This window comes from Peromyscus maniculatus, chromosome 13, assembly GCF_049852395.1.
Source record: "Peromyscus maniculatus bairdii isolate BWxNUB_F1_BW_parent chromosome 13, HU_Pman_BW_mat_3.1, whole genome shotgun sequence".
In the NCBI taxonomy this organism is placed as follows: Eukaryota; Metazoa; Chordata; class Mammalia; order Rodentia; family Cricetidae; genus Peromyscus; species Peromyscus maniculatus.
In genome coordinates, this window is record NC_134864.1 from 21,860,119 (window position 1) to 21,932,207 (window position 72,089).

A 72,089-nucleotide genomic window follows, 5' to 3' on the forward strand; every position below is an offset into this window, starting at 1 on the left:
TGCAAGAATCCATTCCAACCTCTGCAGGCAGTCAGCATGGGGTGGGATTTCGAAAAATCTATCGGAATCTGCAGTTCCCTAATCTGAGCCACCTGAACTGAAGTCATGCTTGCCTGTTTATGGTATCCTCTGGCCATATCACAAGACTGGTCCTCAGATACATGTTGAATAAAGGAATAAATAATTGAAAGATAATACCAACCCCCATCTAGGGATGGTATTAGCCTAATTGCCTTATGGCTAATCACTCAGGCAGATCATTCTCCAAAACTCTTTTTTTTTTTTTTTGGTAGAAAAAGTAGGGCCCCATCAGTTCTGAGTCTCTAATATTGCTAATCCCTGCTACTAAATTGGCCCAAATGAAAGCTACATTCTACATGCTTATAATAGTGCTTTCTTTTTAGTTTTAGTTTGGCAGGATTTTTACGTCATGGATTAGTGCTGGGTGCCAGCATGAGCCGTTAGTTTATATCTCTTCATGGATTTTTCAAGAAGAAAGTGTAACTCAGATCGCCTGCATTGGATTCAGCCACATAGCATGAAATCTTTTGGGGGCATCTTGTGAATGCTTTAAAAATAGTTCTCATGCAGGGTGTAACTGGAATCATGCAGCGGCATGGAGGGGAACCTCTTGCCTCTGTATGCGCCAGCTCTCTCAGGGGAAATGGAGTAAAATTGCTTCGTTAGTGAATTGAGAATAACCTTTGGCATTGATGATCGTGTGATAGCCGGGGAGAGGCTTCCTCACTCACTGAAGAATGAATTCTCATTAGATTTGGAAAGTCCTGCACACATTTACAACATTTAGAGTCTTTAGAATGTGCTAGAAGAAAGACCTGAAAACATTTTGTAATTAAAACGTTAGCAAAACCAAAAAGATTTCAGTTATTCACTGAGGAAATAGTTGCAAGGAACCTTCCTGAGAAAAATCCTCTATCCTGTTATATTGCTGAATTCTTTCTCTGGTATATGAACTTGAAGAAAATACGCATTTATTTTGGGGGTAACTGAGAGCTGTCTAGTTGGAGTTAAGGCTAACTCAAGAGGAGGGAATTCATGTCTGGTAATGTAAACCCCGTCTACTGGCTGCCGCTGCATGTCATAAACCAAAAGGAAAACTTAACTACAGTCATTTTTCTAAATCACTGTAATTTCTGTCTGTATTCAAGAGACTTATCCTTGCCCCCACAGATGGGTGTAGCTCTCCCCGCTTCATCCAAAAAGTCTCCCTTTGGAACAGATGGAAGCGATTACAGAAATCCCAATTGGTCCAGTTTCATAGAATGAGTGATTATGGGGTACCTAAGCCCGGCCAAAAGATCTGCAATGCCACCCCTAAGTCACTGGAAGGAGAGGGGGCAGAAAGCTTGTAAGGTCCTGCAGACCAGGACATCTGCTGTGGAATATGACAGAGACATTGCATCCATGAACTTCACCCCAGGACCAGCATAGTGTCAACCCCAGCTAGCATGCTAACACGGACAGGGAAACTCCACATGGCTTCACCCATGCGCTCCAGGAAGACCCACAAGCAATTAAGGATTGCTGAGGGAGGGGGACTCGGTCTAGTCCAGGGGTGAGCTCCCACAAACGTCCAGTCCCAAGTGTTCAGGCCTGGACGTGTGTACATGCGAGCAAAACTAAATGGACTAAGTGGGTTATCTATACACATAATAATAATAATAATAATAATAATAATAATAATAATAATAATAGTAATAATAGTAATAAAAAGAAGAGAGCATGAATTTGGAAGAGGATATGGGAAGAGTTAGAGGAAGAGAAGAAGAGGCAAACGTGATAATAGATGCAGTGTTTATGTATGAGGGTCTCAAAAAAATAAAAGTACTACATTAAAAAAAATTAGACATTTGAATATTGGAATTGGGAAGGTGACAGGAAACAGGACAGTCAGATGAGCACCAAGTTTCTCAGTGGTGAGTTTGAAGAGCGGGCCTTTGTTAGCCTTGCTGATTGCTAGACCTTATTTAAAACTGAGGGGGAAAAATCCTGTTTCGTTCAGGTGGAAAGTGACATGCTGGATGATGGATTTTCTTAGTTAAGGAAGGTGCAAGAGGTACCAGGCTTGTGTTAGCTGTTGCTCCCTGATGGATTTTTGTCTTCACAGAAGCTTGTAGTGTGAGCAAAGCCATCTTGTAAGTAGTAGCTTGTCATAAATTAGATTTGCCCTGGGGTGACGCTCACGTACATACACACATAAATTTTTTTCTTTAAAAGTACGAGCCGCTGGTTTACAGAATACATAAAAAGAAATGCTCGTGTAAACCTTGAGATGTCTCAAGTTCATTGTGGCTTCCTGACCTCCAGAGAAGGGCTGTGCTGACTGTGGAGGTGTGCCTATGTACAGTGCCACAAACAGGAGACAGAACTGTTCTCGGTGGCTGGAAGCACCAGCAGTGCATCCAAGTTGAGCATCCCATTCATCAGAACAAACATCAAATGCAAATGCTAAGTTTCGTGTCTTTGGTAAAGATGGAGTGGAAGGCACGGATGAGGCTAAGATTACAGGGCTCCAATCTGATGTTTCCGTTGGTTGCTTAAATAAAATTCTAGCATATACATGGTATATTGGAATATTGATTCAACCCTCCCACAGATCTTAACTTTTACCATAAGTAGAGGTCTGTAGTAAGGGCACAGAGCAGAATTAATTCTTACCCCAACCCTCAAGTTAAAAAGCAATTACTCCAAGTATACAAATAGCACAAAGCAAACAAACAATGTCAGCCCAGAAACTTGAAGCGAAAGATGACAAAGCCCTCTCTTCTGTTTACACAGGATCCATGTGGTCATCGCCTCTGTGGATCTGGGCATTGCTCCCACCTGTGATTTCACCCATCCCTTCAGGTCCAGTTCTGTTTACGGAGCTTCTCTCCCTCCGTCGGGGCTTACCCAAGAACAACTCAACTGCCTTTTTTGGGAAACAGTCACCAGCTCCACGGATCCCAGAGTGTCCAGTTGTCATCTCTGGCAGGAATCCTAACTGTAAATGTTAGCTTTGGCGGTGTGCCAGTTCAAGACTTCAAAATTGCTCTGCCCCCGGCCCCAGTTCAGGAGCCACACTGTGCCGAGGGTCAGCTTCCTAAGCTTGCTTCCTTTTCTGATCCTGCCTGTCGCGGGCCAAAGGCACGTGGCAGATTCGGCATTATTGCTCTGCAGTGCGGTCCTTAGCACGCCCTCCTTCCAACACAGCATCCGGGGAGAGGAAGGTGGAAGGATAAAGTGGGACTCCGAGAAAGCAGTGAGCCCTTCTGGCCTCTGAGTATTCCACTGTGAAGGCGATAATAGGTTTTAACTTCACCCGATTGTCAGGAGGATTAAATGGGTAAGTGTATGGCACAGAATCATGCAGTACACATTATTGGGGTCTCCTAGCCTTCCCAGTTGCCCACTCCAATTACTAAGTTTTCACACTTGTGTACCTGAACAGTTTACAAACTTAGCTCCTAAAATCTCCTCTGCGGTATTCGTCGCTGAGCTCCCCCAGATGGTCCACGGACAGTGGACAATTTCTATTATTAGCGCAGTGTCCATGAAAGCGGTTCTCACAGGTGAGCTCGGGCATCTCTGACAGTCTATGTCCAAGAGCTGATGACTCCAGGAAAGTCTGAAATCAGAGTAAGCTTTGGCTGAGCGCGGGTTACGCACCCGACATTAGGCCAGGTCATGTAAGACAAACGTGTCCCAATGTCCTGCGGCAGGTAGTGTTGAGAATCAGAACTATGTTTCTGTACTTCCTTTAAATACCTAGTAAAAATGGTTTCCATCAAAATGGACGCCCTAGTTTCTTTGTGTGTGATGATAAGGTCAGCCCATGCTGTCTTGAACGATCCGAGCTTCCTCTCAAAGCCAGGGCACAGTGGTTGAAAAACGTGAATATAGTTCCAGATAGGAGCAGCTTACTGTCAGCACTCAAGAGAGAGAAATTACCTGAAAAAAGAAGACACACCACCGTAGCTTTGCTGGAAGCTGCATGGCGGTTTCCAACATCAGCTTTGTACCTCATCTTTGAATTGTTGCAATGTGTTTAGATTTTTGTTTGAAGCCAGGTTATAATAATGAACGGATGAATTAAGACAACACCAGGAACAAGATGGAGTTAACACTGGGTCTTTCAAAGCTGCTGATGGAACATTTAGTTTCTCTGTAAATATTTGGTGACGAAGTCTCTTTTCTTCCTGAGAGAGGTAAATATGCCACTCATTCCAAAGTGACTGCACAGGGGGTGAAATTATCCACAAAATTTAGCTCAGTGTGAGTCTGAAGTAATCACTTCCATATACAATTAGGCTTACTGATCCAGGTTGTTTGCAATTTTTTTTTGGTATATAAATGACTAATGAGAGAGAGTGTGTATATTGCACAATCCATGTTTCCATGCTAAAGAACAAAACAGTCTCAGTCCCACCACAGTCAATGTTATCGAAAGCAGAAACATCAAGGAAGTATATTATAGGTCTCCAATACTTCTTTGCATAAATATTTAAAGTTGGATGACACTTACAACTTAAAACAAACAAACAAACAAACAAACAAAAAACTGTAAAGGACGACTCATGAAAAAAAAAAACTGCCTTTGGCAGCAGCCTAGACGGAAATGAATGCCCTTCTCAAGGTCACTCCAGGAATTAACAGCAAATGGGAATTCCGGTCACAATGACTTGGGTCACTCAGTCTCACTGGTTTTGGGGTCTATGTGTGGAGCAATGCACACTCAACAGGGATAGTTCCCATCTGGTAAAGATGTCCTGCTTTGACAGCTCACAATGCCAATGCTTCAAGTCCTTGTTTCAGCCATCTCTCTCTGCCAAGCTGTTCTTACCCAAGCTAAATCTTCCAGTGCCTCTCACAGCCTGCCCAGCCCTTTACCTTTAACAGCTCCTGCTTCCTACCATCTTTTTTCCTTCCCATTTATGAATCTGTATAAAACTGTCCATCACTCACTTTACTTTTATTCTCACTGGACTTGGTCCCACTGGCCACAAAGCCCCGACAAGCCCGCCAGCAACTCCATTCTGCATTCTGAGAGGGATTTCATGTTCAGTTTTGAAAGCAGATGCATGAGCATTCATATCTGCTATTTCTTATTTCAATTATTTCTGAGCTGCTATCAAAGATTTAATGTTGACTGTGGGAACTTTATCTCTCTGGTCTGACACTTTGAAGACAAATTCCTTCATCCTGGATCATCCTGGGGAAGCATGCTATTAAGTCCCGGGTGGAAGGCTGGATATTACCTGACAGGCTCTTTGCTTGGGGTAACCTTTCCGAGGGCACACGGAGTGGAGGAATAAACACATAAAGTAACTGAAGGAGAAAGTGATTTGATTTCCATTCTGCTTAAGCAAAGAGAGCTGCTACAGTAAGCGTGTGCGGGCAGCTAAAAGATCAGACTCCCCCTCTCTCAACTGGCAAAAACACATTCGGTGGAAATACAAAAGAGAGAGAAACTCATTTTGATTCGGCTTCCTCAAGGAAATGAGGTCATCTCGCACATGGTTGTGCTCCTCCAGGTTCTCAACATCTCAGGTCCCCAGACACACTAACTGCTCCAAAGGAAAATGAGTTGAGGGGGCACCGAGTTAGGGACACGCCTCTTGAGCAGTCATTATGAAAAATAGACGGGGAGGGGGTTCTGATTTGAGATGGACCCGAGTAGCCCGAATGGGAACAGCCCCTCCATCCCATAAAATTACAAAGCCTGATTTAGAAAAACAAATCAAGCCCCCTGAAGACATCCAGGGGGCTGCGCTGTGTTTGAGGGTCTGAATTCTGAGCAGAAGGAAGCACAGCCAGAACCTGACATTTGGCTCCCCAGCTCTCCTGAGACACTGGCTGATTGATAAGCAGAGGCTGAAGTGGAGAGAAGCTAAGAGCAGCGCTGGCCGCCTCGCAGATGGATGAGACAAAAATTAGAGGATAAGTTCCACCAAAGAGGAAAGAAAGCTGGTTAAAAACCGCAGGCTCGCGCCGCATGGCTTCCCCTTACCATAACGGCTGGAACTTTGGGGCAGACAAGAAATAAGCCAGCCCTCTGGTAAACTGGAACGGGAGTGGAGTCATCTCAATCCCCAATTAGATTAAAGTGGCCTGCTTCTAACCTAATTGCATTATAGGAGCCGAAGCCTGCTGTCTGGGAGGAAGGCGACATCTCCCAGAGCCTTGAGTTGTCTCTATACTTTTCCAAAAACAGCATCTGCGGTTAATAAAGAGCTAGTAGGGAAAAGAACAACAGAAAAATATTTTTTGAATTTCAAAGGTTTTCAAAAATATCCCATAAGTTGGGCTGAAGGACAGCTCAGCTGGTAAAGTGTTTCTCTCATAAACATGAAGATATGAGCTTAATCTCCGGAACGCAAATAAAGTGCCAGACGTGGCGGCACACGTGGCACCCGGTGACCAGAAGCTGAGACAGGTGGATCCCTGGGGCTTAAAAGCCAGCCAGTTGAACCTAATTGGTGAACTTGAGGCTAATGAGAGACATTCTCTCCAAAAAAGAAACATTGTTTCTAAGACTGACACTCAAGATTGTCCTGTACCTACGTGTGTGCGTACGCACGTGCACGCGTGCGCGCGCGCGCGCGCGCGCGCGCACACACACCCACACCCACACCACATAACTGCACACATGCACACAGAGACACACAGACACACACATAGGAGCATAAAAAATTATAACCAAAGCATAACACACTAAAGAAAAAAATCCATGTACTGGACTTTTTAAAAAAAAATAAGATCTTTAGTTCTTGGAAGTTACTGTTAAGAGAATAAAAAGATAATAAAAATATTTGCAAGTATTGTCCCATTTCTGATAAAGGGCATGTGACCAGCATATACATTGCCATCATCTGAATGTGAGGTGTCCCCCACAAGCTCATGTGTTTGAACACTTGGTCCTCAGCTGGTGGCACTGTTTGGGAACGTTGCAGAGTTAGAGTTTTGATGTTTTTTTGTTTGTTAGTTTTTCGAGACAGGGTTTCTCTGTGTAATAGCTCTGGCTGTCCTGGAACTTGCTCTGTAGACCAAGGTGGACTTGAACTCACAGAGGTCCGTCTGCCTCTGCCTCCCAAGTGCTGGGATTAAAGGCGTGCGCCACTGCCACTGGTCTTGGTTGTAGGGTTTTTAGGAGATTTAGTCATGGAGCAGAAAGTGGGACACTGGAGTAGACCTTCAGGCTTCGTAGCCTGGTTCCACTTTCTGCTTTTGAGTATGAGGTCCACGTGACCAGCCAACCTCTTGCTCCTGTGTCTTCCCTGCCTGTGTGGTGGTGTCCCCATTGGGAAGGACCATGTCCCTCTGGAACCGTAAGCCAAAATGAGCTCTCTCCCCTTTGAGCTCTTTATATCATAGTATCTTATGAAAACAATGAGGAAGCAAGACACATATATGATATACACATTTACAGATATTCTTACACACACAGACTCACACACTCAACAGCAAGAAAAATCAATAATCTGTCTCCAAGAATAGGCAAGAGATTTGAAACGGCACCTCACAGCAAACAATATGTTGATAACTCTAATATGAAAATGTCCAATATTGTTAAGGAAATAGAAATTAAATTGATGATTGAAATAGAAATTAAAACCATAAGATTCACATCAGTTATAATGACTCTCCCAAGAATCCAAACAGAAAGATTGCAACAATGCAATTTGCAAAGCATTGCAAAGACTTGAACCTGCTGGGGTGGTGGTGCCTTGCTTCATGGTGTGGGGCTTGAACTCAGGGCCCTACATGCTAGGCAAGAATGCTGCCCAGCCCAGGTATTCCCATATTTTGCTGCTGAGAATGAAAAATATCAGAGATAGTTTGAAAGGAAAAAAATGTCTGCATTTTGTAATAAGCTTGCACTGGCACTTTAAATACAAGCTAATGATTTGATTCCTTTGCAGCTAATATGTTCATGTTAAATATCTCTATATGAATATTTATAAACATCCTAAACTAAAAGCAATCCAGATACAGACTTCGTCTAGGGGATGGATGAACAAACTGTAGGGAATCCTTTCAATGGGGTACTTACTGTTGAGCAACAAAAGGACGATCTGCTAACAGAGGCATCGGAGCAGGATGACTCCCAGGAGCAGCATGTGTACAGAAGTCAGCAACCAGAGGCTGTGTACTGTGTGATTCTATCTAAATGAAAGCTTAAGAGGGACAAGACCATGGGGTGGGGAGGGTGGGGCGGGCAGATGAGTAGAAGTGAAGAGAGAAATCACCCTACAAAGGAGACAGGTACATTTGAAGGGACGGTAAATTGTGCTAAATTTCGATGTGGAGATTATTACATGTTTGTATTATTTTTCTTCAGACTCTCTGAGCTAAATGTGTGTTTTAAGAAGAATTTTCAAGGAAACCCAATTAAAAACCCTGGACTTCACACATAAAACATATACAAGAGAAGTCTGAACAGTGAAAAAAACCAAACAAATCAACAAGGTACCTTGGATTATAAGAAAGACCACTGATTAACCACTATCAATTATGTGTAAATGATGTAATACTTCATAGTGTAATATAACGTGATGAGATAATTATAAGATCCATACAAAGAGGTCCACTTATTAGTTACAAATGAAATTCTAGTGAGTTCAAGTAACTCATATGGAGAAAGGGAATAAAACAGAGAAACAAGAACAAAATGGAAAAAAGGAGAACAAAATGTCAGACTGAAGTATCGTTGGGAGCACATTGTCGAGAGCAGGTAAGCTTCAAGAAGCAGGGCTGAGCAGAGAAACAGGCAATTCCTGTGGGGCTCTGGTTTGTTCCCTTCAGAGGATCATTACGAAAGAGGAAGTCTGCCTCCTCGCACTGTCCTTTCCTGGCTCACTCTGTAATGTCTCCTTCTCACACACATCCCCACCTTCAGACCAGAAGCTGGACAAAGACTGCCTGGTCTTAGACTTCAGCTTCCAGGGCTATGGGAGAAGCAACTCCCTCATCTTCATAGGTACCCTGCCTTAGGGACTTTGTTTTAACAACGTAAAGTAGACTAATATAGAAATGATGAACAATAACTGGAATCTTCAGCTCTTCTTTCCACGGTTGATAGAACAACTAGCTAGAAAAATCAAAAATGCAAAAAACTCAAGAACATCAACAACATATAATTGATATTCCTAGAATATTCATCAACCTAAAACACACACTCTCTTCACGTACCTATAGAATATGACAAGTTTCATCAAATCCCGACCCATAAAACATACCCACAAAAACCACCATGTCTGGTACAAACATGAAGGATCACAATGAATTCAGATGTAAAGTTGAAAACTAAGAAAATCGCTAAGCACTTGGAAATTATACAACACATATCTAAAAACTAAACAAAACAGGATAAGCAATAGTGTTCAGGGAAATACAATAATGTATTGAACTAATTACAAAGTGAGAAAACAACATATCAAAATTTGTGGACATAGCTAGAATAGTGTTGAGAGGAAAATTTATATCATTAAATGTATACATTAGAAGGAGAAAAACATCTCAAATTAATAGTCTAAACTGTTACCTTAAGAACACAGAAGAGGACTCAGTGGTTAAAAACATTGATTGCTCTTCCAGAGGACCCAGCCTTGAGACCCAGCACCCATATGGCAGCTCATAACTGCCTGTAATTCTAGTCTCAGGGGCTTCAATACCCTCTTCAGGCCTCTGTGCACATCAGGCACATATGTGGAACAGACATACATAGAGGTAAAACACCGTGTACATAAGAATTAGGAGATAAACACTCTCTTTGGACAGTTTTGGTGAAATAGGTCAGTTCCTGAAATCTACACAATATGAAACAGATCATTAGTACAACCACCTCATTATTAAGACAATTACGTTCATAATTATCAATTCCCTCAAAAGCAGTCTCCAGATGATTTCAAAGGAAAATTTTTATAAACATTTAAAGAAGAATTAAGACTGGTTCTACACTTTTTTTTGCTGAAAACAAAAGAAACACAAATACTTCTCAATTCATTTCCTGTAACTAGTATTGTCTCATGCCAAAACCAGGTAAAGAGAATATACAAACAGCAACTTCAGGAAAACTATTCTGAAGACTGCAGAAGAATACAATAAAAACCTCTGTGTAAATTTACTAAGAAAAATAATTTTAAAAACATTTCAGAAGAACTATACAACACAACCAAATATAGTTTGTATCAGGAATATAATGATGATTCAATATCTGAAAATCAATCAATTTGATTTATCATATTAAGAGTTACGTGATTATACCAATCAATGCAGAAAAGATATTTGAGAAACAGTTAACTCATGATAAAAAAAAAAAAAAAACCAAAACAAAACTCTCAGACGGATAGGAATCAAGGGGATATTCTTTTTTTAATATATGGTAATAATATCTACAAAGCAAGCAAAAAACATTTATTTTGAAAGGGGAAAGGCTGAAAAAATTTTTTCTAAGATTGGGAATAAGGCAAAGATATTTGCTATCACTACATTTATATAACTTAGTATTTGATGTTGTAGATAGCTGTGGTGGTTTGAATTATAATCCGCCCCCTCCATAGGCTTATATGTTTGAATATGTGGTTCCCAGTCAGTGGAAATGCTTGGGAAGGATTAGGAAGTGTGGCCTTGCTAGAGAAGGGGTTGCATTGCTGGGGTTGGGCTTGAGGTTTAGACTCATGCCATTCCCAGTGCTCTTTCTCTGCCTCCTGCTTATGGATCAGTACATGAGCTCTCAGCTGTTCCTGCCACCATGCCTTTGCTCCAGCATCATGCACTCTAACCTTCTAAAAGTGTAAATCCAATTAAACACTCTCCTTTATAAGTTCCCTTGGTTGTAGTGTTTAGTCACAGCAATAGAAAAGTAACTAATTCAATTGTGTAATAAGACAAGAAAAAGAAATAAAAGGCTTAGATTAGAAAGAAGGAAAACTGTCCATATTTACACACAACAGTATTGTCTCTATAAAAAAGATCCTATGGACGTTAAAAAACTCTACAAATAAGCTGGGCAGTGGCGGCACACGTCTTTAATCCCAGCACTAGGGAGGCAGAGCCAGGCGGATCTCTATGAGTTCGAGGCCAGCCTGGACTACCAAGTGAGTTCCAGGAAAAGGCACAAAGCTACACAGAGAGACCCTGTCTCAAAAAACCAAAAAAAAAAAAAAAAAAAAAAAAAACCCTCTACAAATAACACATAGGCTCAAAAAGATTGCAGAATGTAAGGCAAATATTTTAAAATCAATTATAAATATATAATAACAATGTCCATGTATATACTAAAATTAAAATTAAATTAAAATATAAATTCAATACCATTTATAATTGCACAAAGAAACTATGTAGCAATAAATATAATAAAATGCATGCAGTTTTTATATTTTGATAAGTAGCACATGTGAATGAAAGATGTCAAAGACCTAAAAAAAAAGGAAAGACATACTGACCTTATTGGTCACTGGAATGAGAATACACAATAAAACACTGTAGTACATAGTAAATATGCCAACTATATCTATATACAATATATTGAAAATGTTAGTTCTTCAGGATTAATCTATATATTTAGTGTAATTTCTATTAAAAAAAACTCAGTGAGACTTTTGTTGGATATAGACAAAAATCACTTAAAAGTTATATGGAAAGGCAAAGAAATTTGAATAGTTAAAATAATTTAAAAAATAAAGAAACTGGGAGGAATTAATATAGCATATTTTAAGACATATAGCAATAAATATGTCAGCATGCAAATAAATGAAATAAAATATGTAATCATGAAAGAGACTCACCCATGCAATACAACTTATTTTTTACAGAGATGCCAAAGCAATACTATAGATGAAGGGTAGCCAATGACAACATGGTGCTGATGCTGACAGCCTTGACCTCATTGTTATTTTATATCAAAACCCCTCAAGATGGATAATAGAGTAAATATAAAGAGTAGATATGCAAAATATTAAGAAAAAAAGCATAAAAGAAAGTCTTCTTTGGATTTAAAGGATTTATCGGCTAGTCGAAGAGTTCTTTTATTTTATTAATGGAAAACTGAAAAAGAGATTTTTCAACATTAAAAATACTTATGTGTGAAAAGCATTGCTGAGTGACATAAAAATAGGTTAAACGTTCAGAGAAAAATATTTACAAATCCTATTGAACAAAGTATTAGCGTCCACTATAGCTGTATACACACATATATCCCAAGATAAAAGGAAGCAGCCCGCTTGGAATGTGGTAAATGCTATGAAAAGATCCTTTAGTGAAAGGGAGGCACAGGTCAAATAAGCTTTCAAGCAGGTATGGCACACGTAGGCATTAGAGAAATACAAACTTAAAACTTGGTAAGATATTGTTAATATCTGCCAAAACCCAGTGATGACAATTTTGCCTTTACTGAGAAGGAAACGTAGTGTAGTTACTTTGGGGAAAGTTATGAATAGAGAGAAGCAAACAAAAAGCATAATTGAAAGGAAAATGACTGTGAGTTTTCTAAAATTGATGCACGGAGGAAGTAGGTGCTACCAATGCTGTAAACACAAAGAATAATGTGTTAGGCTTCTATCAGAAACTTTTGAAAAACCCAGGACAAGAAGAAGCATCAAAATTGCTAGTTAGATTAAAAAAAAATTCTCAAAGGACCATCAAACTCTACCTGACTTTCCAACAGAAGTAATGGGAACAGATGAGATGAGGTCATCAACCAGAATGAAACGACATCATCAACCCGTCCAAAAGAGAATCCACTGAAAATTGTGAGAAAGCTGTGGTAACATCAGCAAAACACCTAGCACACCGAATTCACCAAGAGGCGAAGGAGTCTTGCAATGTGCCAAAGAACAGAAGAGTGGTTTAATTATACAAGAGCCAATCACTATAACTCACCATGTCAGCAGCAAAAAGAGAAAAATCACCCATTTCAATAAATGAAATAAAAGCATTTAAAAAAAGCATAATAGCCATTCATGATGAAGAAACCCTTAGCCAAATAGAAATAGAAGGGAACTTCTTTGCTCTGGCTACATCATCAGCAACAGAGCCTACAACGGGTGGGGACAAAACTGTGTGAAGTGCAGAGAGCATGATGAGGCTGGGAACAGCACATTTTGCCGCCAAAGCCTGTATTCATGGAGATTCTAGTTCAAGCCAACAAAAACCAGTAAAGGTTAGCAGAAGTTGTCATTATTTGTAGACTGATGGCACTGGAAAATCCAAAAGGCTCTCCAGACCCACTGTTAGAATCAGTGAACACAGCTTTCTTGACTCTAGAACAGTATAAAAGGCCACTGTGATGTTATATGTAACTTATGCTTGGAAATAAAGGCTTTTCAATAGAGTCACAAAAGTCAAACTCCTAAAAATAAATCTCGTGAAGGATGTTTACGATCTCTACATGTGTATGAGTGTGGGCGTGTGCACACGTGAACACACAAACACACATCATTTATAGAAAACAAGAAAAGGGGTCTGTCATCTTTACATATTGGAACACATAATATTATAACGACACAAATATCCCTATCAATACAACCCCTTCAAAAATCTGTGTTTGTGATTTTTAAGTGAAAATTCAGAAGTTAACTCTAAATATAGGCAAACTATAAAGAGCCCAAGAAGCAGCTAAAACTATCATATTTTTTCTGATATAATGACTTTGGAAAACTGTTCACTGTATTATTTTAGGTTCTTGAGAGACACAGGACAAGCAGTGAGCTTGTGTGTGTGTGTGTGTGTGTGTGTGTGTGTGTGTGTGTTTATCTGAACACACACATATAAATAAAGCTGAACAGTTGCATATCCTAAAGCAGAGAAATCAATTCCAAGGTGTGTGCTTAACAGATGTGGACACCTGTGATCCTAGTCACTCAGTAGCCCACCTGGGAAATATATTTTGCAACCTCTCATCGAGCTCCAAGAGAAAGTAATGGTGATGCTAACATACAGCCTCTTTCGTGACCTGCTATTCTTTGTACTTAACTTAGTTTTTATCATGAAAGGATGTTGATTTTATCAAAGGCACACTCTCTATCCAGATGGCCATTTTTTTATCCTTCATTATATTGACGTTCTTATTACTTTTACTGATTTGCATATGATGAACAGTCCTTGTATCTCTAGGATAAATCCAACTTGATTGCAGTTTATGATCACTTTTGATGTGCTGTTGGACTCAACAAAACTAAAAGAAAAATAGACAAAGGGTATCATGGCAGACTAAACTCTGCCGCTATCCAAAGGAAACAGTCCAAAGAGTGAAAAGACAACCTGTAGAGGAAAAGAGACAGCCTGCCAAGTAGATTCCAAAGCCGAACAAAAAGGTAAGTTAACACAATGTGCAAAAGACCCCGAACATATACTTGTATCTTGTGGAGCAGGCTTGGAGTTTATTGAGAAGAAATCTTAACGTCGATTTGCACACGGAGAATAACAGAGTCACTTAGGAAGAGAGGCAAGCACACACTAGAGAGCACGAGCCTGGGCTTCTCATCGAAGAGTTGATTCAATACTTTGAATAGACACTTCCCCAAAGAAGAAACACCAAATATTGTAACTCAACTTTAAAAATTACATTTATCTATTTTCTGTGTGCATGTGCATATATGTGCTCATGCCATGGACCATGTACAGATGTTAAAAGACCTGAAGGAATTAGATTTTTTCTTCCGCCACGTGAGTCCCAGATCAAACTCAGGTTTTCAAGTGTGGAAGCAACTCCTTTACCAACTAAACCATCTTGCCATCCCACAAATCCTCAGTATTATCAACCATAAGAAAAAACACAAATCAAAACCACAATGAGATATCATCTTGTATCGGGGACTATGGGGGTCCAACCCCTTGATAGTCCCCTCCCAGGGTCCGGGAAGAATCTACAACCAGCTGATAATCTTTGATGAAATGAAATGAATATATGTACACGAAACTCCTTAGTCCATATACTTTATTATTCTGTGACAGCTATAAGCTTATATTCTGCTCTCATATTTAGGTCATCTTTAGCCTGATTTCTCTCTACACTTGTCTGCGATCCCCTCTAGGTTCTGTCTTAATTCCTTCATCTAGTTCTGCCCCTTCTAGGTTCTCATCCACTTTGTTCCTTCCCATATCATCTCCTCTCCCGTCTCCTCTCTCCTCTTCTTGTTCTACTTCATCTTGTTCTTCCCCATCTGGCTCTTTCTCATCTTCCATCTCGTTCCTCTAGTACTCTCCTGTAGCCCTTCAATCTACTTCTTTCCCATCTCAGTTTGTTCCTCTCAAGTTCTTACCCATCTAGTTCTTCCATTCTCTCCCCCCCCCCCCCCCCCCCCCGTGCCCTGGAAGTCTCGGTATATAAAGGGAGGGTCCGAGCTAAATTGTGTAAAGCTATTACTTAACGTCCACCTCTCCTAGGTGGTGTCTCCTTGTGGAATTTACCGTAAGTCAGGAGACTTGCATGTGGGCTGTTATCATTGTTAGTCCACCTGGGACTAACAATGGGCGCCCACCTGGGTGGTGTTTCCTGTAGTCCTTGAAAGTGGCCAAGGGAGATAATCTGATTCCAGAGAAAGCCTTTCCTGAGGCTGTTCTCCAAATACCTGGAATGTGTATGTCCAGAGAGTGATCAGTCTACACTGTTAGCCCTTCTTAGGGAAAAGTCAATTGGGAAAACTATGAAGGCACACATGATTTTCATAACAGAAGACAGCTGATATATAACAAGCCAAGTAACACCAAAAACTCCTTGGGATTTGGCTTCCTCTGGAGGAATTCCCTGATCCCTCCAGGTAGTGACTTTGCCACAACCAGCTGAGTTCTTATGATATATTCCTGCGGCCTGCAGCAATCTTGCCCCAATTAGATTGGTCAGGGGAAAAGAACTTTTCTCATGCACTGTGGGTGAGATATAAATCACACAGTGAGTAGAGTGAAGAGCATGGAGGCTCCTCCATAAGCTATAATTAAGTAGCATAGCATCCTTCTATCCCATTTCAGGGGAAATAGTCTTAAAATGAAATCAGAGTCTCAGAGACATAACTGCACACCTGTGCCTATGTACACTAGCCACAACAGTAAGATATGGGAGCAGTGTAGCTAGAGTTTTCCTGCCTTGCCCACAGTCAGGACAAATCTCTGTCATCCGCCAGTCCCACAGCCACTCAGACCCAACCAAGTAAACACAGAGACTTATATTGCTTACAAACTGTATGGCCGTGGCAGGCCTCCTGTTAACTGTTCCTATATCTTAAAGTAACGCATTTCTACAAATCTATACCTTGCCACGCGGCTCGTGGCTTACCAGCATCTTCACATGCTGCTTGTCCTGGCAGTGGCTGGCAGCGTCTCCTTCTGCCTTCCTGTTCTTTTATTTCTCCTCTGTTAGTCCCGCCTATACTTCCTGCCTAGCCACGACCAATCAGGTTTTATTTATTGACCAATCAGAGCAACTTGACATACAGACCATCCCCCAGTACAGCCAAGTGCAGACCATCTCAGACACCTGCACTCAGGCCCATGGTCCTAATCATCCTCTATGCAAACCTGCTGGGTAACGCCACAAGGAACCCAAGAAGGGCTCCCACAGGACATACATTAACATCCCACAGCAGAGCAGACTAGGTGTTGGTCATAAGGTAAGAAAAATGTGCGAGTGAATTGCAGAGATTTTTCAGCCACAAAGATGGGTGAATTCTGTCATTTGCTACAGATGGATGGAACCAGAGGACATGTGTTAAGTCAAACTGGCCATACACAGAAAGGAAGGCAATCCGTGTTCTTTCTCATAGGCAGAAGCTAAAGAAAGATGGTCTGAACGTAGAATAGGGATTATTAGGCTTTAGAAAACATGTCTGTGGGGTTGGAGGAGAGTAGAAAGAAGAAATACACATGTATGCTGGCCATGTGTATTGAGATATCACACATAAACCCATTAATAGATATAATTATTACATGTTCCTCAAAGGCAAAATAAAGTAATTCAAGAAGTATTAATGACAGACATCGGAGCACTTTTCAATTAAAGTAGGGAAATAGTCTATTTACCTTTGAAGGTGTAAAATATTTTGTTATCCAAAGATAAGAAGCATCAGACAGAATTAATCCATGCAGGTAGTCATATAGTGGCTTCTAGTTCCTCTCAGAAAAGGCAGGTTATACATTATCAGTGCATTCTAGGGAAGTGCATTTGAGTCAGTAGTAGCTGTACTTCTTTTGTTCTGTCTTATGTCTCTTACATGCCTTTTTAAAAGGAGAGTCTGCTTCTTGGTAACACGATGTTTTGAAAGAAAGGGAGAAAGCTGAGATGCTGTTCCTCTCATTAGTGAAGAAGGCTGGAGCAGAAACGGAGGAGTTTGTTTTTCAGAACAAAAAGACACATTGTCGGGTTTCAGACTCAGGCTTTAAATACTCCCCGAATTAGTAGGGGTGCTCTCTAGTCAAAAATAGGAAGCTAGACTCAAGTTTGTGGGTGGTGGTTTTGAGGAAGTGGAAAGAGGAAATGAAGGAAAAAAGATGCCTTCCTTCTGTTTTTGGTTAAGATTTTAAATAACACGTTACACAAGGACTGGGGGAGATAGCTCAGTGGATTAACTTGCTCTGTGTCTCAGTCCGAGTTTCTTCTGCTATGAACACCATGACCAAAAGTAACTTGGGTAGGAAAGGGTTTATTTCATCTTATGTTTCCAGGTAACAGTCCATCAATGAAGGAAGTCCAGGCAAGAACTCAGGCAGGACAGGAACCTGGAGGCAGGAGCTGATGCAGAGGTCATGGAGGGGAGCTGCTTACTGGCTTGCTCCTTATGGCTTGCTCAGCCTGCTTTCTTATAGCACCCAGGACCACCAGCCCATGAGCAGCGGCACCCACAGTGATCTGGGCCCTTCCATATCAATTATCCATCAAGAAAATGCACCATAGGCCAATTTGTGGGGGCATTTTCTCAGTCGAGGTTGCCTTTTCCAAAATGGCCCTGGCTTAACCCCAGAAGGCACAAAACCAGCCAGCACACAGTGCAACTATGAGGACCTAAGGCCAACCCCTGGAGTGTCATCAAAGGGCTGGGGGTTGGGATGTGTTTCTCTTCCCAGTGCTGGACAGGCAGAGACAGGCAGGACCCTGGCCACCCAGCCCAGCCTACTTGGTGAGTCACAGACCAGTGAGAGAGGCTACCCCAAAATAAACAAGGAAAAGGTGGCTGTCACCCAAGAAACGACATGCCAGGCTGGCCTCTGGCACACACGTACATGCACACGCACACGCACACACATATTTTGTTAGAAAGTAAGAAGCACAGGGAGGAATTAAAGCTATGACAATTGTCCCTGACGATCTAGTAAAATCTCTGGATGGCCTCTTATGAGACTTAATTTTCTGGGTTTAGATTTAAGACTTTGGTGTATTATATCAAGCTTCCAACTTTCCCATTGTTCTGGAGCATTTGTCTGGGTTATTTTCTTATGGTTAGTGGTTTTCAGTTCCCCATGGAACTACCTGTGTGGACTTTTAGAAGCACAGAAACCTGGTTCCTCTTCCAGGCCTCAGGAGCCCCAGGCAATGGGATCCCTTATGGGTTTTTACAGCTGATCTGGGGACTGGTTTGAATAACAGCAATTTTGACTGCAACATGCATGTACCATTTGCAGAGATCTGGTCCCACTGTGACTGGACATTTCTATCGCTCTCGTCTTTTGAAGCGATGATGCTTCTGTCCTCCTGAGTGATGTCCCTTACAGAGGCATCTCTGATTACATCCTGAGAATCTATCCTTGAAGGAAAAAAATGTTCGTTCAGTTTGGCTGGAGGCTTTTGTTTGCCTGTGTATCTTTTAGAATTTCTTTCCAAGTATTCGAGTACGCGCTGAGCACAAGACACCATGCTTTCCTTCACCATCAGGAAATAACAGTAAATAGCATAGCTGTGAAGCATTATGACCAGTTCTATTATGTTGACATTTTCGTTTCTTTGATTCCCACTTAGGCTGAACCATTTTTCATCAGTGAATCGCTTCTTCATATCAGATAATTTGCTTTTATATAGAATAAGGATTAAGAAAACATCCAAAATTTCATGGGGGAAATGAAAACGACTTGGTATTCAGTGTTCTAAATCAAGAACAAATACAGTCTAAGGAGTTTTCACTGAGAAATCTCTAGAGTTATCATGAAATAAAGCAAGTAGAAAAAATTAAGTGCCCAAGGAAAAACAAGATGATGTTTATGTCTTTCTAGCATGTTTAACTTTGGCTCTTCACCTTAAATATACTTCGTGTTGTCTATGAATCCAGTAAATGCATATGTGGACCATTGTTTCCACAACTGTCGAAGGCTTGTCAAGAGCTGCATCAGGTGAAGTTGCAACAGGAAGCATGAAAAATGTGAGGGGGCCTTTTTGTTTGTTTGTTTTGTTTGGGTTTTTTGTTTGTTTGTTTGTTTGTTTGCAAAGAATGAACGTAAAAGTTGTGGGTAGCCAGAAGGGAAGCTCAAGGCTGGAACAAGCAAGTCTTAGGTCTCTAGTGCTGAGACCATGGGCCGTGCAGGCTGCACCATGATAGACCAGCCACCTCTGGTGGAAGGATTTGGCCAGCCTAGAGAAATGTCATTGTGGAGAGCACTGGGACATAGATTCCCTGATAACAGGGTCCTCCAGGGTTTGGTCCCACTTCATATTTTGACCCCAGTTCCAATCATTCTATTTCCACATCTTTGTATTTTGCATTCCTCATGTCAGTGGAGCGTTCGTTGTTCAGATGTGACAGCCTCAGAAGCCCCTCCTAACAGAAACAAAAGGCCTGTCCAGTCACTCCCAACCCCTTATCACTCCCCACTCACTGCCATCTGGTAACAAGCCTGGGTTAGCAACTTTGTAGTACCATCTGATTAAACTCTAGTGAGGGCCTAAAGGCATCATAATTGTAGTTGAAGTTTTCCTGTGTCCACCCAGCTCCTGCACCCTTGTGTTTCTGTAGCTGCTAATATTATTAAACACACACACAGGCTAATATTATTTAAAACTGCTTGGCCATTAGCTCAGGCCTACCACTAACTAGCTGTTACACTTACACTCAGCCCATTTTTGTTAATCTAGATGTTACCACGTATTCCGTGGCTTTACCTGTGTGCCTGTTACATGCTGCTCCCTGGATAGCGGGCTGGCCTCTCCTGACTCAGCCTTCCTCTTCCCACAATTCGCTTCCCGCCTATACTTCCTGCTTGACTACTGGCCAATCAGCATTTTATTTATATAGAGTGATATCCACAGCACATAATAACATAGCATCACAGTATGTGGTGGTCACATGGGGAACCCTGGTTTTCTGTAACCAACCACTCCTTTAGCATACACTGCCCTCTGAGCATAGCATTAGACTCTTCAGCAGTACAGTCACGACCCAGTGTAGGCCCTGTTTTGAAATGTCCCAACACCTCAATATCATCACCCTAGAGACCAAGAATCCAATGCATGAAGCTATAGAGGACAGGCTACGTGCAAATGACACACCCCTTGCTCCCCTGAAAGATCTTAAATCTCCGACCAACCTAAACCACCGCAGAATCTCATTCACTTGCACCTGCAGTTGATTTTCTTTGGCTCTAATGCTTTGGATGTGTGGGTTTCTACTGTCTCTTGACTATTTTAAGTCTCCACTAGCCCCCGGCTGTCTCCAGCACCTGTAACACTCAACCCCGATCCCTCACCTGTCTGCACTCCTTTTATTTTATTTTATTTTTCAATCTCAGCTTAAAGATTGTCTCCAGGAACAGCTTCGCTAGGCCTCTAGTCTAATTGGAACCTTCTAGAAAAAAATTATGAGGTCACTACAATTTCAGTTCTTACGATTTTTATAACTGGGGATGGGGCTGTAACTCAGTCAGCAGAGTGTTGGCCCAGCATGCCCCCAGCCCTGGGTTTGGTCTCCAGCATCATACCCACTGGGCAGGGTGGTGCATACCCGCCACCCAGTACATGACAGGCAGATGCAGGAGGTTCGGAAGTTCAAGGCTGTTCTCAGTCACCTGTAGAGTTTGAGGCCAATCTGGGCTACAATAAACCTTGTCTCAAAAAGAAAAAAGAAAAAAAAACAACAACGACATTTTTTAGTGCAGTTCTATCATTATTCACGAGACATCCATTCTTCCCCTTTAGTGTGTCAGTTCCATGGAAGTGAGACTGTGTCTTTTTTGCTGTGTCTCCAATAGGTAATACTAGGTTTGGCATGCACTGGCTTAATTTTAGTGCTTTGTTTACTGTTAATTACCATTATTTCTGTGTTGAAGTCCTTACCTTGAACCTTGCAGTATATGAAAGCGGCATTTAGAACTCAAGCTAGTAGGTGAACCGTTTGTTTCCTAACATTGCCTCTGATTGCTAAACCTAGTAAAAACACTTTCATATTCATGTATCACTCCTGACGGGAAATTCGCTCTTCCTGTCTGTTGACTCTTAGCTCTAGGAGGAGGAGGGCCTGAGCACAGTCAGGCTCCCACACAAAATGAAGGCCTCTCAGATGGAGCAATATTATTTTTTCTTATGGCATCTTTTGTCATGAAAGTGTCAAGAGGGTAGCATCAGGCAATTTTCCTAGCTGAAGTGGGGTCCTGAACTTTATAGACAGTGAGAATGGGTCCTAAGACTTCTGGGAACCAAAAGCTTAGAAGGAGGCAGATACTTCTCTTTGGAAATTGCTGTGGCGTTTTAAAGCCTGAACCATCCTCACATATGAATGCACAACATGCCCAGCACATCAGCCCTCTCTGGGTGGTGCCATAGATTTTTTTTCCAAAAGTCTACACAGGTGCAGCCAGGAGGTAGGGGCCATGAGATGAGGTGTGAACACTGTGCGGCATCTGTTGCGTGTGTTCACGGTGATGTTTCCTTAACGCTGAAACAAAGTACAGAAAAATGTCAAAAACCTTTCTTTATGCTCTGTGGGCTGTTTTGGGAAGAAAGCCTGTCCCTGCAGAGATAGGCCTTAAATATTTCATCTCCCTGTTCTCCCTTCGTCTTCTCCAACATCACTTTTGCTCCATTCCATTTTGCTCTTGTCACTCTGACTGATCGCCTAGCTCACTTTTATGATAGACCTTTAGATACACTATTTAAATTCATCCCGAAGGGCGTCAGCTGTCCTGCCTTCAGGAAACAACAAATAACCCAGGCAGTTCCTGGATAACTTAAGAGTAAAGCGCAATTAAATTTTAAAGTAGCTCTCTTGTGGGCCTGAATATTCTCCGCACCTGAGAGTTTTGCCCTCTCTACCAGCATTTCCTGAAATGGTATTTTGAAGGATGCTAACAGGAGTGTGGTTCCCTGCACAAGCTCAAGTCGGCCTGAAGTCCAGCGTGGATGGAGGAGGAGCAGGAGGAGCACTCCAGGCCCCACCCCTTGCTGAGAAGCTATTGGCAGTTGATGGCTGCTAAGAAGGGGAGACTCATGCTTTCAAAGCATGGCCACTGGTAGGTTTCCCGTGCTGTCCTAGAAGGCCCCACCTCCATGCACACATGGAAAGCACTAATTGGACTTAATGAGTTAACACACACACACACACACACACACACACACACACGCACGCACGCGCACGCGCACGCACGAAGACACAAAGTTGAGAGGGGAAGTGTTACGCGCTATGGGGGGAGTATGTACAATCTTATTTCATTGTGTATATGTTTGAAATTCTCAGAGAAGAAGCAGTTATTTTTCAGAAGAGTCTCTATTATGGAGACTAGGAACCTGCCGGCTCAGTACGTGATTTTGTAAGTTTTCCCAATGCTTTGGGGTTTTTTTTTTTTGTTTTTTTTTTTTTCAGTAGGTTTCACCTATGTCTTTAATTAGGCTGATGGCTACTATGAACTTAGTATGCTTCAAAGCATCATTATCCATGAACCCTTTTCAGTGCCTACTAAGAAAAAGAGGTTCTGTGGGATGCAATCTTCGAGTTGTTCTCTTGCCCAGTCAAATTGTGCCTGTTTTTAGAAATGGTAAGATGTTGACTGACAAGGAGACCTAGCTCCAGGGCTTCTTTGTACTAAGTAGTTTTATAAAGTGGAGGATTATTAAGCCTTTTATCCCATGTTGAATGTTGATTCAAACGCAGGTAATCAATGTCCCTGCTGTTCTGTGTATTAATTTCCCGGGGCCGCTTTTACAGGCTGGATGACTACAGGCAATAGGAATTGCTTGTTTCAGATCATTCTAGAGGCTGGGCATCCACAGGCAACCCCATCAGCGATGTCTTTCTAGAGAACCTCTCTTCTTCCAGTCACAGGTGACTGTGTGTGGGCCTCAGTGTTCACTGACTGCAGTGAACGTTACAGCAGGGTTATGGCTCCATATTTTCCCCACGTGTCTCCATGTCGTCTCTCTCTGTGTATGACTGACCCTGCACCTGAATCTCCAGAGTTAATTAGTACACAGTCCAGATCAGATGACGACCCACTCTTACCACCCCGCTGTGATCTGGCTCTACCTTTGTAAAGACCCTATTTCCAAAGATCATGTTCTGAGGTTTTGAGTGCTAAAACTTCAAAGTATCTTTTGAGTAGGAGGAACACAAGCAGGTATAAACAACTTGGCTTTTTAAATCTTTTATCTAAACTTGACTGAACTGTCAAATCCTGCCTTTATCAGCATCGATCCATTCTCCCCCACCTGTCTGGGTGTTGCCTCTGGACTGGACTCTGGCTTTTCTGGGCAATATAATGTTCCTGAACATTACCTGCAGGCTGCCGAAGCTTCTCCCAAGACCTCTTGGATAAGAATTTGCATTAAAAAGACCTCTACAAGGTTCTTGAACACACTGAGCATCAGCAGTACTGGACTGATGAAGTCACACCTGTGAAATAAACTGGTTTCTAAAATTCAAGCAGGGAATGACCTCATCTCTTGAACCTTACTTGACCCTGAGGGTCAAGCCACAATTCTCTGTGTGTTGTTGCCATACTGTCCTGTCCCATGTGGCCCCTGTTCTGATGTTCTACATCTTTCCTCATCAGCCTCTCTCGTCAGTTCTTCCTAAGTCTCCTTTCTTGGCTATGCCTCTAAGCCCCAGGATGCTATAAATAATTCGATGTGTCACCACATCTGAAGTATGAGAGTTATACTAACAAAGCAAATCAAAGACTATCAAATAGATGCATTATCATATTCTCAGATGACACCAGAATGTTGGTCTCATTAGTTTCACAACGTGTATGATATCTCTTTCCCCTGTTTCTAATATAATCCACAAAGCTAAAACAAAAGCTGCCCACCAGCTGGGAACAAGTACGATGTAAAGCAAAATCAAAATATTATGATATTGAAGTTGTAAAAGTACGTATGTAATTATGCTGGCTCTGTTTTGCATTGGATGCTCTCCGAGGTAGAAAATGAAACTGCCTTCCTTTGATAAGAAAGTAAAATCCCATTTTTACAGGGCACCATTTGTAATAGAAGTGTCAGTGCTGGGGAAATGAGAGGACCAGCACAAAAGTAATCAACAGGCAAGGGAGACGCTGCCACCGTTCTGTTTGTAACTTCCAGTTCACTAATAAAAGGAAAATGAGAAATGCTAACCACATCGTTTCCCCATTATTGAAGTAAAATATAATTTAAAATGAAGTTTGGGGATACAGTTCCAACTTCCATTGTTATAATTTTAAATTGCACACAGTGTTCCAACATGATGTTTTGAAACACTTCTCCATTGTAGACTGGCTAACCTGGACTCTGTACATCAAGAATTGCTTCGCACAGCTGTAAGTTTTTTTTGAGCGAATACCCCAAAGCCTACTCACCTGGCAGTGGTCAAGTAGACAACACAGTGTTAATAAATATGCCCATCATATCGCACAGATCTCTTGAACTTGATCTCTCTTTCCAAATGAATCTACATTTGATAGACGTCCTTCTACATTGTCCCCAATTCCAGGCTTGGTGGCCGCCATTCTACTACTTCTCTGGGTTAGACTTTCTAAAGGTCTCACACATAGACATTTGGTGTCTGTCTTTCTATGCCTGGTTTATCTCATTTAACATGATCTCCAGTTCCGTCCAGCGTGTTGAAAATGACATGATTGTTTTCTTTGGGGGCTGGATCCTGTTATTCAGTATATGGGGCACATTTTCTTTATTTGTTCATCTGCTTATGGACACAGGTTGATTCCATGTCTTTACCATTGTGATCACTGATACAGAAAAATGCTTGGGTACACACCCAAAGCAATTATCTTGTTTAAGGAAATTGACTTGGATCCTTTTTAATTGCTAATTACTCCATTAAGATATCATTTTTCCACCTATATTTGAAAATGATGCATTCCTAATATATGAATATTTATGTCTCTAGAGGTGAATACTTTTAAAATCAGTATTATTTATTACCCATATTTACTATTCTTTACACAAAACCAAATAATGTGCATATTGTCATACTTATATGGCTATTTCTATATGCCTGAAAGAAATTGTTTGGCTTTATCTAAAAAAACAAACAAACAAAAACCTATATATTGTTCTTTTTTATTGTTTTTTTTTAACTGTAATGATTTCAATGGGACTGTTTCCTTGAAATGTGGTCACTATCCGGCCTTGTCATTCTATATCAAACCTATGACATCCAGTTAGAGTGAGACCTAAGTTGGGACCTACATGGGAAGCAGTCATACAACATGTAGCGTGGCCTTGCACTGAGCAAACATTCCCCAGTTGCCTGTGACTAGCAGAGTGCTTGAACTGCAAAGGGAGAGCGCAAAGGGAGCGGGCAGGAAAGATGCTGATATTTCACACCTAGAAAGGCAGAGATTGGCTCAGGTGAGAGAACGCTGGAACCAGTGTTTCTCATTCTGCTTCTAAATCTCTTCTGGGCTACTGGCACTTAATTAACCTCTGTGGAGCTCATTTTCTTCTTACACAGGTAGACCTCTACTCATGACAGGAAAGTGCTTATGATGTGAAATATGGAAATGAGCTAACCGGAAACAATCTAAGTAAAAATACTTTCCTCTTCATTTGCTTAGTCATTAAAGCGTCTCTCTGTTTCCAGGCAACATCAAGCGCCAATCCAAGATCGAAAGACTCTGTCATAGACTATAGCGCAGCAGGGGCAGAAGAAAGATTTCCTAAAACACAGTTGGCTGAACCAGGCTGGAGTCTTAGCCGGGAGAACCTGGGTATGTCTATTGACTCCCCCATTTCAGCTTTATTATCTGAAAAATGAAACAGTTTTATCTGCCTGGGGAAGAGAAATTACATCAAAACTTGCTATACAAACAAAAGTCCTTCTTTTTATTTATTTATAGAAACTTAGAGCATGCAAAGCCACATCACCAAACTATAAACTAAAATAATGGAATGGCCTAAATGCAATTTGAACAGTTAGAAAAGTATATGTTGAAAATTAGGAATTTTTGTAACTATATTGCACATAAAATATGAAATCCATAAGTAATTTATTTTTTCAACTTTAACATAGTACTTCTAAAAATCTTGGCAATCACTGATTTCTTAACTACAAAGCCATTTCAGATGAAAGGTACTCTGTGAATTCAAATAATATTGACAAGGTTTTATCACCAACTCTCAATCTATAGGCTGTGATCAGCCCCTGGATAGTATTGGCTGTCTTCAGGAGATGAGATTATTTTGCATGAATATTGCTTCAGCAGGAGTCAAGATTTATCTCTTACTGTACCAGCAGAGGCAAAGTGCAGGTAGAGAGGGCTGCTGGGCTCCGTGAATGCCCTCTTAGTGCCTCCAGCCAGTCCTGGAAGGGTCAGCACAAGGTACAGATATGTGAGAGGCAGAAGCTGGGTCGGGGGTGGGGTTAGGGGTGGGGCAGAGCCCGAGGTTCCTGAGAGAAGGCTGGCATCCAACAGTGATCTTGCATTAGCTGCTCATTGGTGCTCTCCATGATAAAGCATTTTAACAGTGCTCTCCGAGGGGCGGTCAGAGGAGATGTCGGTTGGCATGGCGTCTGTGGTATGCCCTTTGAGCTCGCTGCTCATCGCTGACATGGCCTCAAGTTCTGACTTCCTTCCTTTAGAACCAAATGCCCTGGGTTGTCCTCTTCATAGAACCCTGGGGTTAAAGCTGTGACTGAGCTGGCTAGATGTTCTTTCCTTTGGGGATGGTGAGGTTTCATTCCACTTTATCTTCCTCAGTATTTTATGGGGAGTGGAATTTCCCCTGCTTACAGAACTCTGGAACCAGTCTGAGAGTGAATCTCCAAGAATTCTTTTGAAATCATTCTTGATGAGAATGATGTGTGTGTGTGTGTGTGTGTGTGTGTGTGTGTGTGTGTGTGTGTGTGTGTGTGTGTGTGTGTGTGTGAAGGGGAGAGAGAGATGTGTGACATGGGGAAGGGAAACTTCTCTGGCTCCTGGTATGCACGGGAAGTCAACAGACAGCTCTCAGTGTCGCACGCGCTCCTTTACTGGAGATAGGCTGGCTTGTGTGTGCCGATCCAAGTGCCTGCCACTTTAGGATGAGTCTCTTGTCTCCGCTTCCCACGGAAGGAAGTGCTGGGATTACAGATGCGCAGACTACAGATTCCGGAAGTCCAGCTTCGTGGGGACTGGGATCTGAACTCAGGCCCTCACACTTGTGGAACAAGCTCCTTACACACTGCACTGAGCCACCTCCTTATACCCTTGAAATCATTCTTAAGATTGCCTCTGCTTTTTCTTCCTTTTTTCTTCTTGAATATAACAACGCAGTTTTTTTCTTTTATTAATAAAATTTAGGAAAAAGATCTTTCTTGAGAAGCTAATAACTTAAACAAATATTTATATTGTATTTAAGTGGCATTATTTATTCCGGCCTTTGACACACTAAAAATTATATTACCAATGCTAATGTTCTTACTAACATAGTGCTATGGTCTCTTGATTTTTATGGTCCTTGTGCTTAAAATAATACTCAGATAGGCTGAACTGGAAAACACTGGATGACTAAAAAACTTCTATGGAAGCAAAATATTCAGTCATTGAGGATAATTTGCAATTAAGAATTTATTGGAAAAAAGTAAATGTGTATCAAAGGAAAAATACCTAGGCAAGAAAATTAGAGATTAATCTTTGCAGTGTAATCAGGGCGTAAATGGCAAAGCATCCGATGGCCTTCCCTAGAAGAGGAAGTTCTGCCTCCTGTAGATAAGGCATGGGGAACAAACACAAGCTTGTTTTGCTGTAGGACTCTGTGGTTCAAATCTTAGGAAAGAAAACCCAGGTACTATCATTTTTCTCCCAGATTTATTTTTCCTTTATAGGATGTCTAGAGACAATTCTCTCATGAGGAAAATTAAATTATATGCAAAGAAAAAAATGTTCAGCTCTGCAGGGGAGACATCCCATTGAGAAAGCACTTGCTAGGGTCGGGGTAGCACCTTCAGGGAAAAATTGAAATTCACATGTACAGGTGAGAGGCGAGCACCTCAAAAAAATGGGCTCGCTGAGAAATATGAGTCAAAGAAGAGCGTTTACTGCCATCATTTACTGACTTCAGTGATCACTTACACAACCTTAAAAGTTAGAATTTATTTACCAGGACAGAAGTAGAAGGATTCTATAATTGAAACATTTTATAGTAATGTTATCGGTAGGGTTGCTTATTAATAAAAAAAAAAACCAGGACACAACACAATTCATTTTCATGATATTATTTTCTCCTGCCATGAAGTAGATAAATATAAGGCAATCAATCATAGCATCGTCAGAATTTTCCCAGATAGAACCATGGAAATTCAAATTGAAGCAGCATTAATTTAGGGCTTAGTGAATGCAAGACTAATTGTCTCCCAAGAGGCTAGGAATAAAGAGAAGATGTGTGCAAGTTGGCCTGTGGATAATGACAGTGGCTAATGATTACAGAGCATTGCCTCCATGATTAAAATTCCTAGATGCTCACACCAGCTCTGTGAAGTTGCTGTCCTCATGCTCGTTATTACCTATGAGGTACTGTCATTTTGCCCATCTTACAGATTGGGAAACTAAGCACAGCACCCTAACTTCGCTCCATTTTACACACCAGGTTAAAGAAACAGATGGGACTTCAGTCTGGTGACTTAACATTCAGAAGCCGCCTCATATTAGGTATTATCTTGTTGTCAAAAAGTGAGAGACCAAACATTTAATTCTAAGACAAGTTGTCAAGTCACTAGCGACAGCATGACTGCATGCTCCCCGGACCCCAGTCTAGTCAACAGCAGAAACTAGTCCCCTCTAAGAAGCTCTATTTTCCATTACGTAGGCTCAACGTCTCCTTTAGTCTGTGCTGGATTTCTCCAGCTAGCGGGCATGCTGTGACTCTTGCGGAGAGATCTAACGAATGTTCGGACCACCTTGAAGAGCCAGTGTTTGGGGCAATGTGCAGGTCTTAGGCTGCTGTGCTTCCTAATTGAGCCAAAGCTCCATTGAGATCAGGCAAATATACAGGCAGTCCTCATGCCTGCAGCTAACTCAGCTTGGCTCACACGCTAATAAACCTCCATGTATCTGGTACAAGAAGACAGAAATTAGAGGCGCTTTGGTGTTAAATTCTGTGGCTTGACATTGTCATCAGAGATCTAAACGCTTTGCGCCTTTCCTGGAACTCACTTGGTAGCCCAGGCTGGCCTCGAACTCACAGAGATCCGCCTGGCTCTGCCTCCCGAGTGCTGGGATTAAAGGCGTGTGCCACCACCACCCGGCTAACACTTTCCATTTTTCTACATAGCCATCCATAGTAAACTGGTCATCAGATGGGAGTTATAGCTGGATTGATAATGTTCAAAGAGAGAATATCATCCCACTGGAAGGCTGTCTTCTTCTCTGTCAATCAAGACATGTTCACCCATTTATCCCTAGGCAAGTCATTGGGGAGGCATATGGGACACCATAATTGGCTTTAACGCAAACTCTGAAACTAGAGAAAGGAGCTCTCTTTTAATTCACATGGAAGCCAGAGACTCAGATTGCAATGATCTTAGGCGAAAGAAAGAGAAGAGGATTTTGGGCAGGCTACCGACAGCCCCCAGAGAAGAAAGATACATTGCTCATTTCTATCACCCTTAATGCAATGTATTCATAGTACAGCTCACATTCCTGGTTCTGAGATTCATTGATTCTTTGGTGTTTCCTGCCATCAGAGACCCTATGTTTTATCCACAGTCCTAATGAAGCACAAATGTTCTTTAACTTAGAAGAAAAAGAAGAATGTAAACATGGCACCCAGGTGGAGGAAGCAGAAGCATGGTACACCAACACTCAGTAGCCAGACTGGAGTTACCTGCTAGATGAACCAAGGAGTTTACTAACTGATTATCTGTGCTCCCTCCAGTAATAGCACAAATTCTTACTGTGGATGGAGATAAGGGAACGGTGGAGGGAGCAGAGAGCTCTTGAACTTTCCAGGACTGAAGTCTTGGCATACCAGCTTCCCAAGCACGCACTCACAATGGAAACATCCTTTTCCTTTTCTCTGCCAGTCAGACATAAACAATAAGATCCAACCACCCCGGTTCAGTAAGACACTGATGACAAGAGCACCCTCACAGCTAGAAATACCTTCCGCTGTAAGTTGAAGAAAATCAACACTCCAATATCTTAAGCAAGCATGAGTTCATCTTTTTCTTCCAGGTGGGTGTACTAGTTTCCACCTCCGTGACACCACCAGTGACTCATTTTAGCTTCCTCAGGAGGTTGACTAATTGCCCTCTGGCAATAGCTCTTGGCCATAATAGTGGCTCTGGCTCTGGATATTGCTCCCAAAATCCCCCAGAGAAAGGCAAAGCAGGAATGTACACAGGCCTTTTACGTTTTCTCCTGTGGTGGCTAGAACTTGAAATGTTGCCCACGGGCTCAAGTGTTTGAACACTGGGTTTCCAGCTGATGGCATTGTTTGGGAGGTGGTGCAAGCTTGCTGGCAGCATTTCAAGACTTTACAGTGTGGTGATATTTTATTTTGTGCTCTAATAAAGCTTACCTGGAGATCAGAGGAAAAAGCAAGTCATTTTAAGTAAACAAAGAAGTCAGGCAATGATAGCACACACCCATAATCCTATCACTTGGCAGGCAGGGATCTGTCTGGATCTCTGTGAGTTCAAGACCACACTGGAAACAGAGACAGTGTGGTGGCACAAGCCTTAAATTCCAACACTAGTTAACCATGGAGGTCTGTAGGTCTGTACAGACAGACAGGAAGTGACAGAGCTGGGCAGGAAGAGGAAGTGATGTAGCTGGACAGAGAGAGCAAATCAGATGGCAGAACAGCAAGGCATATAGACATGGGTAGACAAGAAGTAACTCACTTTTGGAAGCTGTGGAGTTGGTGAGGTGAGGTTAGCATGTGGATGTTCCTATTCCTCTGATCTCTCTCGGGTTTTCACCCCTATATCTGGCTCCATGTTTTCTATTAATAAGACCATTTAGAAATTCGTCTACATTACAGTTTCACTCCACTACCAGGCCACTCTCTCCCCTTTCTGTTTGCTGCTGAAGATGTGATCGCTCAGCTTCCTGCTCCCACTACCATGCCTGCTGCTTGCTGCCGGGCCTCCCTTATCTCCTCCCTATCCCCACCCTACCCACCATGATGGACTCATATCCCTCTGGATGGACTCATATCCCTCTGGAACCATAAAGTAAAAGAAATCCTTTCCCCTCGAAGTTGCCTTCAGATATGGCGTTTTATCACAGCAAAAGAAAAGCAACCAATACCTCTCCCCTTGGGATGCTCCCAGTGGACTTTCTCTTACATCTCACAGCTCCAGACGGAATGACATGAGGAATTCTCCCATTCCCTGAGGGTCTCTGAACAAATACCTGGTTCTTAACCTTCTATACGTAGGAGAAAAGTAAGGGAGAGATGCTGAATAGAGAGTAGTGATTGCCATACAGATTCTGTAGAGTGACACATTTGGAGAAACATGAATTGCCAGAGTGGTAATTTCAAGTTTCCAGAAGCTGAATTATTCACTATGAGCATTCTGGATAGGAGCTGGTAAAACAGAGGAGAGGGAGGAGGAGAAGAAGAAGAGGAGGAGGAAGAGGAGGAGGAAGAGGAGGAAAGGGAGGAAGAGGAGAGGAGTTTGTGGTGATGGTTAAAATCCAGCTAACTTGGAGCGGAGTTTCTCCTCAATCACAGAAAGACAATTCCCAAATAGACCTCCAGATGAAAAGAATAATGGGTTGATTGGGCACTGCTCCCTATTCCTATCCTTTATCGTGTTTCAAAGCAGGTGAAACGATGTGTGACCTTTTCCACCACCCTTTAAGTGTTTATCAGTAGCACAACATGTCAGAACGGACTTGCAATGCCTAAAATACTTAGAAATTAAAATAGCACGTGGTGGTACTGTGCCGGGTTTTCAATTGTTCCCCCATTTCTCTTGTTCTTCCCCCTGACTCGTTTTTATGAGAGGGAAGAGTGGATTGGCACCTGAAATACAAAGTTTTCACGGGAACAAAACAGCACATCATTAAAACACTCCAGAGGCAATCTTGCACTGCTCTGGGACTGGCAGGGAAACAAAAGAGGTGAGTTCATTAACTCTGACAAGCTGGGGGTGGAGATTTAGCACTTTGCCTTGCCGGTTTCCCTGCGGTGTCTTTCGTGGTTCTCAGACCCCGCATACAAACACCAACTCCTCATCAAAATGTGACCTTTCCTATCCCAAAGGATAAAATCTAACAAAGTACCCAATGGTACCGTTATTCAGCTTTTCTAAAGGAAAACGGCTGCTTTTGTGTTATTGCGGTTCTGTGGCATCCTTTGGAAGAAGGCTTATGAGAGTCCGCATACCTCCACCCTGTCCTGCATGGGTGACCCTTACAGAATTTCCCACATGGCACTGCCGGTTCCCTTCCACCTGTGTGGTCTGTCCAGTGGGGCATGCGGATACCTGAAAAGCATCTCCCGCGTGCAGGGGACACCGGATGAGTTCATTAAATGTTGGTGAGTAAATGCCCCCCTGTGACCAGAAGCAGGTTCAGCCTGCAGCTGAGAGCTTATCCCTAGTGCTAATCAGAGGCTCCCTATCTATGGGAAGAGAGAACTTGGAAAGAGCAAGCACCTCGGTGTGAGTCTACTGTTTTGCTGCCTCCAAGTTCTAGGTTAAACTGACTTAAGCACTGCTGTCCCCAAGCCAGGACAAATGGAGCTGGCTACCTAATATTCCACATTGTATGCAGTTTAAAGATACTCTTTTCTCTCTTATGATAGAAGAGGAGGCAGGCACCATTCCCAAATGCTATTGGTAAATTCAGGAATAAAAACAAAATCTAAAAGCCCAGTACTGCACACTTAGATTGTTATCTTTTTCTTTTTTTCTTACATCATTCCCCACATGTGGGCAACTCCAGCAGCTAAAAGTTAAGGGATGGGCAGGAAAACCCAGGCTCCCAACAAGTGTCTGCATGTTCAGTCTGTTGGGTGTCTGAGCAGGGCAGTTATAGACAGAGGAATTACTTAACAGGGAGGTAAAGATCTACTAGCTTTCCCAGACAACTCCACTAAGGCAAAGAAAAGAAAAGGAAATGAGCCAACCACACTGTGTGTGTGGTGGTGATATGGCGGTTTGAATGACAATGGCTCCCGTACGCTCATACATTTGAATACTTGCTTCCCCTCACCCCCATTGGTGGAACTGTTTGGGAAGGACTGAAAGGTGTGGCCTTGCTGACAATGGTGTGTCGTGGGGGGTGGGGCGACCTTGAGATTTCCAAAGACTCCACCTCTTGCTGGCAGTTTGAGATGTGAGCTCCCAGCTGCCCCTGCCACCACATCTCCCTTCGGCCATGACGGACTCTAACCCTCTGGAACCGTAAGCCCAATTCAAAGCTTTCTTTTATAAGTTGCCTCGATCATGGTGTTTTATCACAAGAGAAAAGTAACTAAGAGTATTATGTTGGGTGGCAGTGAGGCCTTGAGAATAGAGATTCAAACCCAGAAGCTGCCAGGCTGGTGCTTTGTGATTCTGTTTTCCTTCTGATCCCGGGTGTCTGTGTTTCAGAAAGACAGTTGTTAAGAGAATTAGAAAACCTGTACACCGCTTGACAAGTCCTCAATAGCATTAGCTGTGAATGTTAGCTGTTTTCATGTATCATCAGCTTGCGGTTGCTTTTCTAAGAAATTGAATGTTTAAGGCAGAAAGAATGCAAGAGTTCTGAAATTAGCTCTATGACAAACTGTAGACACAGCCCGAACTGTTCTTGGGGCCGCTGTTCTCTCGTCTGTTAATGAAGGTTTTAGATGAATCATCTTCTACCTGATTCCCCAGGAGACTCTGGCTTCCAGCAACCAGAGCAAAACAATCTCAGCCCCTTTCTGAGGATTTTCTGTGGAACGAAGACAAGTTTCCCCAGGAGCATCCTTTGACAGGTTCAGACTTCAAGACTATATGAGATTCATGCTTGCAAAAGAAAAGTGTGTATTTCTTGAACATAAGAATAGTCCTCAGGACCCTCTTATCATTGGGCCCAAGAGGCAATGAGGACATGTTGTCCCAATCTGTGGCCACCTCCAAATTCCTCCCCGCCTACAATGTGCACTTCCTGGGTCGCCAGACAAGGACCTCTTCATTGCCATGCTTCACCCTCTAGTGCTTGTCCTAATGATGTTCTGCCCTTCCCTCTGATCCAACCTTTGCTCTTTTCCATATCCACCAAACTTTGACCCTGAGCATTTCCCAGTGTTCCTCCAAAGCCCCAGATGGTACCTCTCCATCCTCAACGTCTTCGGACAGTTCTCTTTCTGCCTCTGCAGAAGGCCCTTACAAACCCACTTGTTCCTCGGCCTTCTTGGAAGGCTGCTCCCCTTTACAGCTGTCTGTGAAGTTCAGGATTAGAAGGTAAAGTCCATGGCCCCTCTGCCTTCTGCCTGTGGTCTTTTGTAAAGAAAATCTTCCATCTCCAGAAGTTCCTGGCAGTTAGCTGCAGTCCTCACCCACAGTGCCACTCAGCAACTGACCACGTTGGCAATTAGCTCAGGACATCCTGCTCTAGCCTGGCTATCCCTGCCACTATTCTGGAGACTCTTGTGTGCAGTGTGGCCGGCCTGCCAGCCTCTCGGTTCCATGGTCACACGGCTCTCTGATGAACACATTGTGTGCTTTTTTATGACCTGAAGTTTTATCTGGAGACCCAGAACCTTCCCAAATCTATAACCACGCAACCCCATGCCTCAATCACAATTTATTTTTTAAATGTTCAGTTACTTTATCTGTAAATGATCACCCACCTTATCAAAACAGTCCATCCTCGGACTCACCTACTTTTTAGGCAGGTGTGCTCCTGCTGTTATCCCCCTCCCAGTCAAGCAGAGGTTCAGCAGCCTGTAGTTTCAGTTATTCTCTGGCTAAAATCCTAAAATTCTTTTTGGTACGCTCGCCAGAAAAAAATCTCAATCCCGGAGCAGGCTCCTGCCTACATGCTCTGCCTGTTCTTGACCTGCCACAATCCCAGGAAAATAAATTATACCGCTGGACAAATGGCGATCAGTAGGAGTTCATGACGTCTGTCAGTCAGGATAGAGGAGGTAGCGAGCGCTGCATCAACAGATACAGAGTTGTATCGGGAATCTTAGAAGGTCTTATTAGTAAAAATCAAACCTGAAGCCAGGTATTGGGGTGAATGCTGGAAGATCAGAGAAGCAGAACAAGCCACACCTAACCTCACCTTGCCAATTCCTCAACTGATCCTGTTTCCTCAGATCGGATGCCTCTCAGCTGAACTGTGCTGCTCAAAAGCCTAAAAGCTTAACCAGCTCTAGTTCCTGGTCCTCACACCTTATACACCTTACTGCTTCCTGCCATCACTTCCTGGGATTAAAGCAGTGTGGCTTTAAACTCAGAGATCCGGATGGATCTCTGCCTCCCAAGTGATAAGATTAAAGGTGTGTGTGCCACCATTTTCTGGCCTCTAGGTCTGTCTAGTGGCTGTTCTGTTCTCTGACCCCAGATAAATTTATTAGGGCACACAATATATTGGGGAACACAATATCACCACACAGAGTGACTGATGCAATAAGCAAAAATAGCACCAAGTACAAAGGCTTGATAGAGTGCAAGTTCATTTCTTTCTCATGCTGTATGTTCAGAATGGGCTATTAGGGTCTCTTGATTTCAACCATGCTGGGGCTCTGGCCATTAGAGGCTCCATCTCAGCTGAAGATCGACAGCCATAGCAGTAAGTCTTCCGTTTATCTTTCACTGGTCAAAGGAATTCAGGAAGCCTTATCTGAGTCCAAAGACTGGAAAAGTGTAACCTTATTACCAACCAGAAGTGAGGACCAAGTACAGCCAGTGACTGCTGTAGTCATCAACTTCAGGTATTCCTGGGATTCTTAATGCGTTTCTGTATTTAAGGCTTCCTCCCTCTTCCCCTCCTCCCTCCTTGTCTCCTCCCCTCTTCTCTCCTCCCTCCTCTTTTTCTCCTCTCTCTTCCTTTCCCCTCTCCTCCTCTTCCTCTCTCTCCACTGCCCTCTCCAATTCTTCCAAATGATTCACATTTGCCAGAGTTGGAAAGCGATGAAACTGTCCCCAGGACAGTGGCTGTGGGAATACACCCTCTGCTTGCCTCATCTGCACCACTGAGACGGGACTATCTGCCAACATGTGACTGCTCAGGAAGCATGAAAAATAACAGAGACTATATCTGAAAGGGTAAGCATCATATCCACAGGCACAAATACATGAAGTTATAAGTAGATTATGTTATCTATTATTTCAGATCACCTAACATATAAAACTCAGCAGAATGGAGATGTTAACATCTTAATGGTCTAGAATTTAAGCTTTGAGTACAAACAATTTTTCTTTTTTGAATATTCACTTACATAGTCCCAGTGCCTATAATAGTGAACACATAGTAGTTACTCTGCAAATGTTTGCCTATTAGATAAGGTTTTGTAGGGGTTTTTTTTTGGTAGTGTACATGGAACAATTTACAAGATTACTATTGTGGGATATGAAATGCTTTTATACAAGTTCAGTGCTAGGCACAATTACCCGATTCCATACAGAGCTAAATAATTTTTCTTGTTTACTCACTCTGAAATAAAGAATGTATGTTGGGGAGTGTAGGGTGCTGGTTACCACAAAGAAATAAGACCCAAAGTCCTACAAAATGACGTTCTGGAACTGGCTTTAGTCACTGAACTTTTTGTATTCTAAATGCTGTTTTATATGAGTTTTGTAAATGCATAATAAAGTATTATCATTATTATGGACTTAAAATGTATCATCCAACATATGGCAAATTTCAAAAAATATTTTCATTAAATATACAGAGAGGAAAAGAAAGACTAAGCTGATGCATCACATAATGTATGGTATGATAACAAGAAATGCTGACAATTTATCTCCTTAAATATAATTTGAGTATGACTCAGTATTTTGTCAACAAATTATTAGCCTTTAGTTTTTATTTTATGCAACATAGTTCATATCTTTATTTTATTACAAAGCAGTAGTGTGTATGAATGGACATACAGCTATTCTCGTGACTACATGTGCACCACTTACTGATTTTGATCTTGAAAGCTAACTACTTTTTTGTTACTCATTTTGAAAACATAAGCAACTCTAGGAATTCTTTGACCTTGTGAACTTAGGGGGAAGATGTGGTGATATTGTGTCCCCCAGTGTGCACCCTAATAAACTTATCTGGGGTCAGAGAACAGAACAGCCCCTAGATAGACATAGAGGCCAGAAAATGGTGGCACACACACCTTTAATCCTATCATTTGGGAGGCAGAGATTCATCCAGATCTCTGTGAGTTCAAGACCACACTGGAGACAGCCAGGCAAGGTGACATATACCTTTAATCCCAGGAAGTGATGGCAGGAAGCAGAAAGGTATATAAGGCATGAGGACCAGGAACTAGAGCTGGTTAAGCTTTTAGGCTTTTAGTAACAGTTCAGCTGAGATCCATTTAGATGCGGACTCAGAGGCTTCTAGTTTGAGGAAACAGGATCGGCTGAGAAGTTGGCGAGGTAAGGTTAGCTGTGTGGCTTATTCTGTCTCTCTGATCTTTCAGAATTTACCCCAATAGCTGGCACTGAGTTTTTTTTTTTTTTTTTTTATTAATAAGACCATTTAAGATTCGTGTTACAGGAAGACAACATTTTTTTTAAGCCCTTTCTGCAAAACATTCTTTGTATATTACGGTTGAGCTTAGAGTAGCCATTTAAAGTTCCTTGTCAAGTGACCATCAGAAATGAGCAGCTCTCTGGCAAACTGCACAGAGCAGCAACAGTTAGGGTACTGCCTGTATTTGCAGAGGTGGAGCCTTGTGCCTCACAGCGACTCTACGCAACAGACGACAAATAAACAGGGTTGATTGTGCTACCGTGACTTCTGCAGGCTCAGGTTCTCAGTGCTCCACCATGACCAGGAAGCAGCGAGATGCCTCTTTGTGCCTCCTGAGGGCAGCATTTAATACCTCTCTTGACCTGGCTCTCTTCATCGAAAGCGGTTGCCTCAGTCCCTCACCTTCGCCTGAGGGGGTTTCTGGCTTCTGCTCTCACCGGCAAAATCCAACTAAGCTGTTAATGGGCACTTGATGTGTTTCCCTTCAACAACTCAAAACATGTTTGAGTCTCTGCTATGTGCAAATGATAGGCTAGGCTCTAGAGTAAAGAGAGAACTAAGAAGCCGGCTCTGTTCCAGGACTGCTAGCTGTAGAATTAGACAGCGCACAGTTTTAGATTTGTAAACACTTAGCCAAAAGTAACACATAATTAATGAGAAGGTCCTGGGAGACGGTGAGTGTACAGCACTCACGGACACACGGCATCATGGACAGAAGAACAGGCTGCTGACTTTGAGGTTCCTGTCATTCTGATTGGCACAATGTGTTAACAAATTTGAGGCCAAATTTGGAATCCTAAGCATTCACATAAGAATACAAATTCTCAGTTTCTGCAGAAAATCCACACCTGGCTCTGTCAGCCCCTCATTCCTGGCACACTCTCAAGGCACTGAGTGCTGCCCAGCCTGCTGGAAGTTTGCCACACTGCTGACCCATCTTTCTTTATTCCTGACATCGAAGGAGAGTCTTGGTGATTATTTACCAACATGTTTGGAAAGCAACAGAGAATTTTTTGTGTGTGTGATGGCTTTATCAACAGAAGGAAAGGGAATGTCCAAAGGACCACCGGTTGTGGGAAGAATAGGTGAGAGCATATTTTAGCATACTCTTAAAGAAATGAAAATGATTCACTGTGTTTACTGTTTGCTATTAGACTATTTAGACCAGTTGCTTCTTCTCTTGAAGCATCTGAATTTCAGGAACCTTGTTTAGGAGGTAGTAAGTATAAAAGGAAAGATGGGAAGGAAAAATAAAGAGGAACAAATGGAGGAGAGGTAGAAATTAAATAGTTTAAAACAGGACGGGGGTGATAGCTCCTGGGAGATCAGATGAGGGCTTTACCCAGTAGGACTGCATAAGAGGATGACTGGACCACGGGCCTGGGTACCAGGTGTTTGGAAGAGTCTGCACTTGGCTGTATCTAGCAAGGGGGAGGTCTTTTGTCCGCTCTGTGGCATTGTTATAAAAAGCCCTTTTGAATAAAGTTCTGGGCCGGTGGATAAGGATCCAGGCCCTCCCAAGGCTGTCCTGTGTTTCTGTTTCTCTCCCCTCTGTCCCTCTGTCTAAATCTCTTATCCCTCACTCCTCAAGAGTACCCAGGTAAAGGTGGGGGCTGGTCCCCTACAACTCATAGATGCAAGAGGTCCTCCCATCCAAGCTGAGGCTGCAGAACACACACCACCCCATGCTCCCTACCCCTTAGATGGCTCCATCCCATGGAAATCACTGACGACTTTTATTTACTCTCTAGCTCGACCACAGACAAGGCTGACATGCAGCAACACTCAGTAGTAGAGGAAAGCATTGGCAGAGTCATTAAGTCATGGGTCAAGTTTTCCTTTCTTAGTTGATTTCAGGGTTGTAGGTGAGCGTCAGGGAGGGACACTAAGACAGCAGGTGTGGTGCCATGGAATCCCATTGTTTCGTGGAGTTTCTATGTGTTTCTGAGGCCTGTTTGGATATGGCCTTGTCTCTGCTCCTCTAATGTGACTGCACAGTACTGTGCCTGTGGCCACGTGTATGGCAGCAGATTACCTCTAGCTCCAGATGGCAGCTCAGTCTACGTGGTTGCTGGATAGCCCACATCCCATCACTCAGCCTCTCCAGGAGTCCAATAGTATCACAGGTATTCCTTCAAAGGATTACCATGGAAGGAAGCATCATTTTGTTCCTAACAAACAAAGATCGACACATAACTCTCTACTCCACTCAGCGCCCTAGAGGCTTAATTCAGCCTTTACAGCAACAATAAGTGGTCTTTATAAATTGTACAGGACAAGAAAGCATTTGCCAGATCAAGAGTGCTAAAGATGAGAGCCCAGAGGACATTGATTTACAGTCATTGAGATGTATCTGGGAGCTTCAGTGGCATGATCAATTAGCACGTGGTACTTACATGACAGTGAAGGCAGAGTCGTATCTATGTAAACTGATGTTAAGTTTACAAAAATCTATTGTTCTCTTCCAAAACCCATCTTTCTTCTGCACATGACAAATGGGTGACATTTCTGCAGATGTGACAGGAATTTCCATCCTTGGAATGTCTCAGTTTTAGGTGATTATAATAATCTCTAATATCTCCCTCAAGATTGTAAAATAGTTATGACTTTTGTAGAAAAGGAACAGTTCTAAAGGCCTTCTCTTGGTCCCTCCCACCACAATATCCCTCTCCTCAAGGGCTATAAGTAGGGTTCTGCCAGTTGCCAAATAAGTTTTTGGAAGTTGGGAAAACAACCATAAGGCACTCGGTGCTCTGGAAGATAGCCTCGCTCATGCACAATCTATTACTGATGACTTTCGTCCAAATAGAGCTAGTAGATCCTAAAGTGTGGGGTTCTCTAAGGAGTAAACATTTTAGAACCAATGTCCAGAGACCTAAGAGTGATCTGATATTTTCCTTTTGCCATGACAGAACAATTCTGATAAATGAATATGTTTCCTTTGAGGGAAATCTAGGAGAAGATTTTGCAGTACATTCTAGTTGCATTCTCATGGAACCTTCCTTAAGAGGCTATGGTCTCTTTGCTTTTAGAAGACCCCATGGTCTGACCCACTATAAAGAACCGATGAGATTCAAACTCCACTAAGGCTACTTAAGTGAGACATCTGTGCATTAGACTTTTTTTTAAAAAAAATGTGAATCAATTACTACTATAATTTTGGTAGAAGAGAACTGTGATTGAAGAAATGTCCCTGAAAAAGATAAAACAGAGATCACAGCTTTGGCCCCTTATCCAGTACAATAACCTTAGCCACCTTATCTCTGGTGGCCGAGTGCTGTCACCTGGTCTCTGAGGCTCCTACTAGCACATCCAAATAGTATGATATTGCAAAAATTATCCCTGATCCACAGAAAGACGTCACTGATGTCTTCATGGACACTAATGTATTTCTCAACGCTTCTTGTAAGGAGTGGAGTGGATAACCAATTCACTTCTGACTGAAACACATTAACATCTTTGCCTTCTGAATTATTTTAGTTTTGCTTGTAAATCAATTTAATTTAATAAAGGCTACTATTGGGTCCTGTTTTTTAGTTAGCCAGTCAAGCAAACAATTCTAGAGAATTGTCTCAGACATTCAAACAGAATGTTGAATCTAATCTATGGCAGCTGCATCCACATTGACATAGTTGGCCATATCTATATTCTGCATCTTCTTGTTGAACCTAAAACCATCACGTTGCATCCCACAAATGCTTCCCAGGGTTCTAACAATAATACAAATCTTGCAGTTCTTCAGTGTATACACTGTAGCCTCCTAGATGAAATCTTGTACCCCAGGGTCTACTGATCTCTAGTGTCAGCTATGGGACTAAGAGCAATGAGAAACGGTAAGGACATATGACTATAACTGTGTCAGGGTCTTAAGCAAGAGGAGGCTGATTTTTAAAAAGGGGAAGAAGAAAGCTTAGTGGGACTTAGAAGTTTGTGATTCTCAGAATGATTGGAATCCACCCAAATGTCCTCATTCCAAATTTTGCTCTTTCCCAATCAATGCCCTATCTTTTACATAAGAGACCTGGCAAGTCTGTGAATTCCATTTGGGTTATAATTATCCAACCTACAGGATGGAAAAAATTATACATTAGCCATATGGCTACAAGAGACATTTTTAGGGCAGTCCTGGAAGTCTACCCATCACTGAAACTTGAGCCGAGATTTTGAAATCGTAACCTTTTGCTTGGAGGCAGGTGGCCCACTCTGTAGTCCTTGCAGTCCTGCTCATTTCGTCTCTAAATCTTATTGTAATACTTAAAAGTCTCGTAAAGGCTATCTATAATTAACCCTTCACTCCAGAAAGCTACAGGTAATTAGCTACAGGGCTCTAATATACAGGTATCCCATTTTTTCACTGGTTTTAACTGCTGCTCAGTCTAAGTCAGTTAACCGAACCCCAGATGTGTATCTTGGGGTTGCTATCAATTCGAACTACTTCTGAAAACAGACTATGACAGAGTCAGAGTTCTACCAGGAAAGGGCTTGCCTTTCTAGGGTGAGTCAGGAAAGGCTGATTAAATATAAAGAGAATTAAGCTCGAAAGACTACTGGGAGGACCTGGGTAGCCCAGAATCAAGGAAGAAATGTTACCAGCTCTGAGTAAATCTGGAAGTCCAGGAACTACAGTAAGTTACTAGTAAGGACTTAAAGAAGCAAAATAAGCAATTCACAAGAGCTCTCCCACAAAGAACATAAAACTTCATGTTTCCAATAAAGCCAGGCAACTACCCACTACAGCTGAGGAAGAGAAATGGCCTATCCTATTTTGTTGCCTTCCAAATATCATGCAAGGTTCCTTGTTCTAGCAGAATCTAAATGAGGCCACATGGTGATTTAAACAATGTATTCTGTGGGCCTCCAGACACTAGCATATAAGGGGAGGTTTGGATGGGTAGAAACTGTATAGGATATTGACAGGCAATACTTGCCACAGTATATAACAATCAGATTCCCAAAGGTATTTTAAAATCTGGTGACCAAAATAATCTACGAATAAGCATTCAACTTTTATTTTAATCTTACCTTTCCAATAAGCCAAGGTTTGTAGTGTTCTCATAATTTTCTTTTTTCTTCTCTTATCTGAATCAATTGTATCTTGAGATTTTACGAGGAGAATAAATAGGTAAACAATAAATACAGAAGGATCAAGACGTCTTGAGCAGGGACTAGGAAGAGAGGTTTAAGAGGCTGGCAAGAAAGGTACATGAGTCCTGTGCTTAAGCAAGAGACATCTGGATGAAGGAAGAACAGGACTTTCAGAACTGTGCTCTCAGCAATGTGTTTACGACAGTTCTGAAGAAAAACAGAGACTCTTAGACACTTTGCACTCTGGTTGCTGCATTTGTTTATAGATTTCTTAGACAGAGGTTCTCCAAGTACAGTCCGCACATTCCTGGGAGTTCCTGAGGGACCTACTACAGCTGTTCTGAGAAGCCCGGATTATATTTAAACCACATGAGGACACTGTTTGTCATTTTCACAGCCATTATCTTCTGACTGGTGCACAAGATCAGGGGTTGGGTGGGGTGGGGGTGTAACCCTGCTGGCTGTGGGATAAGAACCAGAGCACCAGCAGCAAGTTAAGCCCGTGTATTCTCCACTGCACACATGAAAACAAGGCGGCTTTCACTTAATGGCATCCTTAATGACAGAGCAAACATACTCTGTTCCGTTTTAGTCCTTGAGGACACAGCATCTCAATAATCTATGTAGCAAAATGTCACTTCTGCATGCTACAGTGTGGCTCTGTCTCCACAACTGAATTTTGAACTGGCCTGACCTACATTTTTCACAGAACACCATTTCCACTGGCAAGAACAATTACCAACAAACTGTTTTAATTCTGACTTGGGCATTTGGTACCAATGTCTCCAAATTAACAAAATGTAGCTAAGCGCTTGAAGGAAAAGTATCTGAACTACATGTCACCAATAATAAAATCTACACTATCAAGTAAAAATGAATATTTATATCCCTCACAGAGCCCAGGCCTTACACTGCTCCCTGGCCTGTAGATCCTGATACCACACATGAGCCAGGAAGTTTATGTCCACAATCTGGATTCCACCCAGTGGAAAACGGAAAGAGAGAATCTAGGCTGAGACCACTTTATTTAAGGGATGTCACTCTGCTCATGATCTCTAGAAATAGTCATATGACCACCTACCTAGAAGGTAGGCTGAGAAATATTTTCAAAGTGGAAAATTATGTGCTTGGATAGATATCCATCATTATCAAAAGAGGGACACATGGAAAAGCCAACTATCCATTCTTATGCAGCTAGAATACCTATCCACGTGTGTTCAGTGACTAGGATAGTGGCCTGCTAATTCATAGATGCTCAGGGCCTAGCATCCATCTGTGTGAGGAATGCTATCAACAAGTATCTACTTGTGGAATGAATGAAAAGGTTACAGAAGGCCATCTGAGGGCATTCAGTCAACCAGTCTTTTACAGAGAGGAGAAAGTTTGGCACAAATACGTATTTTTGTTTCATTTCTTTTATTCTGTCTCAATATCTCAGAATTTTACCATTAAGGTCTATTTTTTAAAAAAATGATAGAAATGAATAATTCATTATTATAATGTGCAATTATAATCTTACGATAAATTCACTAATCTGTTATCTCTTGTCCCACTCTTCCTTTTCAAGTGAATCTATTTGGAGAAGTGGGAATTTCTCTCCTTTTTTTAAGATTAATTTTATTTTTAACTCTGTGTGTGTGTGTGTGTTGTTGTTGTTGTTGTTGTGCATGGGGATATGCATGTGTGTTTTTGAGTACCCCATAGAGACCAGAAGAGGGAGTTGAATCCCCTGGGGTTGGATTACAAGCATTTGTGAGCAATGGGACAGGAGTGCCGGAAGCTGAGCACCGGAAGCTGGGCACCGGAAGCTGATCATGGCTTCGATAGATGTACTCTTAACCCCCGCTCCCCAGCCGTGTCTTTAGCCATGGGAATGCCGTGGTGGAGTACTCAGGAGGAGACAAAGCAAAGAAGCCAGAGCCCTACTTATAACCCCAGAGCAAGTTTTTCCAGGAACTAGATAGGTACAAAGTGTGAGTTCAGTAGGCAAGAGGAGAGTGCCATTCAGAGCCGGGCACAGCCCTGGGAGGGTAAGGCTTGTTGAAAACAAGTGGACACCGGGCAGCTCCGAGGGATGAGAAAGCAACAAAGGATCCTCAGGCGAGCTGGTATCAAAACAGCTATTTCCCATGTTTCCCAGGGTGGGGCCCGCGTCACATGCTTTCCCGTGTCCCCATTCAGAGACAAATAAGTTGTACAGAATCTCCCAGGGCTTCGGGGTCTGTAAAAGTTCAGTGTAATTTCCTGGCTTTGTAGTTGTTTAATCAAGGTAAGCAAGAGGTTATGGACTCAACCACTTTGTGATTAAGATTAACGTGCTTGGAATGTTAACTCTTGCCTTCACGGGCAACTGAGGATGCAACATTGAGCATTAAAAACCCTCTAAATTAAATCTGCCTGCTTGATGACCCCGGGACAAACAAACGTGGCTCCTTCAGTCCACTGCTCTTGTTAATCCACTCCCAAGGACTGAACATCCCTGGTTGGCACTGGTGTCTCTGTCTCTAAAGGATGAGAAAGCATCACTAACTTTAGTAGGCTCTAGTGACAGAATTCATAAATATGGTTTTTTGTTGTTGTATGCATACGTATATGATTTGTGTGTGTGGATACGATATATGTGTGTATCAGTGCAAGCACAGTGTGGAGGTCAGTGGACAACTTTGGGGAGGTGGTTCTCTCCTCAGTGGGCTCTGGGGATTGAACTTGGGTCATCAGGCTTTGAAGCAAGTGCTTTCATCTGCTAAGCCTTCTAGCTGGCCCAACATGGGTTTTAATCAGAATGTCTTTCAGAAAGATTTGTCTTTGACTAGAATGAACAGTTTGGATACACTGCTTTGAGGCCGAGATAAGCCAGGCAGGGTACTTTGATGTGACAAGTAGCTGCCCTGGGAAGTTGTCATTTGGACTTTGCTTGAACAGACAATAAGATTCCAGGGTCACTGCCTGGAAATGACCAGAGACTGGCACAGGGAACCAAGGGACAAGTGGAAGAAGAGACATAGCAAAGTGATAGAGTGGTCAGAGCTTACTAGCTGGGACCCCAGGAGAGCCTTCAAGACACCCAGTGGAGGAGATGTCAGCTTGAACATGCACCATGCACTGAGGGCTGATGCTTTCTCACAACAGTTTCATCAAAACCAGACAGGCTGCCCCGATGTCCATTTTCTGTCCAACCACTGCCAGGGTGAAAGGGGACACCTGGGTAAGAGGAACAGCATGCTCTGAAAGAAGTCCATATCGGAGAGTAGAAGCCAGTCACAGACCCTTTCCCTCTTCCAGACCTTCAATGAGAAGGAGCAAATGTGGAAGACGACATAAGTATGTGGGTAACAGCTGTTTGCAGTTTTGTCTGTTACACTGAAATGAACATTTTAATGCTAATGTTAAGGTTGAGCTAGAAGTTGGACTTTTAAAACCTGACAAACTAGTGAATACAAAAGTCAGGACTTCATCCCTTGGCAGAGAGAGAGAGAGAGAGAGAGAGAGAGAGAGAGAGAGAGAGAGAGAGAGAGAGAGAGAGAACTAGCCCGTGGAGAGCATGTAAAGAACACTAAGGTAAAGAATAGCACTGTTTCCTCTTTGTATTCTATTGGGTTCCACCTTACAAACATCAGAACTGTATCAAAGGATGCCTACCTAGCCCGGGAGAAGCTGCCCCTTCAGTGAAATGTGTTTTCTTTGCTGAGCAGACTATGCAAGTTTGCTCTGGGCAGAGCTGCTCAGGGAAATGCAGAAAGGGCTGAGGCCATCCTCAGCTTCTCCTCTGCAGCCCTCTCTGTCTCATCTTTAAATGAATATTGAGATAGCATGGAGCAAATACGGGATGGAGGAGTGACAAAGTATCAATTATATAATTTGGTCCAGCCCTGATCCAACATTTTTATTTCCTGGCTAGGTTAAGAAAGCAATTTTAGGAAATTCTAAATTGAATAGATTTGGAATAAGAAGGCGTGAAGCACTTCCTTTCCCAAACCTGGCTGCTCCTTAACTTGGGCCTTTAGAAACCTGCCAGGGGATAAACGGGTATACATCTTATGTAATAATTATCAGAAATAATTTATCACTTTCTGAGTGAGCCATGGCTCCAATATTGCAGTGGATCATAGTTTATAATTATGATAAGTTTTAATGTTCAGAAGCAATGGAACTATAGCTCTACCTATATCTATACTTAGATCTATACCTATACTTATATCTATACTTATATCTATATCTATGTATGTAGGTTTCATATGAAGACATGTTTGTCATATTTTCAAAGCTTTAAAAAAAAGCAGAACAATTTGCTATAATCAGGCCTCATTCAGTGGTTCTTAGCTTTGGAAAAAAGTTATTCAAAGTAAACATCTTTGGGTGATTCATGGCTAGAAAAGAGCTAGAGCATCGGGCTGCTAAAAATAGTGTGGAAGAATTTCAAAGACCTTGTCATTCTCTTGACAGCCAATGATAACGTCTTTGTATTCATTCTGTATAAGAAATATAGATGTTCAAAGATTGTTTTCTCAATTCCAGGGTTAATACAGCTCTGATGAAACAGAAGCTGAATGTTGGAGCCCAAATTTCATACAATGGTCTGTCCAATAAATGCCCCTAGACTGGGAATTTTCTTTAATTTTTATGATACAGCACATGGAGTTTGAGAAATCATGAGGAGAATTCACAAGTATCCAAATGAATGAGATTTAAAGCATTGTGCTATAATTTATTCTTAACAGGATAGTCTAATGGTGATAAACAAGGGAAATGGTTAAGATTTCTAAGGCTTCAAGGGTTGTCTCTTAGCATATGAAGCCTTTCAAAATGTAAAGATGTCTGCTTAGTTGCCAGGCACAGAGCACTCAAGCCTCAACAACCTGTTTTAGCGTTTTCCTCTGCACATTTATAAGCAGATAATCCACAGGATAGATAACTAATTTGTGTCGTACCCCATGTGCTGCATGAGGAAAAATTAGTGCATGCCATATGTTCACATGGATACCAATACAAATGCTGTTTGCAGAATCTGGACACCTGGAGAGTCTGGCCCATGTCCTGAACTACTGGAGTGGCTTTGAATTTCCTCCAACCTGGGGCCAGTGACGAGGGTTGGGAGAGTTATTAGAACATGTCCTTGATTTTTTTAGTGTTTTAATTAATTCTTTGATAATTTCATGCAATGTAGTTTAATTAGATTCACAACTCTCCTCGTACCTCCTCACAGATACATACCCACCTCTCTGCCACTCCTAACTTTGTGTCTTGAAAAGAAAAAAAAAATTCAAGCTGGGCAGTGGTGGCTCACACCTTTAATCCCAGCACTTGGGAGGCAGAGGCCAGCCTGGATCTCTGTGAGTTTGAGGCCAGCCTGGTCTACAGAGTGAGTTCCAGGACAGCCAGGGCTACACGGAGAAACTCTATCTCAAAAAATTAAAAAAAGAGAAAGAAAGAAAGAAAGAAAGAAAGAAAGAAAGAAAGAAAGGAAGGAAGGAAGGAAGGAAGGAAGGAAGGAAGGAAGGAAGGAAGGAAGGAAGGAAGGAAGGAAGGAAGGAAGGAAGGGAGAAAGGAAAAATTCACCACTCTATTGACTCCAATATGCTGTACATATACTTCTGGGTGTGGGGCCATTCACTGGACTGTGGTCAACATGCCTGGAGCTATATTCTTAAGTAAAGAAAACCCATTCTTCCTCTGCCAGAAGCCATTAGCTCATGAACACCTTCCCATTCCATGCTGGAATACTGACCATGGCTTGAGAGTGTATAGGTTTGGGGCAAGCAGTCACAGCTGCCGTGAGGTCGTGAGCACAGCAATCCTGTCATGTCTGGAAGATGCTGTTCACCCAAGTCCTCCCCAGTCTCTGGTCTTACAGTCTTAACCACTCTGTCTTCTTGGATGGTCCCTGAACCTTGGGGACACACTGTGATACATATGTCCCGTTTGCATCTGAGCACCCCATAGACACTTGTTCTCTGCACTTTGACCCGTTGTGAGTTTCTGCATTAGCCCCTGTGCACTGCACAGAGAAACTTCTCTGATGAAGTCTGAGATATGTACTAATACAGGGGGAGAGAGATGTGAATTCAGAGGCAACTTGACACGGTGTCCAGTTGACGTGATAACAGCAGTCAGTTCACATCCGGGGCCTGCACATCCTCAGTTGTAAGGTGTTCTCTGTCACCAGACAGACGGTGTTTGTAAGCCATGCTTCACCTTCTGTCTTGCAGTCTCGGCTCCTCCTCTATCTCTCCGCAGTCGCTCTGGGCTTCTCTTAGGAGTCTTCTTTGGCTACCACTCTCTGCTCACAGGACCAAACCAACCCACAAACCATACTTTGCTGAGCTACACAAGAAGCCCAAGCCCATCAAACATGTCCTGCTTTGGTAGCTTTTCTGCAGACTTGCAGGATGGAAGGGAAAAGACAGACTAAAGGGCAGACAGCACATCTGGGCCATTCCTTCATTGCTGTTTACTTCCGATGCCTTGTGCCCTCCCGTGGTTCTCATCAGCCACATCCCCAAAGCTCTGCTCCTAAATGGGATACACTTTCTTGCTTGAATCCCCTGGGTTAACTGTAGAAGAGTTTTTCTTTTTGAATCTGTTGTTTAAATTCATCCAGACAGTTTTATCATCAAGAAAATGCCTACCAGATCCCCTTGCTCCCTTCTGTCTGTCCGTCTTTCCCTCCATTTCTTCAGCATTGCCCTGTACCATTCATTTACTTTCTACATAAGTTAGTTAGAACTGCTTCTAAAGCATCCTGAGTGAAGAGCTGGATGGTGGTGACACGTGCCTTTAATCCCAGACTGGTCTACAAAGCAGGTTCCAGGGCTGCACAAAGAAACCCCATCTTGGGGAAGAAAAAAAAATCTGACCCTGAGTGATGGCCAAAATTTCCTTTCTTTCTTTAACCGCTTTGAAATAAAGCTTTTTTTTTTTTAACTTACAAAAGATTTAACAGAAAAAATACTTTATATGAACATTTTAAATTTCCCTTAGTAATCAAATATACTAGAGCTTTTAAAATAAAAATAAGAAGGGGAAATGGACCCTTGAACTCTCATTAATAGGCTTTCCAGGGGAACAGAAGGAAGGAGTCTGAAGTTAATACAAACTATACGCAAATAGACTTAATTCTGCCCACAAAGGCTCCAAGGTTTGTCCAAAGTGAGCTGAGATGGGCAGCACTGGTGTTATTCACATAACCATGGAAGGATTTTCCTACGAGTTAAGTCATGGTTTTAAATTCATTGCTTCTTTTTATTTATGGAGCAGGAGTCAACACCCCTACTGTCCTGATGTTCTTTCCTTCTGTCATGTGATTAACAGGAACAACTTAATTGTACCTTCTTTTCAGCTGGGAAAAATCCATTGCTAATACATTAAATGTTTTATTGTCTTGGTTTTCTCTACATAGGAGCACCTCTCTAAATAGAATCTATCAATCAAGTTCAATGAAAGCTTGAGTTCAAAGCAATTTGCCACTTTTACCAAATGATCATTTGGAATTTGTGACAAAAGCTGTACCAGTAAGCCACATTTTCATCTGGTCGTGAACAGTGACACATGTTCAAATGGGGAAATGGAGCAGGATTCTAAAATTTTTGTCTGGCAGCCATCTTTGAGGAAACATTTTAAGGACAAGAGATATTTAAGAGCTGGGCAGTGGTGGCACACACCTTTATTCCCAGCACTCAGGAGGCAGAGGCAGGTGGATCTCTGTGAGTTTGAGGCCAGCCTGGTCTATAGAGCGAGATCCAGGACAGGTACCAAAACTACACAGAGAAACCCTGTCTTGAAAAGCAAACAAACAAAAAAACAAGAGAGATATTTAAGAGACAAGCACCTATGTATGAGATATGGTTAGATATGAAGGGTGGCATAGGAGTTGCCAGATAGAGCTGTAGGCAGAAGTTTCTGTTTCACCAGCAACACCCAAATACCTGGCAGTCGCTTCCCAAATAATTGACTTGGAGGCTTAATATTACTTATAAATGCTTGGCCAGTAGCTCAGGCTTATTACTGACTAGCTCTTACACTTAAATTAACCCATAATCCTTATCTATGTTTTGCCACATGGCTTGGTACCTTTTTTCAGTACGACATCTCAATCTCACTTCCTCTGCATCTGACTGTTGTCTCTCCTGACTCTGCCCTCCCTCTTCCCACTATTCTCAGTTTGGCCTTCCTGCCTAACTTCCTGCCCAGCTACTAGCCTGTCAGCCTTTTATTAACTAATGAAAGTAATATATATTCATAATGGAGAAAAGGTTTGTTCCACAGCATAGAGCAGGTTATGTGTCTTTACATAAGATAAAAGGCATTCTAGGAGGAAAATTATTATGAAGCACTATATTCTCAGTCAAAATGGAAGCTGGTGTGGATTAGACCTCATGCTGCTCTAATCCTGTGATTGATTATCTTGACTATCAAAGAACTGAGTCATGCAGATTTAAGGCATTCTGAAGTGCTCTGTAGGTTGCCATGGTAACTCCCCCAAAATGTATTTTCCTATACTATTTAGGGGCATTTCCACTGTACGAATTGACAAATGGCCAATAGAGAAGGCTGCTCAGTTAGACCATGGTTCCCAGAGTAGCTTTGGTCAGATCTCTGAGGAAAAGATAGAGTTATTCATTACAGTACTTTGGGTTTTTCAAATGATTTTGACATTCTTGACAAAATTTATGAAGTAGGTCAACACTATGATTGCCCTCCTTATGTAGCCAAGAAAACAAAGGGTGCCCCCAAAGTGTTTTCAGCACATAGATAATGACAATTAAGTTATCACAAATAAATTGTCCCTCGGTTTATTTTGAAAAACAAACTCTCATTTATTCACCATCTCCTAATGAAAAGGAAATAGCTTTTTATCATTTATTTTTTACTTATATCTCTTCAAATAAAATTAAAGCAAATCCACAGTGGGCACAGTGTCTCATGCTTGAGAGGCTGAGGCAGGAGAATTGTCCTGAGGTTGAAGCCAACTTTGACTACTGGCTACCTAGTGATACCTTGTCTCAGATCCCTTCTGTAATTAATCATCCATGAATAATAATAATAATAATAATAATAATAATAATAATAATAATAAACCATAAGATTTCTAAGTATTGGACACTGGATATAAGTTAAGCACTATTCTAAAATTTTCCCCGTGACTTTTTTCTCATAGCTATCCTGTGACGTAGATATTGTTATGTGTTGTTATAGCCATTTACAAGAAAAGTGTCTGAAGGGAGAAATTTTGTTTTGCTTTGTCTTTTTGATTTTTTAAGGTAGGGCTTCTCTGTGTAATAGTCCTGGCTGTCCTGGAACTCACTTTGTAGACCAGGCTAGCCTCAGACTCAGATATCTGCTTGCCTCTGTCTCCCAAGTGCTGGGATTAAAGGTGTGTGCAGCACCACTCAGCTAACAGAGATTCTTTAATTTGTTCACGTTTTTAAAGAGTAGGAACAACATTTAAAACCAGGTTGACTGAATGCCTAAACGCTCATGCTGGATCATTTTGACACACTCTCTGTTGATGCATTTGCATCTGGTAGGCATCTGTCCTTGCATACTTTGAAGTAGTGGATTAAAACAATGAAATCCTGGGGCTAAGAAGCTCTGTGTTCAAACCCTGGCCACAGCAATCCGTAGCTACTACCCTCTCCAATGATTCAAAGGATTTCATGAGATCAAATGAAAAGGCAATCTTCAAGGTTTGGAATGGAGGTGTAGACAGATGGCCAACCCATCTCCCTAACCCTCAAGAAGAGTGGTTCTTACCCAACCTATTCTCCTCACTTCAAGGAATCAGCCTCTACAAAAGCCTTCCTTCAACAAATGCCTGCTGGATCTTACTGCCAAATCTATTACAGGTCAAACTCTTCTTCTTCAAGTGTTATTTTCCTGCTGTGACCTCCCAGGATGCCCCATTACTTATAGGATAAGGCTCAAACCTTGTGGCAAGGAACAGTTAAATATTTTGAGTGCCCTGCTTCAGCCATGGAGGATAGGTTACCATGTGGTCCAAAAGAGATACTGGGAATCCATGACTTGGGTAGGTAGGAGATGAGATAGAAGTGAAGGTGGAGAAAAGATGCTAACAGCTTCTCAGGATCACAGACTAGAGCTCAGGGAAACATGAATCCTGGCTTTGCTCGGGAGCTCTGTAAGCTCTCTGGTTCCCTGCTCTCCTGTAAGCTTCAGGAGGATGGGGCTGAATCATTCCCACCATAAAATCCCCATGTCCCAACCCAGGCCATATAGAAAGAGTTTAATGTGTGTTCCAATGAAAGGGTTTTAGCTGTCTAATCATCTGGGTCATTCATGTTTTTCCTCTAAAACCAAGTGAGATCCCCGGACATGATGGCTGTACCTGAGGACTCTTCCAAACAAAGATCCCAACCCTTACCCCAAATTACTGCGCATCTACTTTTTCTAACACTGTCAGGTAATTTGCATGCACATTTGTGTTTGTGATATGCTCGCTTAGATCATTTAGTGGTTTTGAAGACAATATGAGCAGCTCTATAATACCACACTTCAAAACTGTCCATTTTCTTAAACCCCTGGGAACAAAAGGCAGGGCAGAGCCTCAATCCACTATAATAAGACTGACCTGAGGTCCTGCAAACCTCCTTAGATACATTGGCACCCAAGAGGGAAGGGCTTTATAGTTCCTGACAAAGTTAGGAAGCTGGAGCCAGAAAAAAATTGCATTTGCCAACCTGGAAACATTAAAGAAAGTTTGTTCTTTTGTACAATCATTTAGCAATAAGGTGAACCTTGCCAGCCAGATTTATTGGGATATTGGATTTTATGTTTCTTGTATCGAATAATATTTTTTACATTGTTTATGCCTAAATAAATCTGTCTTCTATTTTACACCGCCCTGTTGCATTGCTGCTTACAGACAAAGGCCCAGGCAGCATAATTTCCTCTGCCCTTGGGACATGCTGTCGTACATTAAAACTCAGGCACATAGAGAAGACAGCAGGGAATTTCAATGCGCCCCGAAAAGTTGCATGGAAACAGTGAAGGCATAAAGCCCACCAACAAGATGGGGGTTTTGATCTTGTTCTATCTAGTTTCTGCCTGGCAGACACTGATATTCAAACCCAAAGACGATCATTTCAAAGTCAAAATCTGTGCCCTAAAGCCCTCGGATAGCAGCCGGCTCTCACGACAGCTATTTTGTAACACCCATGGCTCAGCGCCCATCAGTGCCTATGTGATTTTGACTCGTTGTGTGATCTGTGTAGAGAAATGGAATCGGTAAATAGTGAAGTGGGGGGGAAAACTACAATCAGGTTATAGTTTAAAAATAACTTAAATTTTTGCAAAGGAAATAATGACAATTATAAAGCAAATTAATGTAGACCTTTCTTTATGCTTCTAAAAGGAAAAGAAATTGCTCTCACTTTGAACAGACAGGATAAAAATGTCCATTTGTATTACAGTCTTTATCCGTTAGTCTGCTTTATGATTTGATTTTAGGTTTTCATTGTTCCAGGGCAATTTTACAGATTGAATCTTAAAAGGATTATAAACCACAAAAGCCATTTTAAATTCTGCACGGAGTTAATACACCCCCTGTAACTCTCCGCATTTGTCTTTGGGATTTTATAAGAAAATTTGTTGACACGTTCCCCTTTCATTTGTTTCTTAGAATATATTTTGTATAAAAATTTGTCAAACACTGATGCCTGTCTCATTTGATGTGTTTTAAAATATGCCAGCCAATCAGCATAATTCCAAATGTCAAATGTACTAGTATTTTCCTTTATTTTTCTGTATTAAAATACCACCGTAAATTGAAATCATTTGGTGATGCACCAGCCATGAATAGAAACTCTTTTCCCCCTGGAGTTTTCCTGTGACTAAAGGGTGACTGTGTCTTCCTCAGTTCGAGCAGCTGTTCTTGATGGCATCGTGGAGCTTAGCTGGTGGGTATTCCTGGGCAAGCCTGGAAGGTGAATGATGCTTAAAATCAGACAGGGACAATGGAAGAAATGAATTCTTCCGCCCGGACAAGAGGAGCCCCAGAATATTAAGGCAAGTTGAATAATAGGACACTTCAAAGAGAAATGAGTAACTAACATTAAAATATAAATGTAAAGAATACAAAATTTGGTCTAAGGTTTTCAGTGTAAATAGCAAACTGCAGCCTAACTTAAGCCTAGTGTCCTGTAACAAGCAGCTGGGTCTTAGCCAATCAGAGGAAGCAAACCTCAGCCAATCACAGGCTGCTAGCTGATCAGGCCATGTCCGTATAAGGCAAGCACTTACCTACAACCAATCAAACTGGTTTTGAATCCCATGCTCTTTTCCTGCCTGTGATTTGCCTGCTGGGGCTGTTGGGTAGAGAGCTCTTGGAGCCTCTCCTGTGTCTGAATGTGGTCTGATTCATGAATAATGTCCTTTGCTCAGATTAAACTAAATCTAGCTTGTCTAGGTCTCTTAAAAACACATTTGTCTGGCTCTGCCTCCCTCTGTGAGTTCGAGGCCAGCCTGGTCTACAGAGTGAGATCCAGGACAGGCACCAAAGCTACAACAGAGAAACCCTGTCTCGAAAAACCAAAAAAAAAATACAAAACAAAAACAAAAACACATTTGTCTCCCTTCATTGTTCTCTTCACAATTCAAGCACAGAGGTTAGGTTCTCATTGTGTGAGTTCCCAGTGTAAGAGCCCCCAACCAGATAGACCTGGGTGAGTCCATTAGGACCAGGAGCTGGATGGAGAATGCACAAGGAGTACAGAAACCTTGTGGGGGGTTGATTCTTTGGAAACAGACAAAGGATAGAGAAGCCACACAGGACCCAATTCAGTACGAGGTGCATACATTCTCTCTAAGGGCATGTTGTGTACAATAATGCCCGAGTACCACCCAGTTTATGCTCTAGCCTTCCCAATCCCTGCTGCCCCTCTCCCCTCATTCTTGACTTTTTTCCTAAGCTCAAGGAAGTCCAGCCCTAGAATCCATAAAGTAGCCCTGTCTCTGGCCCACATCACACATGGGGACACAATGTACTGTGTACCCTTCAGCAAAACCCGTATTGGGCGATAGCAGAGCTTAAGTCAAGGGATTGCCCTAGTTGAAGGTAGCAACTAGGTCCTTGCCACATCCAGAGGTCAATGTGGCCAGTGTTGGCAAGGAAGCCCAAGTAATCTAAGTCTCACAGAGCCTCATGATGTCGTTACTCACCGGGTTTCTAGTTTGCTGGCCACAGAGACACCAGCAAATTAGACAGTAGTTTCTTTTGAATTTGCAATCTCAAAGTCAGTATCTTGCACACGGAATAGGAGTCCTAGGCGTGGCTAGTTGATGATAGATTTTTGTTTACACTCTGCTGTGTTTAAACAGGTGACTACAAGGAATGTTCCTTTATTTGTGATTGTATTGGCTTTTCTTAAACCTTTGGCTAAGACAGTAATCAGGTATAGGCACAATATGATTACTGATGACTGAACTATTCCTCCGTGGTACTATAATGCGCACCTGAGCATCAGGGTTTTGTGAAACAATATGTAGACGCAGTAAGATTTCCCAATAGAGTCCAAGAGACCTTTGTTTTATCTTCTTGCCTCTCTTATTTAAATTCTCTGGCATCACTTTTAGCTGGGCTGATTGCAGCAGTGGAGGTATCTGTGTGTCTTTCTGTGCTGAACTGGAAGGCAATGGTAAACTTCCAAAAGGCCATTTGGGTCACATGTCACAGGCTATCAGTGGTCTTAAAGCCTTTAGTGGAATAGATGGCCCCAAGTCTCCCAGGCTTCTGCTTGGCCCCAGGCCAGCACTGCTAATGGTACTCTCCCCCTAACAACAACGACAACAACAACACAGCTGACTTGACAACTAGAGCAACATGGTGGCCCATGGTGAGTGTTTTGATTTGACAAAGAGCAGTTATCAAGCAGGCAGACTTCAGCAGCTGTTTTGTAGTTTGAATTTGGGCTCACCGAAACACATTGTTGTCTCACATCCTAACCTCGTGACAGGTAGACTTCTGTTGCTTGAAAAGAGGGGCTCAGAATGAGGGGCATTGGTAAAAGTTCCTTTTGCTACATTTCTCAAAAGAGAAATTCTTCCTAAAAGGTGAGAATGTAGTCATTATCTCAGTTCCTTAGTCACTATCCATTATTTGCACTGTATCACCCACACATTCACAAATGCCTCGGGACAAAACTGAGTCTCAACAGTGTTTGCACAGTGCATGGTCCTCAGTAGTGTTTGCACAGTGCATGGCCCTCAATAGTGTTTGAACAGTGCATGGTTCTCAACAGTGTCTGCATAGTGCGTGGCTCTCAATAGTGTCTGCATAGTGCATGGTGCTGCCGGTGAGTAGATGAAATGAGAAGCATCTAAGGATATGCAGTGGCCTCTCAGTTGGCTGTGTCTCACTTCTCTTTTTCTCCACTGCCCACCTATCCTTGTAGAAGAGGACATGGACAGCAACATCATAAATCCCAGGACATGAGCATCCATGTCAGTGGAGAGACACAGGAGAAAGATGTACCGTCTGCAGCTTACCGTACAGTGCTGGAATTTGCTTCACATTCCAAAGACCTGAGTTCACTTCATATCCTGTCTAGTTGTATAGACCACATAGTCTAATTCTCTGGCAGGCTATACCACCAGATTCCTTAGAGTATACTCTGTGTTTGCAGAAAAATGAAATTACCTGAGGACGTCTGTCAGGAGGGATCACCGTGGTCAAGGGACTCATTGTCGAACTGGTTTTGGTTCTATTTACTATGTTCATTGTTATACATGATTCACAAACTCATACTCCACTGTATATTCTTGTCCACACAATAAAGATATTAGCTATTTCACATTCTGCCAAATAAATGGTTTCCTACATCCACTTCTTATTTCAATGATGAAAAATCAATAACACTTTAAACGCTTTGGTGCTGTGGACAATTAGCCTAGTTGACAAGTATAACTAATATAAGGGAGGAACCTTCTAGAAGAGCATCAGCTAAGGAAGGAGCAAAGATTCCAGGGAAGCAAAACACACTTCTGATACACAGTAGACTTAGAAAGTAACTCCTAGGCATTTATACAAAAGCTAAATGCCGAAAACCATAGTGTGGGCATTGGCCAGACTATATTTGATGGTGAGAGCCTGGTTCACAATAAGGCTGGAGAGGTTCTGTTCCCACAAGCCAGAACAGGAAGCCTCGTGGGGAACTCAAAGAAGTAGACACAAGTGTAGCATGAATCTTAAAAGGTCTTATTAATAAAAACAAACCTGGAGCCAGGTACTGGGGAAGATCAGAGAAACAGAACAAGCCACAGCTTCCTCACCTCGGCAGTTCCTCAGCTGATCTTGTTCCTCAGACTGGAAGTTTTGAGTCCTCATCCAAATGGATCTCAGCTGAACTGCTGCTCAAAAGCCTAAAAACTTAACCAGGTTATAGTTCCTTGTCCTCATGCCTTAAATACCTTTCTGCTTCCTACCATTACTTCCTGGGATTAAAGGAGTCACAATGCTTGGCTGTTTCCAGTGTGGCCTTGAACTCACAGAGATCCAGGCAGATCTTTGCCCCTGGAATGCTAGGATTAAAGGCGTGTGCTACCACTGCCTAACCTCTATGTTTAATATTGTGGCTGTTCTGTTCTCTGACCCCAGATAAGTTTATTAGAGTGCACAATATTTCGGGGAACACAATACCACCACACACAAGTGTCTTGCCCAAGTCAAGAGGAGTAAACATTGTCCTAGTTTCATGTAACTAATTTTAAAAGGAAGATTTGAGTTGAAAAGATACACCATCTCTAAGTATCCACATCCCAGAGTAAAGCCATAATGCTACCTACAGGCACGTAGACGTAGGCAGCACCTAAAAAGGTAGAATTCTCAGAGCCTGCCATATGTGAAAATTTACCAGGTGTGCAGAGAAACAGAAGAACACAATGCAGCATAAAGTGGAAAATCGGTACTTAGACCGACACAGAGGCAACCCAGATGTCAGAACGAAAAGAGTTGTAGGTACTTTCGTACATTCAAAATGTTAGAAGTAGACTCAAGTCAAGTTTGAATGGGCTATAATCACAAATACGTAAGACAAACACCTGCCAACTGACGGAAATACTGGTACAGTTATGAGAGTTCTGCCCTCACTCAGTATAGAAAAACAGGAAGCACACTTATTCTCCTGACGTGAAAAAAGCAAGAAAGGGTACAAATATATAGTACATATATTATATGTAATTATTTTGTTTATATGTTTTAGATATATTTTGTTTCTGTGTATATATACACACATCTGTATATATTTATATATTATATATTTATACAGAACTATACTTATATTTATATATTTACATGTTATACTTATAATATATTGTATATTTATGTTTTATATATTATATAATCATATTTTTTTTATTTATATGTATTGAATATAGTTTATACAAACATACATAATACATATATTTATAGATTTTTATATATTACATATAACATGTTGTTATATATATTATGTACATATATATTTCTATATATATCAAAATAATGTGCAAAACATTTAATGTAGGGCAACAAAAGATATTGTAGAGAGAGAAGGGAAATACTGAAGTAAGCCCTAAATATTTATTCATTAAACAGGCATTGCCACATTAGATATTGTAGAAGAAAAGATTAATAAAACTCTGTGAAATGAGAACAAGAAAAGATTTATTCTTGCTTTTAAATAGAATAAAGCATTAAGGACTGATGGGACAATTTCAAACAAACATATATATGTACATATACATATACATACACATACACATACACATACACATACACATACACATACACACATATTTAGAGTCCTGAAGGGGAAAGGCCAAAATGTTTTAAGAAACTGATACTAAAATTTTCCTATATTTTAGAAAATCTATAAAATACTAATTAGCCCCCAGATTTTAGAAGCTCATTGAAGCTCAGACACATAAAGAAAAGGACACCAAGCCATACTACTTTTGAATCTCAAAAAACTGGTGGTCAGAAAACACTCAGAGCGACCAGAAAAAGAGGTTAAGTTGTGTGAGTGCATCTAGGGTGAAGACACTAAGGCACCCTCTGGAGACAACGCCCCCTAGAGGACAGCCGGTGTATTTTCAAAGTGCTCAACAGAACAAAAGCCTGCTGGATTCTGGGGCTGACAATGCCTTTCACAACAGGCAAAGTGCTAGTCTCAAACATGCAAAGTCTAACCCTCCCTATGAAACCTTTTGAAGGCAGTGCTCAGGCAAAGAGATGGCGTCAGATGGGAATGTAGGACAAGGCTCGAAGGACAACAACAAGGGGACCTACCTGGGCAAATATATAATATTCATTTCCATAGGTCAAGCCTCCGTGAAAACTAATGTAAACAAAAAATAACAGCAAGGCAGGAGATCGCTCAGGAGGGGTGACAGAGGAAATGCATGGGAGCCACAGCACAATGACCAGGAGGACAGAGGAACTGGAACTGATACACACAAAATAGTTGTGTCTCCTTAGCTTCACAGATGAACCCCAGGCCTCAGTGTGGCAGTATGGGGACAAAGGTCTTGGAGAGGTAGTGTCAGGAGGGTAGGGCTCCTGTGAGTGTGTCAGAAGAAGATGGTGATCCACAAGCCAGGAAGAAGTCTGACCAGGGGACAAATCTGCCAGCATGATTTTCTCCCCTTGTGATCTTTTTTGTTTTGTTTTTTGAGACAGGGTTTCTCTGTGTAGCTTTGGAGCCTGTCCTGGATCTCACTCTGTAGACCAGGTTGGCCTCGAACTCACAGAGATCCACCTGGCTCTGCCTCTGGAGTGCTAGGATTAAAGGTGTGTGCCACCACCGCCCGGCGATCTTTTTTAAAAATTGGTATATTTTCATTGTGCATAGTAGTAGGTTTCATTAAAAAACAATTTCAAGTACATTGTGTACGTTGACTATATTCACTTATTATGCCCTCCATTTTTAGCTCCCTTCCGTAGTCTTCCCACTTTCATCACATACATAGGCACACGCACGCACGCACACATGCACACGCACACACACACTTCAATAGCTACTTTTCTATTGCTGTGATATTTGAATGAGCAGTTCCAGATGGATAAGGGTCCATCACCATCATGGTGGGGAAGTAAGGCAGCTGGAGCAATAAGCTGAGCATTTACATCTTAAAGGGCAAGCAGGAATCAGAGAGAGCAAACTGGGAATGGTGTGTGGCTTTTGAAATTTCAGTGCCCAGCCCCCAGTGGCATAATTCCTGTAGCAATACCACACCTCCTAATCCTATGTAAAAGGTGCCACCAACTGGGGATGAATTACTTATAACTGCCCTGCCTGGTCAGCTAAAAAAAAGGGGGGCACTCTCCTGGACTCCTCCTTCCCAAATAAATCTCTTTCTCAAAAGAGTTTTGGGTGTGAAGATCTTCATTCACTGATATAGAGAAGATCCTTGTTGAGATGTCCCTCAGTGGACAGAGCAAGAGAGAGCTGAAAAAGTAACGTTTTTCTCTGGAGCCAGAGGAGATTGATACATTTCTGCAGGGATTTCCCCTTTTGGAGAGTGAAGCAAAAAGAAGCAACATCTTAGGCTGGAGAAGCAGAGCTCTGCTAGGAAGCACTTTTAAGTGGGGACTGAGCACAGCCCAGCTGTAGCAGTTTTCCAGAAGAGGAACAGGATTGCTATATCCTGTGGGGAGACCATCCCCCATCACACCAGCTATAGCCTGACTCCTGAACCGTCAGGATACCCTTTACTGCTGAAGCAGTTCCAGGACTGACTCTCCAGGGCAGTCAGAAAAACTTCCCTTCCAGGGTTGAGCTGTCTCTTTGCAGCTCCAGCCATCAGAGCTGTGCTAAATAGCTCCAGGTGTCTGGGACGCCTCCAGGGCAGAGCTGTTCTGAGCAGCTGGAGGTGTCCAGGATACCTTGCCCTCCAAGACTGAACTGTCTCTCTAGCAGCTCCAGCCATCAGAGCTGTCCTAAGCAGCCCTAGTTGTCCAGGACACCTCCAGGGCAGAGTTGTTCTGAACTGTCTCTTTGTAGCTCCAGCCGTCAGAGCTATCCTAAGCAGTTCAAGGTGTTGCCTGACTCCTCAAGTAGTCAGGATACCTTTCCCAGAGTTGCAGAACTCACATTTTGGTGCCAAAACCTGGGACCAAACCCACAGAGTTGCAACAAAATTTATTTATATTGTTACTTAGAACCAATGCTCATATGAACTCACAGACTCAGGCAGAAGGCACAGGGTCTGCATGGGACTGCATCAGGTCCTCTGCACATATATTATAGCTTCCAGTTTAGTGTTTTTATGGGAATTCTGAGTGTATGAACAAGTGGGTCTCTGTTCTTGTGCCTTCTTTTGGGCTCTTCTCCTTGTTGTTTGTTTTGTCCAATTCCAGTGTGTTTATTTTTTTTTCTTATTTTGTACTTTGTTTTCTTATATTATATTTTATTATTATTCCTTAGAAGCCTGTTTGTTCTCTAATGAGAGGCAAAAAGGGAGTGGATCCTGATGGGAAGGGAAGTGGAAGAGGGAACTGGGGGGAGCAGAGGTAGGGGAAAATCTCATTCAAGCTGTAGGACTGAGGAAATACTGAAGGAAGACACCCAGATGCAAATAGTATGAAAGAACAAAAAGTATTTATTGTATCAGTATGCATGTAGGTCATTCACCTGTACAAAATTATGATGACCCAAGTGGGACGTGCAGGCTCCTTTTAAGCACAGCTAAGGGGAGTTTCAGGGTCAACTACATAACTGGTTAAACAAGCAGCAGTTACATTAGTGTATTTCTAATTGGCTGAGGTTCAGTCTTATCCTTTTTAGACACATCTGCACAAGCTTAGACATGACTCTAAGGAGCTGCTGGGTTTGTCCTTGAGATACTGTGAGGCTGACTTAGACCCTCTGTGTTTGTTTTTCCCTTGACCCTGAATGTAATGGTTTCATAGATAAGTGGTCCTTTGATGGAAAAGACACCTGTTTGTCCTTCCAGAGAACTGGAGCCTAGATTCAGTTGTGAAGGTGGGAGAGTTTAACCCCTTCTCAGCTACCATCCATACATATTACATAATATATAATGACAATGTCAGATCCCAAGAAACCCAGGACAAGGCTCACTCAGTACCTGTGGCTCCTCCCGGCACTTCTCACCCAGTCCCAAACCTTAAACATCTCCAGCTCAAGAGTTTCCTTCCCCTCCCCCAGCTTCTCATTCCTATAGAAACCTGTTGTTTCATCCATGTGTTCTCTTGGTTCTCTGTCTGTCTCTCTGTCTGTCTCTGTCTCTCTGTCTCCCTCTGTCTACTCCTCTTGGCTCACTCTTGGCCTCTTTGCCTTCTTGGCTCTCTCTTCTTCCTCTCTCACTCTCTGCCTCCTTCTCTCCTCTCATGACCTGGTTCAGTCTGGACCCTTGCAGATGCTCTGGCTGTTTTCTCCCTCATGTCTACAGTAAACCTTCTCTTCAACCATACCCTGAGCAGTCATGGTCTCATTTTCATTCGGGCTTTATGAAGCTATGTAAAATATATACAGCTATGACAGAATGTGATATTTGTCTTCATGAACCTGGCTTATTTCATTTAGTAGATGACCTCCAGTTGCATTAGTTTTCTAGAAAACGGCATTATTTCATTCTTTGAGGATGAGTAAAATTCACGTGTGCATTTGTGTGTGTGTGTGTGTGTGTGTGTGTGTGTGTGTGTGCAAGAGAGAGAGAGAGAGAGAGAGAGAGAGAGAGAGAGAGAGAGAGAGATCACATTTCCTTTACCCATTCACACATGGGCAGATGCCTAAGGTGATTCCTTAATGATTGCAAATAGCGGCACTATAAGCATGAATTTGCAAGGGTTGTGGTATGTTGCCTTAGAATCCTCAGGTACACACACACACACACACACACACACACACACACACAGGAGTGACAAAGCTGGGTCACGTGATCGGTATATGTTCAGTTTTTGAGGGCCTTCCACACTGATTAGTGGCTAGGCCAGTTTACATTCCCACTAGCAACTTTGTCTTGGATTTTTTGGACTTGTTAGCTTTCACAACTGTGAGAAACAATGTGGAGGCATGGGAGCATATGCCTGTAACCCCCACACTCACTCAGTCTGGAGGTAAAAGCAGGAAGAACATGAGTTTGAGGCCAACCGGGGTGATGTGCTGAGTCTGACCTATAGCAGGCTTTTATCTCAAAACAACAGCAAACAAAGACTGGAGAAATAGTTGAGTGCTATTATACTACATACCATACTACACACGCCCCAGGCCCATGCACAAGCGCGCACGCACACTCACGTGTAAACACACACACACACACACACACACACACACACACACACACACACAGGTTTATTATTTAAGCCACCGAGTCTGTGCTATTTTGCTATAACTGCTTAGGTAAAGGAAGGTGGAAAGTCTTCTGTAGTAATATTCCCACACTACACAAAGCAGAGTAATTCCAATTGAATGTAAACTGTCGCTGTGGTCATCTGAATATTTCTCTCTCTCTCTCTCTCTCTCTCTCTCTCTCTCTCTCTCTCTCGGTTTTTCGAGACAGGGTTTCTCTGAATGTTTCTGTATACCAAAATTCTTATGTTGAGTCCTCATTACTAAGTCGATGGGTTTTGAGAGAAACCAAAAGATCATGAAGGGTTTACCCCATGAAGATGATTCATGTTTTTATGTGAGGCCTCAGAGAAATACCTTCTGTTTCAACATATGGAAAGTGTGGGAACACTGGCCTATGCCTTCAGGCAAGATCCCAGCACCTGTAGAGATGAAGCCACGCCCCTCTACAGCTTGAGTTAAGATGTTATCTGTGGTACAGCCTGACAGCAGCCCCTAATTTATGGCCATGCTCCCTTTCACATCCATTCTGCTGGACTAAGTCATGTGGTATGTGTTAGGTCCAAAGCAGACCCCCAAAATGCAGTGCCAGTGACATTGTCCTAAACAGAAGGACTTGGGCTGGGTAAACAGAAGGGTTGTTATTGGATAAACAGAGGCCTTAAATGCCGGTTTCTGTTTATCTGGAATCTTCCTTAAACCTCCAGAAACTTCCCTTAATCCCGCCTCAAAGGTCAACTACTGTGGGTAAGGGCGTCTAGTTCTGAAACAATCCAGTCTGTATCAGCTCAAAGACCCCACCCTGCTAACAGTCATAGAAAATCTACCTGCTTTTTCAGCATTTTTCTCTTCTCCTCCAACCCTTCCCCTCCCCCACTGCCAGAGCTAGCCTTGGCAATTTGATCCCCCAGTAAATCTTCTTTCTACCCACGGAATGGTCCAGTTCCTGGTTTCACTGCGCCCCTAATTATAGTATGAAAGTTCCCATGACCCTGAAAGGTTATAAAAAGTCAGACCTTTGTTCTGGGCATTGGTCCAAGGTCTTTGGAAGTCTGAAGAGACTCCTCTGGCCTTCCCTCATTATCTCTCTCACAGGAACTCTCTCCTCAGTCCGTCCTTCTCTCTCCTTCCCACCCCTTCTCCTCATCCCCCACTCTTGTTCCTTTTTAAGATTTCATTATTTTATTTTACATGTATGAGTGTTTTGCCTGCATGTATGTATTTGCATCGCCTGCATGCCTGGTGCCCGCAGAGGTCAGGAGAGGGTAACAGATCCCCGGGCTGTGAGCTGCCCCTGGATGCTGGGAGCCAAACTCAGGCCTTCCACAAGAGCAACAAGTGTTCTTAAACACTGAGCCCTGACTTTCACACTTACAAAGCGCCCCTCCAGACTTTAAGGGGTCCTTCCCCCTTAAGGTTCCAACATGTTTGGGTCTCCATACATGGTCCTGTGTCTAATTCTATCCCTCCCACCCTGAGGCCCAACCATGGTCTTGAGCTCTCTCATGCCAATAAACCTCACTGAAGGGACTCACGCCAGCTTCTTCAAGGACTCACCACTACTGTCACTGGATCATCTCTTACTACAAAGAGTCAGCAAGAAGGTACTCTTACAGGACGTAGGGGTCACAGCCTGTGCCCCCAGCCTGGTTCTGCCACCAATCCTCATTAAGTGAATTTAAATGAGTAAAATTCATAGTGTTTAGGATGAAAAGGAAATCTGTTCAATGCGGACATGTTGAGGACAGGGTTGAAGAGATCCAATGACCCCACCCCACCTTATCTATCTTAAGGTCCTAACATAAAGGCAGGGTTTTTGTTTGTTTGTTTGCTTGCTTGCTTGATGTTTTGAGACAGAGTTTCTCTGTGTAGCCCTAGCTGTCCTGAAATTCAGTCTGGAGACCAGGCTGGCCTCAAACTCTGAGATCCGTCTGCCTCTGGCTCCAGAGTGTGCTGGGATTAAAGGTGTGCATCACCACTCCAGGCTGAAGGTAGGGTTTTCATAGAAGACACAACACAGCATAGATAGCAGCCCGGACAAGCTGTGGTCCCTGACCACCACTCTCGGCCACAAGGCTCCCGGAGAGGTCAGCTGACTAGTTTCAGGACTTCCTCCAGAGACAAGTTTCTCCTCCCAGCAGGACATTTCTAAGGAACTTTTAATTTGCGGGGGAGGGGTCCATTCTTTCAAATGCCTGGCAGTCAGAGGGGAGCACTGGTATCTCTAACATCTGTTCTTGCCAGATGGGCTGTCACTGTGGCACCTAAGGACCAGGAGTGGGTCCCTGGCGGTACCATTGCTGGGTGGCCACACTAGTCAAGTACTAGCAGGGTTGAAGGACATTGAAGGGGACCCCTCCCACATGAGCCACAGCTTATGAAACCGGAAACTCAGACTGTAGGCAGGACTCTGCTTGGTACCAGGCCCTGGAGGTCCTGCTACCAGCTGCCTCTTTAGAAACAGAGACTGTTGATATTCTGATCCGCCCCTTGAAATTCCACCCCTTGGTGCTGCTCTGTGTCCTGAAGTAAAAGCCTCATTCTAAGGAAAAACTCCTCCCCTTACTCTCTCTCTCTCTCTTCTACTTTTCCTCCCATGAAGTCCATACCCCCATTCTCTCTTTCTCTCTGTCTCTTTCTTTCCTATCTCTCTCTTCATCTCTCTATTATAATAAACTCTCCACATGGATGCAGCATCAGGCTTGTGAATTACTGGCCGCCAGCACCACTGCCATGCCTGCATGGTGGGCACCAGCCCAGCATGTTTCCCTGCACTCGAGGGATATCCTCGGAGGTTCCCCTGCACAATAATTCATAACACTGACCATAGTGTAGGAAATAGTTTTATTTAGATCCCAAGTTTGGGCAAGTAGAGTAAGGACTGTCCATCTCAAAGAGCTTTCCCGTTTTCTAGGCCTCAGGGTTCTGTGAAACAATAGGCAGAACATTCCCCCACTCAGATTCTTGTCCCAAGACATTTCTTTGCCTTCTGTGACCAACAGATTTGCAGAGCAAAGACTGACCGTCTTTTCCTTGAAAATCACCTTCTGGGCCCTACATCCTGTATCCCTGATTAACAGCAGCAGAGGAAGGAACAGGGAAGTAGGGAAGTGTTATGTTGAACCTCCTGAGACTTGTGTATTTGGAGGTCAGAAGACAAGCATGAGAGATGTTCCTCTCCTATGTCTACATGGGCTCTGGGGGCCACCTCAGATCATCAGGCTGATATGGCAAGCACCTTTATTGGCTGGGCCACTATTACTGACCCAGGATGATGAATTTCATGTTTATTTTTGTCTTTTTCTTTAATTCTTTTGAATCTGCTCTGTTATGTGATTAGTGGTAAAAGAATGGACTCAGTCATAAACCTGGCCCTGGGTGGAAACATGACATCCTGAACTTCCCAAAGGCTCATAAGATAACCAACTAACAGGAGGATTTACATACCATTGTCTTAACCTGGACAGGAAAACAGTCCTTGGGAAAGTTGTCTGTTCCAGAGGAGACTTTTAAACCTGTCTAAAACTATAGGTAAGCACAATTGTTTCTCTGGCCATTGTCCACTTTCACCCTGTGAGTGTTTTTCTCCTCAGTGGTCCCTCTGGCCACTGTCCATTCTCATCTTTGAGAGTTCCTCTCTTTATACTATAATAAACTTTACCTACCTTCTACACAACTGTGTCTTATCTGAATGTTTTTTTTCAGTAGAGATCACAAAGACTAGGTGCCTAAGGAGAGGCCATGGGAGACCTCAGGAACACCTTAATGTTATACTTCTCAGTTGTCAAAGCTGGGAAGAACATGGTTTTGTTGGTAAATTTCCTAGCATAAGGTATTTCACTATAGCCCCTACATGGATTAATACAGTTGTGACAAGTTAAAGTTGTATCCTATAAACCCTAATACAACAAAACCAAGGGACAGGTAATTCAGTGCAAATAAGGTGATAACAGATATCAATCTGGTCACCCCAACAATCACATTACCCACAAATTATCTAAATATTCCCATTAAAGGGCAAAATGTCTATTATAAATAAATTCTCTGTATCAGAAACTTTAAACATAAAGAGAGACATGGGGTAAGTTCTATATTTCTAAACATCAAAATACTCTCATGGATAAAATAACAGTGAAGGGATGGGTTGACTGAGATGATGCAATCATTAATCACTGTGCCATTTGAAACATTAATTCACCTAATAACAAAGCAGAGAAATGCTGCCAGGAAAAAAGCTGGAAGAACTGCCAGGTAAAATACAAACTTTACCTTTATAGTGAAGACATTAGCACCTGTCTTAGTTAGGGTTTCTACGGCTATGAAGAGACACCATGACCACAGCACCTTAGAAGGAAAACATTTAATTGGGGGTCTGGGTGGCTTACAGTTTCAGAGGTTCAGTCTGTTATCATCATGGCATGGAGCATGGTGGTGTGTGGGCAGATGTTGTTCATGCTGGCTACATCTTGGCTGCAGGGAATGAGAAGTCGACTGTAACACTGGGCAGTATCCTGAGCATAGTAAACCTGAAAGCCCGCCCCCAAAGTGACACACTTCCTCCAACAAGGCTACACACACTCCAAGGCCACACCTCCTAATAGTAGCACTCTCTGAGATTATGGGGGCCAATTTCATTCAAACTACCACAGCACCTTTCAGTAATTGCCTAAAAAAAGAGACTTAGAAATAGTTCAGATTGAAAAGCAGTATAAACTAGCCACACTTGATGGATGTTGTTAAAATGGCAGAATACACATCCTTCCAAATTCAGGGAGGAAAACATCTGTCATATCCCACACCATAAAACAGATATTGGCAAAGTTAGGAAGAACTCATATTTTAAGTATGTCCTTGAACAATAATGTAATGAAATCAGAAAACAACAGAAGTATCTTAAGACTCCTCCAAACATTTCTAAATTGAACAAGTTACTTCTAAATCTATATACCAAAAGAAAAAAATCAAAAGTAAAATTAGGTAACATTCCTGGAAAAAAATTTCACAAGAAACAAGGAAAAAAAAAACCCAGTTTCTTAAAAAGGAATAATGAAAAATGCCCAGTCCTGAGTAAAATACTAAATGTTTTCTCCCAAACCAGAGATAAGGGGGAATTCTACTCTCCCCATCCCAACATCATTCTGGAGATCATAGTTAGTGCAGTAAGATAAAAGAAAAGAAAAAGGGGGGGGGAGAAAATTGTAATATAACTGACAGTTCTGTCTACACAAAGTTCTGAGAATGCGAAGTAACCCATAGCACCAGAAGGCAGATCTGGGACTGCCAATGGTTGACCAGGATTCTTCCCAGGACAATGAGATATCAGCAAGACTGCAAAGAGGCGTGAGAAAACCGTGTGGAGTGATGGACATGGCAGGCTCATTTGCTTGGTTGTGGTGATGGTTGTATAGATGTTGATGGATGTCAAAACTTGTTAAATTGTATGCTTAAAGCATATATGGTTTATTGCACGTCAATCACACCTCAATCAAGCTGTTAATAAAAAAAGAAAGAGGTGCAAAAACAGGAAACGAAGAGAGTGTGTTATAAATTTGATGATATTTGGGGTGAGCTACTTAGGGATTAAGACACCAAAATGAATTTGTTTGTTAAGGAGTCAGATAGTCTCTAGTGTCTAAGTAATTTTTTTTTTAGAGGAAGCTAGGCGTATAGGGATGAACATTATTCTGGAGTCATGGTGCCAATTAGTGGCTTTCCAGAAAAATAACCTTAATTGAAATAATGCATTAATTGCCCAGAGCAGAATCAATGACCCCTTCAAGATGGAGCTCAGGTCTTGAAACTCAGGGAATGCAGAGACTGATCGCCAGTCTCAGCAGCATACAGCGGGAGTGATGTGGAGTCCTCCATATCCTGCCCTGGAGAATCTGTCCTTACCAAACATGACACACACTTCCTGGCTTCCCGCTCTGTACCATGAACCAGCTATGAGCCTGCCTAGTTAGCACTGCCAGCTGTGGTCAGGGAGCAGGCAATGGCTAATCTCACCACTCAGCCTTACCCGGCACCCATGCCGTTCCAGTGGCTTTGCCTGTACCAGCCCTTACGTAGGCGTACAAAGACATGAAGTCTCTGTTCTGGTTTCTGGGCCAGCGTGTTCTCGTTACCATAGCTGGTGCTAGTCACATTGATAGCCATTTGCTACCTAGTTATTTCTCAAAGCTAAAATACAGCAACAAGTGCCAAGCTTATCTCCTCATCTCGTGCTTACCCATCAGCCTGACTCCAGCTGTTTGCACACGTGAGTATTTTAGGTACTGGTTACTTACCTTTTTCCAGGAGCCAGGCTACTGTCCTGAGACTCTTAAGTGTAATAATGAGTGTTATCCACGCACTGACCCTGTGCAGCAGATGGTGGGATCGCCTCGTTTAAAGATGAGGAGCTGGAGGAACTGAGACATAGCAGAGGTTAAATAAGCCCTCCCACCTTTCAGAGTTAGTAATACAGGACGGAGCCAGGGCCGATCACAGTCACACACACCCCAACTTTAGACCCACACTCTTTGTTTTATCTCATCATAGCATTCACAAAAGAGAGGGAGGATATGATTGGCCACGAGCTAGTTGTTTTGTACAGTAAAAAACACTCTTTTGTTCAGCCACAGACTCCTTCGATTCTTTTCTCATTGGAGACATCGTCAAGGGAGAGCAACAGAATGACCCATTGTAAAGCCATCCTGACGACTCTCAGAACAGCCCACGGTTCTGTGTCTCTGAAAATAACATGGGGGCGTTCAAGAGGGACTCTGAGATGAATTCGTAGGGAATAATAGGGAGTAATGATTTATTAGATAAGTTATTAATGCCGTGGCAGATAGGCAGATCGATACCTGCATGGCGGGGACCCCGAAGAGATTTCAGGGCCCTACCACAAGGGACGGCATGCATGGTAGGGCCTCTGAATAGAGGGACTCAGTGCCCTTTAGGCAGAAGGAGGCTTCTCTTTCTGTGGATGGAAGAGGTTTCAAGTTTGCAGCCAGGCTTTCTGACTCCCAGGCAGGAATCAGGGAAGGGAGCGCAGAGCCTATGGGTGGTCAACCAATACACACATTGATATCAACTTGCTTCTCAGAAAGGGATCCTAGCATAGGGAAATCTGTTAACTAGAGACTCACAGAAAATATCTCATTAAAAGGGTTTTTTTCCCCATACCAGTGAGAGGGAAAACGCTGCTGTTGATAATGTGGCTTAGATGCTAGCATTACATCCTTACAGCAGCTGGATGCTAGCATTACATCCTTACAGCAGCTGGATGCTAGCATCACATCCCTAGAGTCCCACCACTGTCTTCCCACAGGAGGCCTGGGCTCCCTCCCTCTGGTCTCTGCCCATGCTTTCCTCCTGTGTGGTAGAAGCCACAATTACAGGGCAATGCTGGCCAGTGGTAAATTGCAGGCATAAGCCATCAGGGAGAAAGAGGTCAGGCTGAGCTTTCTCTGCTAACACTTTCAGAGAAAGCCAAAGCCATTGGGCTTCAGACTAAAGCAAGGGATGTCGAGAAGGAATGGTCAAATATCACAGTTTCTCCATTTGATGGTCGGTCCCATGGTGTGTGATCCTTGAGAAAAATAGGCGCTAGCGTCGACTACGACGTCTCCCAAATGCCCCTTTTCCCGTGCTTTAGAGCACAGGCCAAATCAAGAGTTGAGATGGAGGTAGGCTAAGTGGGTCAAGAAC